The sequence below is a fragment of the Microcebus murinus genome, chromosome 7, assembly GCF_040939455.1.
Source record: "Microcebus murinus isolate Inina chromosome 7, M.murinus_Inina_mat1.0, whole genome shotgun sequence".
NCBI classification, from domain to species: Eukaryota; Metazoa; Chordata; class Mammalia; order Primates; family Cheirogaleidae; genus Microcebus; species Microcebus murinus.
Genome location: NC_134110.1, coordinates 74,625,455 through 74,697,543, shown reverse-complemented (window position 1 = coordinate 74,697,543; position 72,089 = coordinate 74,625,455). Strand labels below are relative to the sequence as shown.

The following is a 72,089-nucleotide window of genomic DNA, read 5'->3' as shown; positions in this document are numbered from 1 at the left end:
TATAAACATGTAAACATAGTATGCAAAGCTCTTTATAACCTTGACTCAACCTTCTGTGCAATTTCATCTCCAATCATTCCGCATGATATCTCATAACCCATTTACATTGAATTGCTTACTCATATTCCCCAAATATGCCATGCTCTCTTATACCTCTGTTTTGCTTGTGTTTTTCCAATTTTTAGCATATACTCTTCCCTCTTGACCCACCTCCCTAATTCATCCTTAAAGGCCTTGCTTTAATGTTTTAGTAGAGTGGATTCATGTATTACTTTAATAATTAAAAGACTAAATAAATATTCCATTTCAGAGAAAAATTTATGATCATGTTTAGATATCACCTTTCTCTTAAAGTTTCCTGATACTCTTTGCTCATTTAATAGTGTTTCCATGGTAACTGTATAGCATCTACTTTTCTCTATTATTCATATCATAATATATTTATGTGTCTGCCTCTACTCTGAGTCACTGAAGCAGACAAAGTGATCTCCCTCATTACTAAACTCAAGAACTAGACCCATAAAGAATATGCAGAAAGTACCTATGGAAGACTAAACAATATGGAACCGAAATTACATCAGTTACTCTTGGGTAACCCAGATTGAGGCACTCATTAGAGCTTTCCTCTTCCAGGAAATGAAATAGAGACAAATGCCAGAGGACCAATTTAGATTCACATGCAGTAACTGAACAGTACTCCTCCTGCTCTGAAAACTGTCATGTGCCATGCTGTCCAATACAGCATAGAAAATCACTAGACTGGCCTTGCCCAAGAAATTGTTTTCTCGGTTCCTCTAAACTTGTAACACTCAATGTGCTTTTTAAAAAGGCAAACTCTAGAGTGATTGATTAATTTCAGCTAGGCACTATGTGTACTCTTTAGGTATGTGATTCCTGTGAAAAAACAGTATAAGAACTGATGGCTTAGTTCTTTCTTAGAATAGATAAAAAAAGATGTGTACAGCACACTGTTCACTGATAATTTTTAAAAGAGTATATAATTATAAATGCAATATAAATATTAAATAAGCACTTCTCAAATATGTTGAGTCATTAATTCCTTTTCAAATTAAATTTTTTATTTCAAATTTGTTATATGGATGAATTATATAATGCTGAAGTCAGGGGTTTTAGTGTGCCTGTCACCAGAGTAGTGTACATTATACCCAAATAGGTAAGAGTTATTCCTGACCCCCCCTTCCACATTCCTCCCTTCTTAAGATCCAATGTCCTTTGCACCACTATATGACCATGTGTACCCATCATTTAGCTCTTACTTATTAGTAAGAACATGTGGTGTTCATTTTTCCATTCCTGAGATATTTCAATGAGGATAACAGCCTCCGGTTTCATCCAAGTTGCTGCAAAAGACATTATTTCATTCCTTTTCACAGCTAAGTAGTACCCCATGGTATATGTGTGTGTATGTGTTTGTGTGTGTGTGTATTTATGCATATCATATTTTCTTTATCCATCATCAATTGATGGGCACTCACGTTGACTCCATACCTTTGCTATTGAGAACTGTGTTACAATAAACATTTGAGTACAGGTGTCTTTTTGATATAGTGACTTCTTTTCCTTTGAAAATACCCAGTAGTGGGATTGATGGACTAACTGGTAGGTCTGCTTCTAATTCTTCAGAGACTCTCTATACTGTTTTCACAGAGGTTGTACTAATTTACAGTCCCACCAATAGTATATAAGCATTCCTTTTTCACCATACACATGCCAACATCTATTATTTTTTATTTTTTTAATAATGGCCAATCTTATAAGATTAAGATGGTATCTCATTATGTTTTAAATTTGCATTTCCCTGATGATTAGTGATATTGAGCATTTTTTCATGTTTTTTGGCCATTTGTCTATCTTCTTTTAAAAAAACTCTGTTCACATCTTTTACCCACTTTTTTTGTTTGTTTGTTTATTTGAGACAGAGTCTCTCTTTGTTGCCCAGGCTAGAGTGAGTGCTGTGGCATCAGCCTAGCTCACAGCAACCTCAAACTCCTGGGCTCAAGCGATCCTCCTGCCTCAGCCTCCTGAGTAGCTGGGACTACAGGCATGTGCCACCATGCCTGGCTAATATTTTTTCCTATATATATTTGTTGGGCAATTAATTTCTTTCGATTTATAGTAGAGATGGGGTCTCGTTCTTGCTCAGGCTGGTTTCGAACTCCTGACCTCGAGCAATCCGCCCACCTCGGCCTCCCAGAGTGCTAGGATTACAGGCGTGAGCCACTGCACCCAGCCTACCCACTTTTTAATGGGTCATTTATTTTTTCTTGCTGATTGGTTTGAGTTCTGTGTACATTCTGAATATTAGTCCTTTGTCAGATGGTTAGCTTGCAAATATTTTCTCCCATTATGTACATTGGCTACCTTGTTGATTATTTCCCTGACTGTGCAGAAACTTTTTAATTTAATTAATTCATTTATTTATTTTCATTTTTCCTGTATTTTCCCCTGGGATTTTAGTCATAAATTCTTTGTCTAGGCCAATGTCTAGAAGAGTTTTTCATACATTTTGTGTATAATTTTTATGGCTTCAGGTCTTACATTTAAGTCTCAAATCTATCTTGAGTTAATTTTTCTATATAACAAGAGACAGGGATTCTGTTTCATTTTTCTGCATGTGGCTATCAAATTTTCCCAACACCATTTATCAAATAGGTTGTCCTTTCTCTGGTGTACATTTTTACCTGCTTGTCAAAAATCAGTTGGCTGTAGGTATATAGTTTTATTTCTGGGGGTCTCTGTTCTGTTCCATTGATCTATATCTACATTTATACCAGTAACATGCTGTTTTGGTTACAATAGCCTAGTAGTATAATTTGAAGTCAGGTAATGTGATAACTCCAGATTTGTTCTTTTTGCTTAAGATTCCTTTGGCTTTCAGGCTTTTTTTTTATTTCATATTAAGTTTAGGATTATTGTTTCTAGATTTGCAAAACATGACATTGGTATTTTGAAAGGAATTGCATTGAATCAATAAATCACTTTGGATAGTATGGACGTTTTAACAATGTAGATTCTTCCAATCCATAAGCATGGGATGTTTTTCCATCTGTTTATGTCATCTATACTTTCTTGTGTTGGTGTATAGTTCTTCTTGAAGAGATCTTTCACCTACTTGGTTAAGTATATTTCTATTTTCTTTGGAGCTATTGTCAATGGTATTGAGTTCTTGATTTGATTCTCAGCTCAATTGACATTGGTATATAGAAATGCTGCTGATTTATACACATTTATTTTGTACCTTGAGACTTAGCTGAATTTATTTATCAATTCTGGGAGCCTTTTGGTGGAGTCTTTAGGGGTTTCTAGATATAAGAGCATATTGTCAGTGAAAAGAGATAGTTTGACCTCCTCTTCCCTGTTTGGATGTCCTTTATTTCTTTCTCTTGCCTGATTGCTTTGGCTAGGACTTCTAGTATTATGTTGAATAGATGTGGTGACAATGAGAAGACAATGTCTTGTTTCAGTTCTTAGAGGGAATCTTTCAGCTTTTCCCCATTCAGTATGATGTTGGCTGTGGGTTTGTCATATATGGCCTTTTATTATTTTTAGGTATGTTCTTTCTATGCCTAGTTTATTGAGGGTTTTTATCATGAAGTGGTGCTGGATTTTATCAAATGCTTTTTCTTCATCTACTGAGATGATCATGTGATATTTGTTTTTAGTTCTGTTTATATGGTGAATCACATTTATTGATTTACATATATTGAACCATCCTTACATCCCTGGGTGAAACACACTTGCTTATGATGAATTATCCTTTTGATGTGCTGTTGAATTCAGTTTGCTAGTATTTTGTTGAGGATTTTTATATTTATATTTATAAGGGATATTGGTCTATAGTTTTCTGTTTTTGTTGTGTCCTTTCCTAGCTTTGATATTAAGGTGATACTGGCTTCATGGAATGAAGATCCCCTCCTTCTCAATGTTACAGAACAATTTCAGTAGAAAAGTGCCTGTTCTTTGTAGGTCTTGCAGAATTTGGCTGTGAATCTGTCTGGTCTGGGCTTTTTTGTTGTTGGGATATTTTTATTACTGTTTTAATGTTGCTGCTTATTATTGGTCTGTTCAGGATTTCTACTTATTCCTGGTTCAGGCATGGGAGTTGTTATTTCCAAAAATTTATCCATTTCCTCTAGGTTTTCTAGTTTGTGTGCATACAGGTCTTTATAGTAGTCACATGTGCTATTTTGTATTTCTGTGGTATCAATTGTAATGCCTCCTTTTTCATTTCTGATTGAGCTTATTTGGGTCATTTCTCTTCTACTTCCAGTTAATCTAGCTAGTGGTGTATCAATTTTGTTTATCTTTTAAAAGAGCCAACTTTTGTTTCTTTGATCCTTTGGGGATTTTTTGTTTGGTTTTTGTTTGTTGGTTGGTTGGTTTCCATTTCATCTAGTTCTGCTCTGAGCTTTCCTGCTGCTGTCATTGGATTTGGTTTGTTCTTCTTTTTTTAGTTCCTTGAGGTGTGACATGATGTTCTTAATTTGTGAACATTCTGTCTTTTTGATGTAAGCATTTAAGTCTATGAACATCACCCTTAGCACTGTTTTTACCATATCCCATAGATTTTGGAAGCTTGTGTCCTTTTTGTTCTTCAGTTCAAAAAAATCTTTTTTCATTTAAATTTTATCATTGACCCAAGTATCATTCAGCAGCAGGTTGTTTAATTTTTATGACTTCTTGTAGATTCGAGAGTTCCTCTTGGAATTGATTTCTAGTTTTATTCCATTGTGGTTTGAGAAGATAAATGGCATGATTTTAATTTTTCTGAATTTTTTGAAACTTGTTTTGTGGCCTAAGATATGATCAATTTTAGAAGATGTCCCATGTGATGATGAGAGGAATGTATATTCTGCAGTTTTTGGATATAACATTCTGTAAAAGTCTGTTGAATCCATTTGATCTAGAGTCCCAGTACATATATATTTGAAATTGCTATATCTTCTTGCTGAATTGCTTCCTTTATTGTTATGTAATGACCATCTTTGTCCTTTTTAACCATTGTTGACTTAAAGTCTATTTTATCTGACATGAAAACAGGTACTCCTGCTTGCTTTTGGTTTCCATTTACATAAACTATTTTTTTTTATTCTTTCTCTTGAGTCAATGAGAGTCTTTGTGAGTTAGATGCCTTTCTTGAAAACAACATATACTTGGTTGTGTTTTTTCATCCAGCCAGCCATGTATATCTTTTGAGCATTAAGACCATTTATGTTCAATGTTAGTATTGATATGCGAGATATTGTTCTGTTCATCATGTTTAATGACACCTTGTTGTTCTGTTTTTCCCCTTGTGCTGCTGTTTTATAATAGCTCTGAGTATTAGTATAATACCTCATACTTTTAGGTGTTTTCACACTGGTGGGTTTTGGTGTTCTATTCCATGTACAGAACATTTTTAAGCATTTCTTTTAGGACAGGTCTAATGGTGACAAATTCCCTTAGTGTTTCCTTGTCTGGGAAAGACTTTATTTCTCTTCAATTTATGAAACTTAGTTTTGTCACATACAAAATGATTGGCTGACAGTTATTCTGTTTAAGAAATCTATAAGTGGAATTCCTATCTTTTATTGCTTATGAGGTCTCTGCTGAGATATCTGCTGTTAGTCTGATGTGTTTTCCTTTGTAAAATACCTTGTTGCTTTTGTTTCACAGTTAATAGAATTTTATTCTTCATTTTGACTTAGGCCAGATTGATGACTATGTGCCTTGGTGATGTCCTATTTGCTATGAATCTTCCAGGTGTTTGATGACTATCTTGTACCTGGATATCTAAATCTCTGGTGATACCAGGGAAGTTTTCCTCCAATACTCGCTCAAATAGGTTTTCCATGCTTTTTCTTCTTCTCCCTCAGAAATACCTATGATTCTTATATTAGTTCATTTTACATAGTCTGATATTTCTCTGATGGTTTGTTCATTCTTTATTCTTTTTTCCACATTTTTGACTAATGAGGTATATTCAAAAGCTGGGTCTTCAAGCTCTAAAATTCTTTCTTCTGCTTGGTTTAGTCTGTTTTTAAATGTTTCTGCTGTGTTTGGAAATTCCCTAAATGACTTTTTCATTCCTTTAAGTTCTATTATATCTCTTTTCCTATGTTATGTATCTCTTTAGAAAATTTTTCTTTCATGTCCTAAATTATTTTTTAGATTTCTTTGTGTTGGTTTTCAACTTTCTCATCAATCTCATTCATCTTATTTGCCATCTGTATTCAGAATTCCATATCTGATATTTTGACAATATCTTTAGGTTGGGGTTCATTGATGGAGACCTACTATGATCCTTTGGAGATGTCAAAACAGCTTGTTTTTTCATATTGCCAGAGTTCCTATACTGATTCCTTCTCATCTGAAACCTCTTCTGTGAGCTCAAGACAGATAAATTTGTGGTACACCTGTTCTCCTCTGCTGGGAACTCTCCTACTTAGTGCAAAGAAGGAGAAATCCCTGGATGATGCACTTGTGTCCTACCCCAGAGATCAATCCTAGGAGAGGGGTGAATGCATTATGAGCATTTAACACTGCTGCTCTCTTGTGCCTCCTGTTTCAACCTGTAGTTTTCACTGGCAGTCCACATGCTAAAGAGTAAGTGGTTGCCCTGCCTAGTTCTGTCAGCAGTGGTGATTGTCAGCCCACGCCAGCTTGAGAGCTGCCCCACTCAGATCTGCCAGTGATGATGTCTGCCCACATGGCTTGAGAATAGTCCCACTCATGTCCACAGCCAGCAGCAACAGCATTCACCCCACCCAGGTCCCCCAGTAGCAGCAGGAGCATGCAGCTCCTGCCCACAGGACTCATGACAGTAACAAGCCTCCCTGCTCCCTCCTGGTCCAGTAGGGATGATGGGGAGGCAGTAGCAATGGATCTGACCTCTGGGTAGAGGCAGCACTCTAGGATTTCAAAATGGCACCAGCCATAGCGCAAAGGTGTGCAAGCCAGTGGGTCCTCACTGTGCCTTCTCTCTGGGGCAATGTTGCTGCACATTTTCTAGTCAGCTCCCAGTCAGCTCCCTATGTCAGACCTGCAGCCTTCTATGGTGGAGGGTCCCTGCCACCACTTGGACTGCAATGACTATGGTATGGAGTGTGGAACCCAGAATTCTTTCCTCTGTCTCTTTTCCACATGTGTGTGCCTTCCTCGTGTACCTCGGATCCCATAGAGGGGGTAGCTGTCTTCTCTCTCCCTTGTTTCAGATGCCTCCTGTCACCTCTCTGTTGATTTCCAATGTTGTCTCTTAGACAATCAATCTGAAGGTGGATATCTACTCACCACTTTCAATCCTCTCCATGACAGCTGCATGTACCAGCTGCTTCTAGTCTACCACCTTAGCCAAATTTTTTCAAATCATTAATTCCTGAAAGAATCAGTAATATATTACAACCTATTTGAACGATAACCCAAAGAGTGCATGTGAGGGTGTGTACATGTTGAAATAATACATCTGCTTAAAACATGCAAAATAGGTCAATATCAATAAGTTAATAATCAACTGTATTTCCATGAGACCCAATTTATCTTTCTGTGGAAAAGAATCATTATTACCAGTATTCTACTTATAAAGGTGTAAAATAACTTTACATCTACAATGGATAACCTGGAAGTTATGTTAAACAATGTCCAATTTTCTATTTTCAGCCAGCTGCTTCAAGCTTCTATTCATCCAGCTTGGGCCTCACTTCCTCAGAGAAGCCTTTCTTTACCCAAAGTTGTCCTGATCTATGTTCCAGTAGCACCTTATATCTTTTCACAGAACTTTGCATACTTGAAACTGTTTAGGCCGGGCGCGGTGGCTCACGCCTGTAATCCTAGCGCTCTGGGAGGCCGAGGCAGGCGGATTGCTGAGGTCAGGAGTTCAAAACTATTTAATTTATCATTTGGAATTATTTGTTTACTTTCCAAATTCTTTTCCCAGTAAATTCCACATGGACAGGGTTATCTCGGCTTTGCTTATCAGCATAGCTACAGCACTGCACCTAGTCTCTGGTATTTGGTATATATTCAATAAATATTTATTGACAACAAAGAACACTTGGAAAATTTATAAATTTTTAATTAGTTTCTTAACAGCTAGTAATAGTTTTAAACTCACTTTCAAGTAACTAAAAATATGTTTAAATTTTTTGTTATAGAAGATTTTATGATGCATTCAAATTGTTGAATTAAATGAGATGTTCTGAATATATATGCTTGTACAGAGCCATCTAGTGCCCATTTTGTTTAGTGAAACTAAAAATGAAACGACAAAAAAAATCCCCACAACATACTCAATAGTGAGGAATGCATAATCTCCACCTGGTAGCAGCAATTTAAAGCATCAACTGGCCCCTTGAATGACTTTTTTTTTTTCATGAGCTACTTCTGCCCTTCACTATACAGACATGGAATTAGTCTAATTACTAGATTTCTGGTAACTAAAAATCTGATGAGAAATTTCTATTTAATGTTGTATATTGATCAACTGTGCTGCTACTTGCTCCCTCCTATAATCCCACTAAACTAACAGTAAAGGAATAAAATATGCATAATATATAAGGATAAAGAGAATAGGGTAGGAAACAACCGCAAGTAAGAGATGTAAGCAAATTTGAGAACTTAGAAAGAAGAATGGATGGCAGCTGGCATTGCCATTAGAGAAAGCTGAAAACTAAGGAAGACTGTAAAGGAAGCCAGTAGGAAGGTGGCTTCAAATATCTCCAAACTTGAAGGCACTAGTTCCTCTAAAGTTACAGCCCTTCTCAAGAAGCTACTGTAGGATCTATACTCGAACAGAGGATAAGCCAACAAAAAAGGAAAACATCATATTATCCAGGACACACAATAGTTACAATAGTAACATCAAAGATCACTGATCACAAATCACCACAGCAGATGTTATAATAATAATGATGAAAATATTTGAAAAACTGCAAGAATCACCAAAATGTGAAACAGACACAAAGTGAGAACATATTGTTGGAAAAATGATGCCAACAGACTTGCTCAATGCCACAAACCTTCAATTTCTAAAAAACACAATATCAGCAAAATGCAATAAAGTGAAGCGCAATAAAACAAGGTGCCTGTGGTCGGTAACATATAAAAACAATATTTATTTAACATTAACCATTGAATGGCAGCACTGTCTTTTCCTTTTTAACTTAGCTATATTTCTGGTGTTCACCAATAAACATGACTTACAAATTTTAAAACATTTTAACCATAGTACTTCTGGAAAACAGCAAAACCTGACTAAAATCATACAAAATTCATAAAAATGTTTAACCTTTAAAGCTCAAGGAGAATTTAGGGTTATCTAATTCCACATTTTACACATGAAACAAAGTGTCCAAATAAACAAGTTACTTAACCAAGATCATATCAATTAGTAACAAAACAGTCCTACATCAGAGATCATGTGTCCATTACATGTTAAATTATCTATGAAATATGTTAATTGTTAAATGAAAGCGAAACCTTTCTCACACATAATTGTTTTTTGTTTTTTATTTTTCTGAGACAGAGTCTCACTCTGTTGCCCGGGCTAGAGTGCTGTGGCATCAGCCTAGCTCACAGCAACCTCAAACTCCTGGGATCAAGTGATCCTTCTGCCCCAGCCTCCCTGGTAGCTTGGACTACAGGCATGTGCCACCATGCCCAGCTAATTTTTTCCTCTATATTTTTTAGTTGTTCAGCTAATTTCTTTCTAGTTTTAGAAGAAATGGGGTCTTCTCTTCTCTTCTCTTCTCTTGCTCAGGCTGGCCTTGAACTCCTGACCTCAAGCGATCCTCTCGCCTCGGCCTCCCAGAGTGCTAAGATTACAGGTGTGAACCACCATGCCCAGCAACATATGATTGTTAAATAACAATCTTCTATATTTCTTTTCAGATGGTTAAGTGAGGTCTTCTGAAAACCAGAAAGGAAAAAATTATCATTACTAATGACCTTTTAAAAATTATTATAATTACGAAAATGGAGAGCTCTAAGCCCCCAAAGGCAATAGGATTTTGTCCAGGAAGAAGGGCTTTTATTAGGTAATATAATAGGTGCAGGAATCTTTTTGTCTCCCAGAGAGATACTGAAATACTTCTCACTCAGTGAGAGAGTCACTCCAACTGTGAAGGCTGCATGTACAATGGCGTGTGTGCTGGCTGCTCTTCGTCATGCAGAGATGGGGACAGCTTTGCTAGAAGTCGAGCATAGTTCTTCATTGTCAATAGATCCCAAGGTTATTCATCTTCCAACCCCCTTACTATCTCGGCTGAATGAGGTGCTTGCAAAACTTTGCTGCTAGCCAAGTTTATTATTCACCCTTTCTATGCCTGGTATTGTAAAGGAGACCATCTAAGAAATTATTTCCTTTGGCAATTTTGCTGTCTTCAGGAATTTTGATTGTTTGAGGTTTGAAGACATGGCTTCACTTCATATGAAGATAATTGTCACCTACTTTTTTTCCGTAACTGGAATTGTGCGCAGATACAGAAAGAAAGGAGCAGAATTAGAAATAGTCTCGGTGATGAGCTTTCTGATTCCTCCAAGAGTGCAGAAGTCTTTAGCCAAGAATTCAGTTCATTGCATATTCATATCTGGAACTCCTGATTGATACAGCAGGAAATATACATATTAAATAAATATGTATATTATATTTATATTTATTTATATTATATTTATTTATATAAATATGTTATATTTATATTTAATAAATTTATATTATATAAATATGTTATATTTATATTTAATAAATTAATATTAAATAAATATGTATATTTATTGACTATAAATATATTAATATATTTAGAAATATATGTTTCTTTTCATCATGCTTCATTTGCTTAAATATATATATTATCTATATCTTTTAAAAAAAATTTTAATTGTACACATTATGAGATACAGAGTGATATTTTACTACATGTATACATTGTATAATGATCAAATCACAGTAGTTAGCATAGTCATCATCTCAAACATTTATCGTTTCTGTGTGTTGGGAACATTCAAAATTCTCTTTCTGCTATTTAAAATTCTGTAATTAATTATTAACTATAGTCACCTTACAGTGCTGTAAATCACTAGAATTTATTCGCCTTATCTGGCTGTAATTTTGTATCCATTTACCATTTCTCTTATCCTCCCCTGTCTCCTGCCCTTCCCAAATCTTAATAACCACAATTTTACTCTCCACTTCTATCAGCTCAGCTTTTTTAGCTCCCCCATGTGAGTGAGAACATGAGGTATTTACCTAACTGCACTTGATTTATTTCATTTAACATAATATCCTTCAGGCCCATCTATGTTTCTGTGAATGACAGAATTTTATTTCTTTATGGCGCAATATTATTTCATTGTGTATATAAGGAATCTTCAAAAAGTTTATGAAAAAAGAGTGTTATTAAAAAACCACGTATGGATTTTAAAATTTTTTCTGCACCAAAATAAACTCATACTAACTTGTTGTGACACGTCTGAACAGGATCTAGTTTGAGGGGCTGAGAAGGATAAAGTATCAGCTTGAAAAGAGCCCCTGGCCAGGTGCGGTGGCTCACGCCTATAATCCTAGCACCCTGGAAGGCAGAGTCGGGCGGATTGCTTGAGGTCAGGAGTTCAAAACCAGCCTGGGCAAGAGTGAGACCCCGTCTCTAACTATAAATAGAAAGAAATGAATTGGCCAACTAATATATATAGAAAAAATTAGCCGGGCATGGTGGCACATGCCTGTAGTCCCAGCTACTCGGGAGGCTGAGGCAGGAGGATTGCTTGAGCCCAGGAGTTTGAGGTTGCTGTGAGCTAGGCTGACGCCATGGCACTCACTCTAGCCTGGGCAACAAAGCAACACTCAGTCTCAAAAAAAAAAAAAAAGAAAGAAAGAAAGAAAGAAAGAAAGAAAAGAAAAGAGCCCCTAACAGAGCAATGTGAATTCTGCTAAAATTGAAGCAAGAACAAACATAAAATGTATATTGAAATGTGGGCGGATACGTGATGAAATTATTGATGCTATATGAAAAGTGATGGCGACAATGCCCCCAAAGAAATTAGCAATTTACAAATGGATAACTTGCTTTAAGACAGGATGAGACAATGTTGAAGATGAAGCCCACAACAGCAGACCATCCACATCAATTTGTGAGGAAAAAAATTAATCTTGTTCATGCCCTCATTGAAGAGGACCAGCAATTAACAGCACAAACAATAGCCAACACCACAGACACCTCAATTAGTTCAGCTTACACAATTCTCACGGAAAATTAAAGTTGAGCAAACTTTTCACTTGATGGGTGCCAAAACCACTGAGCGCACATCATCTGTAGACAAGAGCAGGGCTTTCAGTGGATAGTTCTAACACGTAGGATTAAGATCCTGAAGCATTTTTTTTGAAGAATTCTAACAGGGGATGAAACATGGCTTTACTAGTATGATCCTGAAGACAAAGCACGATCAAAACAATGGCTGTGAAGAGGTGGAAGTGCTCCAGTCATAGTTAAAGTGGACCAATCAAAACAAACAAACAAACAAACAGGCAACAATTAGGGGATGCTAAAGGCATTTTGCTTGTTGGCTCTCTGGAGGACCAAAGAACAATAACATCTGCTGCTTATGAGAGTGTGTTGAGAAAGTTAGCCAAAGCTTTAACAGAAAATTTCCAGGAAAGCTTCACCAGAGAGTCCTCCTCCACCACAACAATGCTTCTACTCATTACTCTCATCAAACAAGGGCAATTTTGTGAGAGTTTCTACGGGAAATCATTAGGCATCCACCTTACAGTCTTGATTTGGCTCCTTCCGACTTCTTTTTGTTTTCTAGGCTTAAAAAGTCTTTAAAGGACACCAATTATTCTTCACTTAATAATGTAAAAAAGTCTACATTGACATAGTTAAATTCCTAGGATCCTCAGTTCTTTAGGGATGGAATAAATGGCAGATATCATAGCATACAAAAGTGTCTTTAACTTGATGGAGCTTATGTTGAGAAATAAAGTTTATATTTTTTATTTTTGTCTTTTAATTTCATTTTTGCACAAATTTTTGAAATCCCCTCATATATAAAACATTTTCCTTATCCATTCATCTAGTGATAGACACATAGGTTGATTCCATACCTTGGTTATTGTGAATAATGCTGCAATGAACATTCGTGTGCAGATATCTCTTTGATATACCATTTTCATTTCATTTGGACACATACCCAGTAGTAGAATTGCTTGATCATAGAGTAGTTCTATTTTTAACTTATTGAGGGACCTCCATACTGTTTTCCATAATGGCTGTCCTAACTTATATTCCCACACACAATGTGCAAGTGTGCCCTTTTCTCCACATTCTTGCCAACACTTTATGTTTGCCTTTTTTGGCTTTTTTTTTTTTTGGCGTCAGTCTAGCTCACAGCAACCTCAAACTTCTGGGCTTAAGCAATCCTTCTGCCTCAGCCTCCTGAGTAGCTGGGACTACAGGCATGTACCCCCAAGCCCAGCTAAATTTTTTCTATATATTTTTAGTTTTTCAGCTAATTTCTTTCTATTTTTAGTAGAGATGGGGTCTCACTCTTGCTCAGGCTGGTCTTAAACTCCTGACCTCAAGCAATCTTCCCACCTCGGCTTCCCAGAGTGCTAGGATTACAGGTGTGAGCCACTACGCCAGTCCTCTTTTGCCTTTTTGATAGCAGTCATTCTAATAGGTGTGAGGTACTATTGCATTGTGATTTTGATTTGTACTTAGGTATTGGTGAGGATGATAATGTAGACAGTAAAGGGTCTATCAGACAGGTAGACCAACATAGACAGAGGCAGTGAATCATGAGCAGCGGTCTCTTCAGAAAGGCCACCAAGGAAATTGTATGTCAGAAAGTCATGGGATGTGCCCTGAGAAAGTTAGACTAAGAACAGATTATAAAGGGTAGTGTGCTTAATAACTTGGACGTTATCTTATAACCCAGGAGTTGGCAAACTAGTGTATAACGTAAGAGTGTTAAGAAAATACTAGTTTCAACATATCTGTAGCATTGGTTAGTATAACTTAAAAACATACATGGTGTATTATAATTCTCAAAATTGAACAAAATATGCATCTATTTTGTTATAATTTATATTGGATACATCTCTGTTTATTCCATAGTGCTATTTCCTGTTTTCAAAGTATCAGCCAATTTCTACTGCCATTAGTCTATGAGAATTTTAATATTGTTATCAATTTTATGTGCTATTCATATAATTAAGCAATTATCTGTATGTACTTAAAACACCTATTTATTAAAAATAAATTTGCCTTTTATTTTGCATATTTTTCTTTTTAGGCTACTTTAGCTATCTCAATATCCTTAATTTAAAAAGGCAGAAGTTAAACAAACGAATAAAAAATATTCTATTAAATATGATTTATATTTTTTAATGTAGTCAAATTTATTTATCTGTTTCTCTATGATTTCTTGTATCTATTTGACATGACAGAACCCCAGAAAAATCCTCTATATTAGACTTGGGACCCCTTGATACCACTATGTAATGATTTTCCTTCTCATAGAGAGCAGATTACATTTTATTCAGAATTTAATAAACCTCTAAGTAAATTGCTGAGTGATATTTAATATCCTGATCTAAAGTTGGGATTTAAATCTTATTTTCATATCCAAATATTTTACACTATTTGCTAAGAAGTAGGTCATGCCAATGAAAATGATCCCCATCTCTTTTGAAAATGAGATATTAATTCAAAACACTTTTCAACTACCCTCATAAATTAGAAATTTCAGGTCACATATGAAAGAAAAATGAATTAAACAGTGTTCTGAAGGAATTCATTGTTCTACCGTGGTAATCACAGACTTGAGCAACTGAAATCCTTTTTACTTACACCTTTCTATGGACAAGTATATATATTTCTAAAATATATCAATATTTCTTCTTGTCTTCACTGATTGGAGTATTAAATGAAATAGAATTCTTCCTTAATGATTCATTCTGAACATTAGTTTTCATTGCATAATTCTACTGATGTAAATGTCAAATGTAAAAGAAAGGAATAGATTGTGGGCTGATTATCAGAATTCACCTTAGAGTTGCTAGCTTTTAACACATGTTCCTTACGTAAGTTGCTTACTTGTCACAGTATCTTTCTCTGTAAGTAAAAACTGAGGGAAAAAAGAAGTTATTTGGGTGTTCTAGTCAGCTGAACTAGAGTTCAAAGTTGACTTTTCATTATTAGCTTTTAAAAACCCCTGCAAAACAGATTTTATTATATAAAATAGAATTAGATAAATCTTGCCATTGGATGTATCATCAAATCTCTTTACCAGAAATCATTAAGAAAACCCAACAATAAGAACAGTAAAGAAAGTGAACTCACAGCTACACTTCACATTCATGAAGCTACTCAGAGCTGAGCATGTGTTGTTTGAGGATCACATGAGAGAAACAATAAAAATATTAACAGGTATAAAAAGGCGTAAGGTGTGAAGCAACAGAGTGGGTCTGGAAGATGATAGTCATTTGATATGATATAAGGAGGGAGGAGGAGGCCAGTTGTAGGGAGGTGAAGAGGTAAAGTATTACTCAGGAAGGGCCAGAAGAGCCATGCCAGCCATGAACCACGCTGCACACACTTGTATACAGCAGTGAACCATAGTGTGCTGCAACCATCTGCTCTTAGTGCCTCCTCATCTCTCCTTCTCTTCCCCACCCCTCCCACATTTGTCTCAAAACTTCTTTATGTTTTCCCAAAGTCAAAGTCAGCTTTAGAGGACAAGGAGGGTGGAAGGGAGGAATCAGGTACGTGTTCCAAGTTGCCTTATCATCCTGTCCTTTTTCTCAAAGAAAGTGTAGCACAAACACATTGATCTCGGTGATTCCCCATCAGCAAGACCAGAGGGCCTGTCATACTGAAGATTTCTGGTTCTATGTTAACAATCTAATCAGGTTCTTCCAACAAACAAAAAATATATGAAGTTGGTGCAAATTTCAGGTAAAAAATGGTAAGGCTTTAGAGTAGGGCGATGACAAGTAAGACAAAGAAAGGAAACTGAAACAAGTTTAATGCATTAACTGATAGGAAAGTTGTATTTAACTCACTCTAGTTTTGACCCTGGGGCCACGTGAAGCGTATATAAAATCTTGTTGATGCTCTTATTGTTACAATTAATATTGACAATTTAGTTCTAAAAATATGGATTAAGTGATCACCAGTTAAGTGCACATATAGTAGCAACATTCATTAGGTGTCAGGCAGGTGGGAGGGGGAGGAAGGGAGGAGGGAATGGGTGCGGTGCGCACCATCTGGGGGATGGACATGCTTGAAGCTCTGACTCAGGTGGGGCAAAGGCAATATATGTAACCTAAACATTTGCACCCCTGTAATATGCTGAAATAAAAAATAATTAAAAATAAATAAATAGAAGTCAATCAATTTCGCTTTTCTATTTATGTTTGCCTTTAAATTACACTTGAAGTTTTTCTTCTATTTTCATAATAAGACACTGTGGCCCCAAGGAAAAGTTTCTGCGTTTTTTTTTGTGTGTGTGTGGCAGTCAATGTGTTACGAGAGCTAAGGCAAATTCCTACCTAGGGAGAGTAAAGACTGGAATAAAACCAGATATCTCAAAGATGAGAGTATGACTGTATTATAGAACCCTGTTGTGCTTACATATATCTTAAAACCAAATAATATTATAACTCTTGGTTCACTAGATTGACTTTTATCCAGAAAACAACTTTTTTTCAACTTTTTATCTTCTACTTTTAGTTTATTACCTAGAGGATAGTAAATACACAGAAAAACATTTGCTAAATAAGTAAACAAATCTCTGGTCTCTTATGTTTAAGCATATACACTTATAAAACATCTAGCTGAGATCAGAACTAGTCTAGTTCTTGATGCAATTTTCAAATCTGTTTCAAGTCAACTGACCTATTCGGTAATCCAACTGTTAAAGCTGCACTTTTTTTTTTTTTTTTTTTTTTTTTTTTTTTTTTTTTTTTGAGACAGAGTCTCACTTTGTTGCCCGGGCTAGAGTGAGTGCCGTGGCGTCAGCCTAGCTCACAGCAACCTCAAACTCCTGGGCTCGAGTGATCCTTCTGCCTCAGCCTCCCGGGTAGCTGGGACTACAGGCATGCGCCACCATGCCCGGCTAATTTTTTATATATATATCAGTTGGCCAATTAATTTCTTTCTATTTATAGTAGAGACGGGGTCTCGCTCAGGCTGGTTTTGAACTCCTGACCTTGAGCAATCTGCCCGCCTCGGCCTCCCAAGAGCTAGGATTACAGGCGTGAGCCACAGCGCCCGGCCAAGCTGCACTTTTAATAATATATTCTAACAAGCTAAGACAAAAATTACACCTTAAACAGACTCTGTTAACTGTAACTCTGTACAATGAATGCATAAAATGTAACAAAAACTATCACATATTAAAGATGTATACAAAACATTATTCATTAAATACTGAAAACAAAAGTAGACAGAACATAGGAGCAATAGTGGCTTGAAATTAACAAGACTGATCAAATTTTCTTCTTGACATGACTTTAGACTGTCTTGACAAGGACAACCAGGCCCCCCAAACTACACTTCTTTCATTGTCAGCTCCATCTCAGTCTCAGACCCCATCCCTCTCACCTACATTCATACGCTTGAGTACAAACATTTTCTGCCTCAACTTTCTTCTTACTGCAATGTTTGACTCGGTTCCTTAAGTTTCACCCCACCAGCAGTTTTCTGCACCCTCTTTTCTCTTTCCATACCCACCTGTCTCTGCACATAAAAGCTTTGCCTACCCACTCCTTCCCTCGCATGTTTCTTGCTTAGTCTTTGAGCCATCTCCCCATTACAACAGTCCCTTATTGCAATTACTTAATAAATTGTTCTTTACTAATGTCTAAACTTCATCTTTCTTTTTCATTGACCATATGAAATTCCATAACTAATCTAGTCTTTCACATCTTTCTTTCCCAATTTAGGGAGGTGCTGTTTAACTGAGCAAAAAACTCCACCCCTTGACAGGTGTCAATTTCCTAACAAAAGGGCGCTTGCCTGGGGATTAGTGGTCCCTGATGCCCTCTCTTGCACTGTGTGTGGCTCTATGAGTCCAGAATAGCAGTTGCTCTTGGACGAAGCAAAGATCAATCACACATCAAAGAATCAGGTTTTGCTCCTTTGCTTGTTTCTGGCTCTGTAAACCCTGGCATTTTATCCCTTTACACTCTACTAAATTCAAGTGGCCATGATCTATCCCCTGGAGAGCCTGAGTTTCCCCATTCATGAAACACAACATCATGGTACACAAACAAAATGTTTGCATGCCACACAGGAGTAAACAGATGAGATGACTCAAAGACAGAGGCAAACAACCTGGAGGCTAAAGGTCTTACAAAGAGATCAACATTTCCCCAATTCTGTATCCCATTTACAACACACACCAGGGTGGTCTGGCACAAACATCCAGAAGCTCAACCCTATGTAGTTTTGGAATGTTGAGCTCTGTTCTAGACATTTGAGTATACTAGAGAAAGTCTACCAGGGGTCCTCAAATTTTTAAACAGGGGGCCAGTGCACTGTCCCTCAGACCATTGGAGGGCCAGACTATAGTTTAAATAAAAACTATGAACAAATTCCTATGCACACTGCACATATCTTATTTTAAAGTAAAAAAACAAATGGGCAAAAACACCCACATGTGGCCCATGGGCTGTAGTTTGAGGACACCTGGTCTAGACAATCTCAATTGCCTTGACTGATCTCTCTGCAATTGAACATTTCCCAAAGATTGAAATTACCATGGAATAGGAAATTTTCCTTAAATTGTTAGTAAGCTTAACTCACTTTGAAGATATGAATCCAGTGAGGACCCTCTTACCTCTTTCCCCCAGTTTCTTCCTCAAACAAAATAATGGGAAAAAAATGAAAACAAGATATACGTCTAGTTAGAATATGATTGTGGCTCTGAGGATAAACATTCATGTATTTGAAAACAGTGACATTTGGGTCCTGAGGTTAGACAGTCGATTGATGTCTAAGCCATTGCCTACTTCCTAGTGCCATTAGATGGATTCGATGACTTAATGCATATAAAGTATTTAGTAGAGGTGTAGCCCAGAAGAATAAGAAGACTTCAATGAATTTACTTCCAGCTTCAATAGCCAATTCTCACCCTCGTTCTTAAATTTCTGTTGTCTTTGTTAACAATGACCAAACTTATGCAGACATTTGATTGTGTAACCTCTTAGAAAAATATTACTCGATCCACACCTCATACCACTGATAAAAATCAACTCACAATGGAAAACAAACTTAAACCTAAGGCATGAAACTGTAAGAATTCTAGAAGAAAATATTGGAAAAACTCTTATACACATTGGCCTAGGCAAAGAATTTATGAAGAAGATCCCAAAAGCAATCACAGCAACAACAAAAATAAATAAATGGGACCTGATCAAATTAAAAACCTTCTGCACAGCCCAGGAAACAATCATTAGAGTGAATAGACAATCTACAGAATGGGAGGAAAAATTTGCATGCTACACAACTGATAAAGGGCAGATAACTAGAATCTATAAAGAACTCAAGCAAATCAGCAAGAAAAAATCAAACAACCCCATTAAAAAGTGGGCAAAAGACATGAACAGAAGGAGATAAATTAATGGCCAACAAACATATGAAAAATGCACAACATCTCTAATCATCAAGAAATTCAAATTAAAACCACAAAGAGATATCACTTAACTCCAATGAAAATGGCTTTTATCTAAAAGTCCCGAAACAACAAACGTTGTTGTGGATGTAGAGAGATAGGAACACTCATACACTGTTGGTGGGATTGCAAACGAGTACAATTGCTATAGTAAAGAGTATGGAGATTCCTCAAAGAACTAAAACTAGAACTACCATTTGATCCGGCAATCCCACTACTGGGTATTTACCCAAAGGAAAAAAAGACATTCTATGTAAAAGACACCTGCACTCAAACGTTTACAGTAGCACAATTTGCCAATTGCAAAGATGTGGAAACAACCCAAGTGCCCATCAATATATGACTGGACTAATAAAATATGGTATATGTATACCATGGAGTACTACTTAGCCATAAAAAGAAATTGGTGAACTAATACCTCTTGTATTAACCTGGGGGGAACTTAAGACCATTCTCCTAAGTGAAGAGTCACAAGAATGGAAAAACAAACACCCCATGTACTCACCATTAAATTGGAACTAATCGATCAACATTTATGTGCACATATGGTAACAACTTTCATTGGAAATCAAGCAGGAGGAAGGGGGTAGGAGCGCATGGGTAAATTCATACATAATGGACCGATGCACGCTATCTGGGATGAGAACACTTACAACTTTGATTCAAATGGTAAAAAAGCAATTTATGTAACCAAAACATTTGTACCCCTGTATATGCTGAAATTTTTTTTAAAAAGTATATGTTAAATTATATTTGGTATAATTTTAAAATGCAGGATATAATAAGAAATATATTACAAAATATTCCACCAAAATTTAAATTTTAAGAAGTAGGTGCTCCTGAAAGAAGTTCAGTTTTGGAAAATTCATTTTTTGGAAACTACTAAACCCTCCAAATAGTATGGATAAAGTAAGACATCAACAAAAACCAAACCACAGAAACATTGTATATGAAGGTTGACATAGAGAGGTTAAGACACAGTGCGTCTGTGAGGGGGGATGGTATATATAAGTAACTAGAATTCACAAATAATGCAAATTTTTTCAAGGCCAGAGATTAAAAAGTGCTTAAAAAAAAAAACTCTAGAGTTAGCTCCCGTTTCTGTGATTTAGCAATTTGGGCTGAGTTCAGCCGAGCACTTCTTTTGGTCTCTACTGGGCTCATGAATGCAGATGTGTGTGCTTAACTGTTTGTCCCCCCAATACCCCCATTCATACGTTGGAATTCTAACCCCTAATGTGATAGTATTAGGAGATGGGACCCTTGGGAGATGATTAGGTCATGAGGGTGAAGCCTTCATGAATGTGATTTGTGCCCTTATAAGAGACCCCATAGAGCTCTCTCACCTCTTTATGTCATGTGAGAGCACAAGGAGACATCAGCAGCCTATAACCCGGAAAAGTACTCTCACCAGAACTACTACCATGCTGGCACACTGATCTCTGACTTCTAGCCTCCAGAACTATGAGAATAAATTTCTGTCGTTTATAAGCTACTCAAGCTGTGGTATTTGGTTATATAATAGTAGCCCAAATTAACTCAGGGGTCTTATTTCTGTTCCATGGAGTCTCTCATCCTCTAGCCAGCTAGCCTGGGCTTATTCCAATTTTGGCTAGGCCATCTTGGACCACAGCATGCAAGGTGTCTTGAGGGAATATCTTGAGACTAGCACACCACCACTTACAACACATCCTTACAGCCAAAAAAGTCACCAACCAGCCCAGAATCTAAGAGCCAATAAGTAGATTCCACTCCCACCTTCTGTTGGAAGGAGCTGCAAACAGTGCAAAGCATGTGGTCATAGGAAACAATAAATTGTGGCCATGAGTTTCAGAATATGGTAGGTATACCTCAATTAATGGCAGTTAAGCCTAGAAATATATTCAATGTTAGATTTGAAAGCTAGGAAACAAAATTTATAAAATCGAATAAAATAATTAGACTATGACTTTGTAGTTCATCTGAATGAACTACAAAGAAAATATACAAAGTAAAAGACTTTTAATATAAAATACCAACTATCAAATCAGATTATACTCAAAATTAATTTTAAGATTTTTTGGGCATAGTAACCTAAATTTTTCCACATTATGTATAAACAATAAGATAGGTAGCCTAATGTAGCATGGTAATGCTATGTACAAGTATTTAATAAATAATTTTTGTCTGAAAAATTTTTTAAAGGAAAAAAGTTAGGTGCTTTTTTTAAGTTCTTAATGAGGAGCCATTGAAGTTTTTAGTTCAGGATAGTGACAGGTTCAGATCTGAGATATACAGTAGTTCCCTCTTATCTGCAGTTTTGCCTTCTGCAGTTTTAGTTACCTGCAGTCAACTGTGATCCAAAAAATATTAAATAGAAAATTCCATAAATAAACAATTTATAAGTTTTAAATTGTATACAGTTCTGAGTAGACTAATGAAATCTCAAACTTCTCCACTCCTTCCAATCCTGGTTATGAATCATCCCTTTGTCCAGTGTGGCCACACAGTATATGCTACCTGCCCATTAGTTACCTAGCTTTTTAGGTTATCATCTCACATCATCACAAAAAGAAGAGGAGAGCGAGGCTCTGTCTCCAAAAATAAATAAAAGAAGAAGAAGAGGCTAAGTGCAGAAGCTTACACCTGTAACCCTAACACTTTGGGAGGCCAAGGTGGGAGGAGGTGAAGGATTGCATGAGAATCGCCTGAGGCCAGGAATTTGAGAACAGCCTGAGCAAGAGCAAGACCATTCTCTTTCAGAAATAGAAAAATCAGCTGGATGTGGTGGCCCATGCCTGTAGTTTCAGCTACTCCAGAGGTTTAGGCGGGAGAATCACTTGAACCCAGGAATTTGAGGTTGCAGTGAGCTATAATGACACCAATGCATTCTAGCCTGGGTAACAGAGAGAGCCTGTCTTTAGTCTGTCTCAAAAAAAAAAAAAAGAAGAAGAAAAAGAGTGAGTACAGTCCAAGACGGTATTTTGAGAGACACATGACATTCACATTCTTATTACAGTATATTGTTCTATTTTATTAGTTATTGTTAGTTTCTTACTGTGTCTAATTTATAAATTAAACTTTATCATAGGTATGTGTGTGAAAGAACATAGTATATATAGGGTTCAGTACTATCTGCACTTTCAAGTATCCACTGGAGGGGTCTTGGAATCCCTATAAGATAAGGGTGGACTGGTGTACCTTGTGCCTTCATTTTTTTAAAATTACCATGACTTAGGAAACAAGCTAGCCAGCAGTTCTTCGACCTTATACAAGTATTGTTTTGCCACCTGTAACACAGTTCTTTCCCCAAACTCCCCTTAATTTAGTAGGACTACTCAGTTATCAATCACTACCTTTTAGAAAATTTACCCACTACCCATATTACTCTACGGTTGGCTTAGATGTTCCTGTGCATTCGTCATGTTGCACGGCAATTCTGTCTCCTCCATTGGACTGTGAACACTTCCAGGAACAAGAATGGCTTCATCTTATCCTTCATTGCACAGGGAAAATAATGACATACTTTGAGGCATCCCTCAAATATTTAATGAATCAACAGGAAGGGCAACGGCCGGTGGGGGAACAATTTATACGTATGTAAGTCTATGTAAAGGTATGTAAAACCAAACTGCGATGAAAATCCACTAACGCCTCAACCCCAACACGCTCAGAAAGAAGCTCCGCTTTACGGCAAGCCTCAAGAGTCGTACCGCAGATGCCGCAAAAGGAGGGAGCCCTTGGTGGAGATCAGGCTTCTGGCTTTGCGGCAGCGTCTGGGCGGGAAAGTGCCCGGCTGTCGGTTGGAGACGGGATTCGAGCCCCGCGCCCCCGGCCCGCCCTTCCTCGCTCTCGGGAGGCGTGTTCCGGACTCCCGGGCCCAGCGCTGGACGCCGGTTAAGACCGCACTCCCCGTCGCTAGTGCCATGGAGGCGGCGGTGGAGGCAGAAGTTGAAAACGAGGACGGCGTCAGCAGCTGCGGAGATAAATGCTTCATGGACAAAGGCCTGCGGAGGTAAAGGGCGCTCCACAGCCTGGGGCGGCCCGCGCACCCCTAGGCCTGGGGCTGTGGGCGGCGGGCGGCCTCAGCGGAGCAGAGGCGCGAAGCTGCTTTGCCGGCCAAGACCGTGCACTCGCGCAGTCTGGCTTTCGGCCGCCCTACGCCGCCAAAACTGCCCTGCCCAAGTGCCAGGTTGATGAGCCCTGCGTCCCTTCCCGCCCTTGTCTTCTGCCTGGCATTGCCCACGGCGCCGCTTAGCACTGAAACTGCTCCGCGACCCGATTCTTCACCAGTCTCTGACCACTCTTCCTTCTGCTGGTTTTCCTGTCTTAACTGGTTATTATTCCTTGGCTTGCTCTTTCATTGTTGGTCTTCTCGTGTTCTCTGGTCTCTCCTCTGCTTCTCCTCCTACCTTGAAAAAAAAGTGGCAGCGTTAGTATCGCTGCTCCTCATTGGTTTTGCCTCAGTTCTCTTTACCCCCGTTCTGATTTCTCTTACAGAGCACTATAATACGGGAACTCATATAGTTTTTGCAAGTATTAAACCTACTATATTTAGTTCGCCGTTTTCCTGTCTCTGCAGCCCCAAACTTGCGCATGGCCTGTGAGGTTATTCCGAATTACTGATTGTTCTCTGCCTATCTTTTCTGTCTCTTTAGTGTTTACTCCTACCATTTCTCCAGTTATACTCTAAGGTTAGCCGTATTGAGCTACAAGCAGTTTCATAGTAAGCTTTTCTGTGCCTTTGCACATGCTGTTCCTTTGTCGGCTGTTCCTCCTCTATGCGAACCTGCTACTGATAATTAAGCATCTTGTTCTGAATTCTGATCTGAAATTTGCCAAATGACCCCAAGAAAATGTTTTTCAAAGGAATATTTACGTTTATGTTTAGTAATTGCTACCATTTACTGAATGCCAGCTATGTGTACATGTTGTATATATTATCACTAATCCTCACAGCAATTCTGCAAGGTAGTAGTTTTTCTCATTTTACGTATTGTGAATCTGAAACTCAGAATCTAAATAATTTGTCCGACTTTATGCAGTTGGTGATCATTAAGTTCCAATTCAAACCCATTTCTAATTTCACTGTCTTCTTTTTCTACTATCCTGCATTATCTGTACAATATTAATTTCCAGAAACAGAAATGTGTCAGAAAATAAATGGTTATCATTAAGAGCATACATTAATAGCATAAAGTCTGGCACTAAATAAAAGCTCATTAAATGACAGAAGCTAGATAATTGGGAAATGCTTCAATTGGTCACTTTAGAGGTGGCAGTTTTGAAATTTGCAAACGCTTCTATTCTGCCAGACTTAGGTTTCCTACAGCTTTCTGATAGCTTCTATAGGACCCACCACACATGCTCATGACATTGTTTCTGTTCCTGACTGTACCTCCATCCAGCACCTCTAAATCATGTTTACTCTAATTCGTGTTCCTGAAACTACTATCTTCAAGAGAGGTTTCACTTTTAGGTAGTATTAATAATTGAGGAGTGGCTGGGTGCAATGGCTCACACCTGTAATCCTAGCACTCTGGGAGGCCTAGGCGGGCAGATTGCTCGAGGTCAGGCATTCGAAACCAGCTTGAGCAAGAGCGAAACCCATCTCTACTATAAATAGAAAGAAATTAATTGGCCAACTAATACATATAGAAAAAATTAGGCAGGCATGGTAGCGCATGCCTGTAGTCCCAGCTACTTGGGAGGCTGAGGCAGCAGGATTGCTTGAGCCCAGGAGTTTGAGGTTGCTGTGAGCTAGGCCGATGCCATGGCACTCACTCTAGCCTGGGCAACAAAGTGAGACTCTGTCTCTAAAATAAAATAAAATAATTGAGGGAGTGAAGAGATGAGTTCTATTTAGAGGAGGTGCATTCCAGCTTTCAACAAGGGAAGACAGGAACTTTTTCAGTAGAAATAACAATAACTAGTGGTTTTTTGAAAATCAACTACTTTGTGGATTAAATAGCCATTGGAGACAGTGAAGAAGGTAAGGTTATAAACTCCAGTATAAGATCTGGATTTATACCTGGGCTATGTTAACATAATGACTGCAAGAACTTGGACAAATTATTTAATTTCCGTAAACTTCGGTATCCTTATGATACCTACTACCTAAGAGTTATTATAAGAATTAAATGAGATAAGGAAACTGAGGCACAGAAAGGTTAAGACATTGGCTCAAGTAACATTTCAAAAAAGTGGTAAAGTACAGATTTTAATTGGGGTATCAGGATCCCAGAGCCTTTTACAATTATTGACTGCTGTGCAATACTGCCTTCATTCTATGTTGATGATTTTAAAAATAGAAACTAGAAATGCCCACAGCCACTTCTCTCTTTTGAGTGGTTTCTTGTTGATATAAGTGGTCCAGAATACTGGTTTTTGTGGTAAGAAGCACTGTGTTGTGTGAGACATTTCAAAGTGACCACAAATAGGAAGGATTTCATTCTGGAATGAATAGAGCACATTTATTATCTATATGCCGTTTAGTTAATTTTAGTTATTTGGTCATGCTTTTAAAATCTATTTTTACTTGTTTTTTATAATATCTATTTGCTTTTGTAGCATATCAGAATTATCTTTAGATTCAACCCTTCATGCCATCAATCTTCATTGCAATAACATCTCCAAGATCGAAGCCATTGATCACATTTGGAACTTACGACACTTAGATCTGTCATCTAATCAAATAAGTCAAATTGAAGGACTAAACACACTGACAAAACTATGCACTTTAAATTTATCCTGCAATTTGATCACAAGAATAGAAGGTTTGTAAGTGATTTTCATCTAATACTTCATCTAATATTTCATCTAATTCTTCATAAGGAAGATGATTTAAGTCCATTTTTCTTCCTGAAAGAATGGAATAAATATTAGCATAAACTTTTGAAAACTGACTCTAAAACTCATTATACAAAATGTTCTTCCAGAAAAGTGTTAATTTTTTTTAAAACTAAGTATTTTTTCAAATTGTTTTCACTGTTACCAAACTAGTTTTTCTTCATGATAGGCTGAAATAATATTGTGATGCTATATCTCTCTAATTCTTTAAATCCTACAAAGGTTTTATTTTATTTTATTTTATTTTAGGACTTGAAGAACTAATTAATCTGAGTAGACTAAATTTATCTTATAACCACATAAGTGATCTTAGTGGTAAGTAGACATGCTTATGTTTTCTGTAATGCTAAAAGTTAGTCACGTGATTTAGCTTTGCATGTTGGAGATCTCTGAATAGTAATCCAGTTTCTGACTATCCAGAAAGTATGATTCAGTCATAATTTTATTTTGTTGGTACCAAAGCCACAGTTGAGTAAAAAAAAAAAGTAGCAGGGAAAACTCAGATGGGAAGGACCCAGTTTAGGGGAAAACTGTTTCAATCTTTTTTTTTTTTTTTTTTGAGACAGAGTCTCACTTTGTTGCCCAGGCTAGATTTGGTGCCGTGGCATTAGCCTAGCTCACAGCAACCTCAAACTCCTGGGCTCAAGCAATCCTTCTGGCTCAGCCTTCCAAGTAGCTGGGACTACAGGCATGTACCACCATGCCCAGCTAATTTATTTTTTATACATATATATTAGTTGGCAAATCAATTTCTTTCTATTTATGGTAGAGACGGGGTCTCGCTCTTGCTCAGGCTGGTTTCGAACTCCTGACCTTGAGCAATCCTCGGCCTCCCAGAGTGCTAGGATAACAGGCGTGAGCCACCACGTCCGGCCTTAATCTTAATCTTTAGTCAATGTACTGTGTTATAGAGTGGAGTAGTTCCAGTAGACCCTTCTACAATGGTGAAATGTTTTATATCTGTGCTGTCTGGTATGCCAGCTGATAGCTAAATGTGGCTGTTGAGCACTTGAAATATCGCTAGTGAAACTTAGGGACTAAATTTGTAATTTTATTCTCACTTTAAATATAAAAAGCCACATCTAATTAGTGGCTACCACATTGAACAGTGCAGTTATGTGGCATTCCAAAGGCTGTTGCAAATTAAAGAACAAATGAAGTTATTTTTCTTTTTGTCTTTGGTATGTCTGAAAAGATTTAAGAATTAACTATTTTTTTTTTTTTTTTTGAGACAGAGTCTCGCTTTGTTGCCCAGGCTAGAGTGAGTGCCGTGGCGTCAGCCTAGCTCACAGCAACCTCAAACTCCTGGGCTCAAGTGATCCTTCTGCCTCAGCCTCCCGGGTAGCTGGGACTACAGGCATGCGCCACCATGCCCGGCTAATTTTTATATATATATATCAGTTGGCCAATTAATTTCTTTCTATTTATAGTAGAGACGGGGTCTCGCTCTTGCTCAGGCTGGTTTTGAACTCCTGACCTTGAGCAATCCGCCCGCCTCGGCCTCCCAAGAGCTAGGATTACAGGCGTGAGCCACAGCGCCCGGCCAAGAATTAACTATTTTTTTAGTTGATTAAAGTGATACAACTGATAAATTTAACATTCATGACTATTCTTAGAATTATCTGTTCAAACTAGCAAAATTCCCTAATTATCTTCATAATCTTTATCAGTATTTGAAACCATTTATTCATTTGTTGATTTGTTTTTCTCCCCCACTAAAAAAATACTACCCTATGCAAGCTGCTTAGCATACAAAAAATAAAAAGACCCAATCTGTACCTTTGAGCTGAAGTAGCAACTATATTTTAATTATTTTAAATCTTTATTACCCCAGAGACATGAAAGTATAAGACTTGAGTTTCAACCCTAGCTCTGTCATTGCTGTGTAACGTTGAGCAAGGTATTTTACACTTTGGATGTGGTTTCCTTATCTGAAAAATGTGACTATTGGATAAGGTAGTTCATTCTTTCAACAAATATTTATTGAAGATCACTATATTACATACTGTTTTATAGTGATGAAAAAAACAATAAACGGGTAAGTCCCAGGGCTTACATTATGGTAAGGAAGAAGAACAAGTAAACAAAGTCATATCAGTGCCCCCCAAAATAAACAAAGATTTGAACAGACACCTCACAAAGAAAATATACAAATGGCAAATAAGCACAAGAAAAAAATGTTAATCATCCTTAGTGATTAAGGAAATTCAAATTAAGACCACAATGAGATACTGCTTCACACCTAGAATAGCTAAAATTTTTTAAACTGACAAAACATTGGTGAGATTGTGGAGGAACTAAAACTTATGTTGCCAGTAAAGTTCAAAATGGTACAGTTGCTGATAATGGTAAACATACACTACATATTATCACGGAATCCCATTCCTGGGTATTTACCCAGAGAAATTAAAACATATCTTCACAAAGACCTACACATGTATGTTCATGTGATTACATACTATTAATATTAATATAGCTTTTTATATGATTATGTTTATATGATTACTCATAATCTCTAAAAATTGAAATCAACCCATATTCCATCAGCTGGTAAATGGATAAACAAATTGCTATACATCCATACAATGGAATACTAATTGGAAATAAGAAGAAATGAACAATGATACATGCAACAACACAGATAAATCTAAAAAGAATTATGCTATGGGAAAGAAGCCAGACACAAAAGGCTACACTATATGATTCCAGTTATATGACATTCTGACAAAGGCGAAGTTAGAGGGGCAGAAATCAAAAAGTATTGGTTGCTAGGGGCTGGAGATGAGGAGAGAGGATTAATTACATAGGAACATAAAGGAAACTTGGGGTAATGGAAATGTTCTATATTTCAATTGTAGTGGTAGTTACAACTATATATATTTGCTAAAACACATCTAACTCTACACCTAAAAAGGATGAATTTTAGTAACTTAATATCAGGTAGTGATAAAGACTGAAGAAAATAAAAGACGCAGCCCTGTAAGTTCTGACAGATACTTCTTAAAATGATAATTTGTATATTCATAAAGACGTCAATAAATGACAGCAACTTAGATGATGAGAGCATGCAAAGACTAAGGCAGGATGAGGCTTGCCATGTAAGAAAGAATTGTTTTTAAAAGATCATTTTGGCTACTGATTTTATATGGGTGGGAGTGGAAGTCAAGCTTCAGATCAAGAAGCTATTCCAGTGGGCTGGAAGAGAGACGATGGATCCTAGACTTAGGTAGGAATAGTATAGAGGAGTAGGCCGGGCGTGGTGGCTCACGCCTGTAATCCTAGCACTCTGGGAGGCCGAGGTGGGCGGATTGCTCGAGGTTGGGAGTTCGAAACCATCCTGAGCGAGACCCCGTCTCTACTAAAAAAATAGAAAGAAATTAATTGACCAACTAAAAATATATATATACAAAAAATTAGCCGGGCGTGGTGGCGCATGCCTGTAGTCCCAGCTACTTGGGAGGCTGAGGCAGGAGGATCGCTTGAGCCCAGGAGTTTGAGGTTGCTGTGAGCTAGGCTGACGCCACGGCACTCACTCTAGCCAGGGCAACAAAAGTGAGACTCTGTCTCAAAAAAAAAAAAAAAAAAAAAAATAGTATAGAGGAGTAAATAGATATGTTTTGTAGGTGGAGTCTGTAGGACTTGCTGATGGATTGGGATAAAAATGAGGGAAAGAAGAATCACAGATAACTAATTATCAGTTTTCTCTGGTTTGACAGGTGAACAATGTTACTGTTTAGTGCCATGGGACAAATTGGAAGAGGAACAGGTTTAGAGATGAGAGGATGAGAATTAAGGATCCTGTCTTAAATTTGAGAACATTTTCCAAACTTATAAAATACCCCCAAACTTATAAAATCTGCAGTTTGGGGCTAGGGGGTCATGGTTGGAATTGTAGACTTGCATTTAAAAGCACACAATAGTATTTGTAACCATAAAATAGATTCTGGAGAGTGTGTAGTTAGAGAAGGGGACCTAGGAATGAGCACTGGGTTACTCTAAAATTTAAGTGTAAGAGGACCATAAAATTAAAACACAAGAGAAAGAATCAGTAACATGGAACAAGGACTTACGAATGTGATGGTTAATTAAGGAGAAATGTCAAGTATAATGAGGAAGACAGAACGATCAGACCTCGTAGAGAATGGTCAGAAAAGATTTGTCTGAGGATGTCACAGAAAGATGAGTGGAAGTTAGCCAAAGGGCATTGAGCAAAATACAGTCTTCCAGGCAGGTTGAAGAAATTGAAAAAAAGGTAAGTAATTTTGAGTATGGAAAGTGCTAAACTAAGCAAAATTGTAAAATATGTAGTACCCTCTGAGGAACAATGTAGAGTGCATGTCAGTATAGCCCTGCTGAAAGAAAGGAAACTGGGGCATTTGCCCATTAACAAGTCACCTTTGATGGAGGAGAGCCCCTGCAGGTGTTAACTCCCTCACCTTTCCAGGCTGTACCTTTGCTCAACAAGCTCCCTCTGTTTTATACATAGCACTTATCCACAACAGCTATAGCTGAAGTCTTAGGTGGGCCAGGCACCAATAGTATCTGCTATCAAATGCTCAGATAAGCTCACACAAGAAATATTCCTAGAGAACTAAATTAAATGAGTGCTATTTGTATTTATTCTATATTCAAACCAACAAAATTGAAGTGGAATACAGCATTTGCTTGTGCCTGCTAATCAAAGTGATATGTTGAGAGAGCCTAAAGCCATTGATTTATGCTTGTTTGCATATAAGTGCATGCATTGAACTGGGAAGGTTCTTTTGATTTGTTTTGTTTTGAAGAGAGAACCAGAGCCCAGGAACCTCTGGGCTAAGGCCTCAGAAATGCTAAACCTGTGTTTCTTCAAAACAACAATTAACTTTACTGATATCATATTGTAGCTATTCACACCAAGGTCTTATTAATGTTACTCCTTGGCCTCTTAAATTATAACTTATGTAACAGGTATTTTTAATTAGCTATCAAAAAGTCTGCTGTGTCATCTAGAGAATTTTTTTCTTATTGCAGGGTTGATCCCCCTTCATGGAATTAAGCATAAACTTAGATATCTTGACCTACATAGTAATTGTATAGATAGTATTCATCACTTACTTCAGTGTACAGTAGGATTACACTTTTTGACCAATCTTATTTTGGAGAAAGGTGGAGATGATAATCCTGTCTGTCGTCTACCAGGTATGAACAATTAATACTTTTTGTAACAGTTAATATCCAAAGCTCTTTAGTTTTCTGAAAGTGGTGTTATGATCTCCTTTTATTTTAGTCTTAAGCTTTGTAGCATTTTATTATGTATTTGGGAAAACATGATTACAAATAAACTAGTTTATTAATAGAAACTATTAAAAATTGCTTTAAAAGAGCACAGAATGAACAGATCAGTAGTTCTCCCATTTGAACAGTTTTATATTTCATAAGTGAATGCCTCAAAATTAAATTATATCATTATGATATATTCTAATACAATATATGCTGCCATAAAAAAGAATGTAAACTCTCTTTACTAATGGACATTTATCTCCAAGATATATTAAGAGAAAGAAAAGCAAATTGAAAAATATTGCATATAATAGGCTACCATTTGTGTCAAAAGAGTAACAATGTATTTGCTGAGTATGTACAGAAAACATCTAGAAGACTATACCAAAAACCAATAATATTGACTAACTCTAGGAAAAGGAACTGGGTAACTGGAGATCAGGAAATGCTGGAGAAACTTTTTACTGTGTTTCTTTTGAATTTTATGCCGTGTGAATTTATTATATTAGTAATAAATTATTTTTTTAAAAAAAGCTTAAACTTTATATAGATGCTGCTGCTGAAATGCTGTTTGATCCAATTTAGAATCATTCAGGTTAGCAAAGAAAACAGACTAGACAGCTTTTCTAGAACTCACTTATCTCATATTGCTTAAACAAGAGAAATGTGTAAAATGTGAACATACATTTTAAAGATCTGCTCGGAACACTGCAGGAAACTAAATAACCTACAGGGAGAAAAAAAATCTAGAGTACAAGTTGGCCACAGAAGCTCCATTGTGTTTTTCACACGCAACTAGAAGGCAACTTTTCACAGCATGGAAACCTGTTTTGATCATTTTACTTCACAGAAGAAAATATAATACTTGAGAATTACTTTCCTAAGATCATATAACGATGAAGTCTCCCTGCAAATCAGGACAGGTTTGAATTTTCTGGGGAAACCTTTTTCTTAGAAGAAACTTTATTCCTAAATTTTATATTTTTCTTTGCTAACCCTTGGGTTCAATTTTTTTTTTCCCTAACAAATTTGTTTTTATAACCTCTAGTTTCTACAACTTGAATCTTTATTTTTCACTTTCTTTCCTAAATTAGATATTTCTTTCAATACAGTCACCCTCCAGAATTGAGAGGAAACTTATTGCTGAAATAACTTATCTTCCCTGAAAATTTCTAATACTTATTTTCTCTTTTGGAGTTCTTACAACCACTCAATTGGTCTTTGTTAGAAATACTTAGTTTTAAAATTACATACATGCAGAATCACAGTGTTCTTTTTAGCCTAACCACCAAATTATTGTTAATTTGTCAGATTTCTCATATTTAATTACCCTTGGGGAAAATAAACACGTTATTCCTTTTTTTTTTGTAATATCCAAACACCAACTCAAACAAGAGAAACATATTATTGTTTAATACTTGATAGATTGCCTGTCTTAGTATTAGTTATGTGTAATTTAAAGACAATGCTTTACTAATTCTTGAAACCTCACTAGGGAAATTCTGGCACTTTGATCATTATTCATATCATCGTGCTTCATGTTTGTATATATTATTTATGTTTATACTAATCATATTAAAAATAAAAGATGTTTAGCTTCCTTCCCAGACTACAATTATTACTGGTTTCATGCATTTATAACTCTAAATTTTTAGAGATGGAGATTTTAACTTTTTAACCTTCAGCAGGGATCAAAAAGGGGTGGAGAGAGTATTTTGTTTCGTTTATGTTTAATGATTACATACTTGAGGAATTGAATAAGTAGCATTTATTACAAGTTTATTAGTTGATTTCTTGAACTAATTTTAGCATTCAGGTAATATATCTGGTATCTGATAAATTTAGTTTATTCTAGAAATAATCGCCTTTTTCTTTAATGTTTAAGTTTTCATTTTGAATGATTTGTTTCCAAGGGTACAGAGGAGTTATTCTCCAGACTTTGCCACAGCTTAGAATCCTAGATTGTAAGAACATATTTGGTGAAATGGTAAATACAACAGAAATAAATTCATCATGCCTGCAGAGCTTAGAAGGTCTTTTGGATAATTTAGTCTGTTCTGATTCTCCCCTCAATATAAGTGAAGATGAGGTACAGTATTGATTTTTTCCTAATGTAAAAGATACCTTCAAGTTGTAATTAATAAGTGAATGGAAATTAAAAAGATTTTCATTTGTTTCTATGTCATAGGTCATTGATAGTATGCCGGTGGTAACAGCACCCATCGATGAGTTGGCTCCCTTGGAGCAGTTTGCAAGTACACCAACAGACACTGTTTTGCCATCTTTTATATCTGAATGTCCATCTTTAGAGCCAGAGAAAATTAATCATGAAAGCGATTTTCAGAATGAGATGAAACTTCAGAAATTAGATAATCAAATTTTACAGCTTCTCAATGAAGTAACTATTTTTCCTACTTTTCTAAAGCAATATATGTTTTTTGAAGAAAAATATTTAAAAACGTAAAATAAAAATTATGTACAAGTTAACTAAAACAATCTATATTGAATGCATCCATTTATGTATTTTTGTTTTTCGTTTACAGAAATAGGATTCTATTATAGTAGTAGTGGTAGAAAAAGGTAACATACACTTTTCACTCATTTTCCTTGTCTTTCTTTACATCTTTATTGTCTAATCTCTTTGTCTTGTTCTGCAGTAATTCACATTACTTCCACTCCACCCACCTTTTATTTCAACCTTATGCAAGCTGAGAACTCTTTGTTTATTAGCACAATAGATACTTGAGTTTACTTTTGGCCTCTACTGTCTCTTCAATTGTTCAATAGTTAACACCACTTCTCGAACTTTTAGCTGAATGGCAAGTTAATTTACGTAGTTTCTGCTTCAATTTGGTTTCCAGTAGACCACCACCTAACTAATCTCTCCTTTCCTGAGCTGTTAATCCTTTTTTTACCCCTACTATTGATTATCTGGTTTTTAGAATCTGTGAACTGAGTGAATGAACGTTTCCTAGAATTTACTGCTGTTCAAGTCTAACCCTCGCTCCAGCATTCTTGCTTTGATCCACGGTGATGGTTGTTTTCCTAGGCAACACACCTGCCTGACTGCAGTGGATTATTACTCTGTTTGCCTTCTACCTGGGTTTAGGATAGAAAGATAGTGGTATAGGTCAGAGAGGCTATTAGTCAAATGTTAGTTTGACCTAGTAATTTGTGAGTAAATTTTAATACTCAAAGTTATTTTCTCAAAATAAGGAGGAGGAAAGTGGAAAATGCTTATGGAATGTCTATGGTTCATGGGGTTTTTAATCTTGAACTATTTCCTTATATATAATATTTATCAGCAATGCTGCATAAACAAGGAGTCTGCCTTAGATGAGTGAGTGAATAAGGATATGAGGAGTCTCTGTGTCAGAAATCCCTAGAGGTTTCAATTTGAGCTATATAAGTTGTTGGTAATAGAACTGAGACAAGAATCCTGGAGAATATATTCTTTGACCTCATTGATACCATATGGCTGAACTTTTGGATGACTTCATTTCCTTGGGCTTTATTTTCTATCTTCTAATGACTGACTCTTCTACCAATGTCAGAACTTAGACTTAGGCTTAGTAATTTAAGTTTGAAGTCAACTTTTCAGTTTTTCTTAGGCTATTCTCATTTCATTCTCATGACAGTCAAGTAGATAAAGGTTAATATGTTATTGTCCTTGTTATGGAAAAGAAACCTGGGAGTTTAAATGACATTTGTAAGAATACTTTATTAGGACCCAGAGTTGAGCTTCAAACTTAAATCTTATGATATCCAATCATACTCTTTTCACTATGGCATGCTGCTTATTCAGTTATGGTGACAATTCTTCCTACTTTGTTAGCCAAGAATAGGAGTCTAGCTGTCTGGCAGGAAAGGTGATTCACTGCTTGTAAAAATGTTTAAGAAAAGACTTCTTATTTGCTTCCTTACTTGGTATAAAAACTAAACATGCAATTTGAATTTTATTTGAGCTATGTATACACTCAAATGATTTTATTTCAAAAGTATGAATTTATAAGTAAAGTCATTATAAGATGCAAAATATGCTGTACTATAATAAGGAAATTTTATTTTCCTTAATCATGGGACTTAAAAATCATAATTATCCCACTATCTGGGAAATTCTCTGTAAAAAGCTGTTTTGCCTCTAATTTTATTTCTTTCCCAACATTTCATTATGAACATTTTCATTCTTCAGTAAATTTGAGAGTTTCTTAGTGGCTACCAATATATACCCAACAATTAACTAGAATCTACCATTAACATTTTATACTTATTTCGTATACCTATTTATTTGCCCATCAAACTATATTATGACACATTTCAAAGTAAATTGTACACATCAGAACATTTTTCCCTAAATACTTAAGCTTGGATATCATTAACTAGAGTTCAGTGTTTTTTAACAGTGTTTTCTTTTGATGTAAAATACATATGTGTGTATTTCCTGAATTGATAATACATATACCTGTTACCCAAACTTCTATGAAGGTAAATATTACCATCATCCCAGAATGTTCCAACGTGTCCCCTCCCACAAGCAGTCCTCCTCAAGCCCTCCAGAGGCTATTACTTTTCTGACTTTTTCTACCATAGATTATTTTAATATACATGGAATCTATGTAGAAAGTGTTCTTTTGTGTAAGGCTTCTTTCACTCAGTATAATCATTTTAAAATTAATATTATTTATCAATTGTTTTTTATTTTTGTGTAAAATATTCCATAGTATTATATGGATATACCATAATTTCTTTATTATCCTATTAATGTATCACTAGGTTATTCTAGGTTTATGAATAGAGCTGCTGTGAATATTACTGTACAGTCTTTGTGAACATGTATCTTTATTTCTCTTCAGTAAATAGCTAAAAGTACAATTTCAGGGTTATAGGGTAGATGTATGTTTAGTATTATAAGAAATTGACAGAACTTTTTTCAAACTATTCTGTTTTACTCCCACTGACAATGAATGAATGATTGTTGCAGTTTTTCTACAACCTCATCAATGTTATTTTTTTTACCCATTCTAGTGGTTATGTACTGGTGTTTGTTCTGATTTTAGTTTGCATTTCATTGATGATTAATGATGAACAGTTTTTCATGTTGTTATTGAAGATCCATGTATCTTCTGTGAAGTGTCCAGAATTTTTGCCCATATTTTTATTGGATTGTTTATCCATTATCAAGCTGTAGGAATTTGTCATATATCCCGGATACCAGTTTCATCAAATATATCTTTTGTGTTTATTTTCTCCCAATTTATGGGTCATATATTCATATTCTTAATAGTCTCTTGATAAGCAATAGTTTCTAATTTTGATGGAGTCCAATTTACCTATTTTTTATGGTTATTATTTTCTGTGACTTTAAAAACCTTTGTGTATCCCCAGATAACATTCTCTTGTGTTATTCTCTAAAAGTTTTATGGTTTTACCTGTTGCATTTAGATCTGTGTACATATAATTTAGAAGTTATCCCAGTACCATTTGTTAAAAGACTTTTCGCTGGATTAGTTAATGTCTTTGTTGAAAAAAAAAATCAAATGACCTTACAAATTGTAGAATCTAGCTCTGAACTCTTTTCTTTCAGTTTCGGTAAGTTGTGTTTCTCAATTTGTCCATGTCACCTAATTGTCAACATTAAAAAATTGTTAATATTCCCTTACTGTCCTTTTAATTTCTGTAGGATCAGTAATGAAAATCACTTCCAATACTGATACTGGCAATCTATGTCTTTCTCATCTTTTTTTTTCCTTTTAATTTTTGCCTTGATCGGTTTAGCTAGAGGTTTTGTTGATCTTTTCAGAGAACTGACATTTGGCTTTGTTACTTTTATCTATATGTTTCTGTATTGATTTCTGCTTTTTATTATTTTTCCCTCTACTTACTTTGAATTTACTTTGTTTTTCATTTTCTAGCCTCTTGATATAAGCACTTGTCACTGACTTTAGACCTATCTTCTGATATAATCATTTAAAGCAGTAAATATTCCTTTAAGCACTGCTTTAGCTGCATTCTACAGGTTTTGATATGTTTTGCTTTCATTATTATTTAGTTACAAATATTTTCTTATTTCCTTTGTAATTCCTTAATCCAAAGAATAATTTAAAATGTCTTTTATTAATTTTCAGATATTTGTGTTTCTATAGATATGTTATTAGTATTTGATTTTTTATTTACTTCCATTTTGTTTAGAGAATATATTCTGAATAATTTCAGTCTTTTTAAATTTATTGAGATTTATTTTATAACCCAGCATGTGGTCTTTCTAGGTGGATGTTCAAGAGTGTTTATTAAGTGAGGACAGTTGACAGTATTTTCAGGTGATCAGTGTCTTTACTGATTTTTTTTGTCTGATTCTATTGGTTGCTGACAAGGTGTTATTTTGTTTGACAGTGGGGAGGATTGATCTAGTTCTCTCAATTGCGTGAGAGGCATTAAAATCTCTGTGATCATGGATTTGTCTGTTTCTTCCTTTAATTTTTCAACATTTGCAGCTTATATTTTGAAGCTCTGTTATTAAGCACATACACATTTGACTGTTTGGTCTTTCTGGTGAACTGACCCTTTTATTATTATGAAATGTTTCTCTTTATCTCTGGGAATCTTAAAGTCCATTTTATCTGATGTATTTTATCAACTCTAGTCTTATTATGCTTAAATTTGCATAATAAATATTTTTCCATCCATTTACTTTTTTTAGTAACAGCTTTATTGAGATATATCATTCACTTACCATTCAATTCCTACATTTGAAGTGTACACAGTTCAATGATTTATACCCATTAGCAGTCACTACCCATTCCCTTCCACCTCTACCTTTAACCCTATGCAACCACAAATTTGTTTTCTTCCTGTATGGATTTGCCCACTCTGAACATTTTATATAAATGAAATTATTTAATATGTGGCTTCTCTGACTGGCTTCTTTTACTTAGCATAATATTTTCAAGGTCCATCCATGTCGCAGTATATATCAATACTTCATTCTTTTTATTGCCAAATAATATTTCATTGTATGGCTATACATTTTGTTTATCCTTTCATCAATTGGTAGACATTTGAGTAACCTCCACTTTTTGGTTATTATGATGGATAATATTGCTATGAATATTTATGTATAAGTTTTTGTATGAACATTTGTTTTCATTTCTCTTGTCTATATACCTAGAAGCAGATTTACTGAGTCAAATGTTTAAAGGAACTCCAGATTTTCCAAAGGCATTATACCATTTTACGTCCCCACCAGCAGATTATGAGGTTCTAGTTTCTCCACATTCATTATATGTTGTTTTGATTATAGCCATCCTCATGGGTGTAAAATGGTATTTCATTGGGGCATAAATGTGCTTTGAACCTGTTTGTGTCTCTAAAGTGGGTCTTGTTTTTAAATCTCATCTGGCCATCACTCCTTTTGAAGAATCCATTAAAATTTACTAAAATCATTAATGAAGTTGGATTGGGGTCTACCATTTTATTGTTTTATGTTTGTCTCTGTTTTATATTCATTTTTCTTCCTTTCCTACCCTCTGTTGAATTTTTTTTAGAATTAAATGCTAATTTATATATTGGATTTTTAGTCATATTTCTCTAAGTTTTGTTTTGGTTACTCTAAAAAAAGATGCTTCACATTCTACTTAGAGTTAATACTATATCACTTAATGTAAAATGAGGAAATTTTTCATCTCTTTTACTTTGTTAGTTGTATATTGCATTTTGATGTATTATAAACCCCACAAAACAATGTTTTAATTTTTCCTTTAAAGAAATTAAGAGGAAAAATATCTAAACATCATTTGTATTTACCCTGATATAAATCATATGCCATGCTCTTTATTTCTTCCTGAGAATTCAAGTTTCCATCTGGTGTTATTTTCCTTCAGCCAGGACTCCAGCCTGAACTTCCTTTAGCAAATCTTACAGTGTACATTGTAGGCAGTAAAGTCTCTATTTTACCTTTATTATTGGATGACATTTTTGCTGGATATGGAATTCTAGATTGACAGTTTTTTCTTTCAGTGCCATCTCCTGGCCTCCACAGTTTTGAGTGCAAAATCAGCATTAATTCAAATCCTTGATTTTTTGTATGTAGTGTGCCATTCTTCTTTGGCTGCTTTCAAGACTTTGTCTTTGCTGATGAACACTATGGTGCTCAAATGGTGGTGGTGTTCACCAGGGATTGGGGCGGGGGTAGACCTAGATCTGAGGAATGCAGTGAGCATTATGGAGGGGAAGGGCATACCTCTAACCCTTGCTAGGAAGAGGCAAAGATACTAAATGCAACCAAAATGTTTGTACTCTCATATTTTCTTGAAATACAAAAAAAGAAAGAAAAAGAAAATCACCCCCCAAAATTCAAGAAAATAAATTACTGGTTTAAAAAAAAAAAAAGAATTTGTCTTGGTTTTTACTATTTTCGCTGCATTGTACCTAAGGATGGTTTTTTTTCATGTTTATCCTGCTTGGGGTTTCTCTGAGCTTCTTGAATCTATAAATTTATGTCGTTACGTAACTTGGAAATTTTTGGCCATAATTTCTTCAAATATTTTTTTTTGCCTCATTCTCTTCTCTCTTTCAGATTCAACTTAGACTTTTTGATGTTATCCCCAGGGCTTTGTACATTTTATCAACTTTTATTTCTCTGTATTTTTCATGTTGAATAATTTCCCCATATTGAAGTTCACTTCTTATTCTACTGTTAATCCTTATTCTACTGTTACTCCTCATTCTATTGTTAATCCCTGTTAATTTTTACTTTGAACATTGTATTTTTCATTTGTGTATAGGTTCTATTTCTGAGCTGAGTTTCTTTATCTTTTCATTTATGACAGGCATATTTTCTTATTATCTCATTGAGCATAGTTATGATCACTGTTTTAAAGTTCTTGCTTGCGTATTCAAACATTTGGTCATCTCAGGTTTGATCTTCATTGATCACCTTTTCTCTTGAGAATAGGTCATTTTTTTCTTGGTTCTTCCTATAGTAAGTAATTTTGGAATGCATCCTGAACATTGCCAGTGTTGCATTGGGGAGACTCTAGATTCTGTCATAGTTTCTCAAGGGTTAACATTTTTGTTTTAGCAAACATTTAACTTGGTTTGACTCAAACTACAAATTTGTCTTAAGCAGCAAATCAAATTTCTTTTTATTTCTTTTCTTTTACTGGGCTTCTTACAGTCTGATTCTACCCCATATTGCTGTCTGGTTCTTCAGATCCAAAAGTCTGGTTTTTCCTACCTGAGATTTAGACTCCCTGCATGGTGCTGATTGTGATACATTCTCAGGCTAAAAACAGAAACACCCCCTTCTGGTTCATTTTTCCAAGTGTCAGCTCCCCTATAGAATGATCTTACTTGTCTTCACTTCCAGGGCCTTCAGGTAGTTTTTGCTTGATTTGGTTTAGTTTGGTTTGTATTTTTCCCAGAATTTATAATCATTATCTGCAGGAAAATAAACCTGGCAGAAGCTTGCTTTGTCATACCAGAAGCTAAATTCTCTGTTTTTAATTTCAAACATTTCTAGTTTATAAACCCTTAATCTTATAAAAAGTCATGATATTTAGGAAATTTCCACTTTTAATCTTTTTATACTGAATTGAACTTTTAACAAACTTTGTTGGTTTTTTTATTCTAGACTTGTAATTCAATAGATAATGTTCCCGAGAAAGACCTCAGACCAAAAAGAGACACAGATATAACTTCTGACAGTGACTCTGGAAACAGAAAAGAATGCAATAGAAAAGTTCCTCGGAGATCGAAAATCCCATATTATAACAAAACTATTCAAACTATTAAGCATCACAGTAAAAACTACAACTCTTTTGTAAGGTACTTATTTTAGTTATAGAAATTAAAATAAGGCACGGAAGTTAATATGGCTTGGCATATTCCTTAAAGTTATCTCATGATATTTATTTACTAAAGTCAAAGATTTGACTTTTTAGCTTTGTTGGCTGAGATTTGGTCAGTATATTCATACAAATTTATATAAACGATCTCTTTCTCTATTACCTAAACTGTGAATATATAAAACTAAAATTTCACTGCATTCATTTACAGTGGGAATAAAATGAATACACTTGAGTCTACATGACTAGCTTTTTCTCTCTCTGTAGGCATATCTCAGTGGGAACCCAAGACCTAGTCAGATGGTATTTACTGAGCTTAGGATAAAACATGAATAAGAGGCCGGGCGCTGTGGCTCACGCCTGTAATCCTAGCTCTTGGGAGGCCGAGGCGGGCGGATTGCTCAAGGTCAGGAGTTCAAAACCAGCCTGAGCAAGAGCGAGACCCCGTCTCTACTATAAATAGAAAGAAATTAATTGGCCAACTGATATATATATAAAAAATTAGCCGGGCATGGTGGTGCATGCCTGTAGTCCCAGCTACTCGGGAGGCTGAGGCAGAAGGATCGCTCGAGCCCAGGAGTTTGAGGTTGCTGTGAGCTAGGCTGACGCCACGGCACTCACTCTAGCCTGGACAACAAAGCGAGACTCTGTCTCAAAACAAAAAAAAACATGAATAAGATGGTTGTGTTTAATGCCATCAGTATAAAAAACTCTGATGTTATCTGTATTTTCACAATTAAGATCACCAGTGACTACTCTGGGATAGGTATCGTCAGCTTTTGCCTCTGTAATTCTCCTTTCCTTTTTAAAATTTATTCTTTTGTTAATTGTTTTAATTCTTCCATGACTACCCAATTATGCTTATATATATATATATATATATATATATATATATATATATATATATATATATATATATACACTCTCAGTCATTCATTTCACTTATGGGCAGCAAATAGCCTGGAATCTCTTTGGTCTTTGCCTATTTATATAATCTATACAATTTATTTACTTTGATTTTAAAAGTTTAAAATGTGTTGATTTAAAATTTTTAATTCACAAAGGGTAATTATATTTACTATTTTTCTGAGTTCTTGGGTGTCATATCACCATAGTCCTGAATACTTAGAATACTTTTTAAATTATTCTGATTTATCTAAGAATCTACCCTACCTGAATATGTTGAATGCTGAATATTGATTATCTTTTTTAAAATCTTGAGGAACTCGTTAATCAACAAAGCACAACCATTATAAAATTTATAAAATAGTTTGTCTAAGCTTCTATTGTTTTATTTAATAAATATCCTTTTTTTAAAAGCTGTTTACATATATGACTATAAATGTTAGATAAAAGCAGTATAAACACTGTACTTTCAGATGTATGCACCTTTCTGGCTTCTGGTTTACCATATTTCATATGTTTTATTCTTTGCAGTTGTAATCGTAGAATGAAACAACCTTACTTTAAAGATTTATATGTAAGATCATCTTTAGCAAACTGTCATACATTACAAGAATTAGAAGAGCCAAAGACTGAAATGATTAAAGTAGACAGAAGTGGCTCAGAAGACAATACTTACCGGGTATGATTTATAAGATGAAGAAAAAAAAATCAATGTGAATAATCCTAGTTTTAAACACAAAGTCCCAGAAAAATCATTCATGTTCTTATGAGGAAAATTATTGTTTGTAATGTTACTGGAGTGATGAGAATCCCTTCCTTGTGTCCAGATTTTGTGTAATACTATTGTTTTTGTAATTTTTAAAGAAATAGAAATTGCACATTTATTTAAGATCAGTTTTAAGTGAAGTCATTCATTGCATGCTTGTGGAGGGAGAAACAGTTCTAAATTTCTAAATTTTTACTTCTTAAAGTGGTGGTTACTACCTTTTTTGGATGTTAGACCCTTGTAATTATCTAAGGAAATCCACAGGTCTCCTCCTCAAAGAAATATATTTTTGCATACACTCAAAAAATGTTATATGTAATTTCAAGGTATTCATGGACTCTCCTGAAACTGAATTTTAGACCTGTGGATCCCAGATTAAGAAGTGTTCGAGAATGTAATAATTCCTCAGGCTGGGCACAATGGCTCATGCCTGTCATCCCAGCACTTTGGGAGGTGGAGGTGAGAGGCTCGCTAGAGGCCAGCCTGTTCAAGGCGACCAGCCTGGGCAACATAATGAGACCCTGTCTCTAAAAAAAAAATAATAATAAAATAAAAATTCTTCAATATTTGCTTTAACAATTCTTATGTTGAGAAACCTTAGTACATGTTGATTCATTATTTTATATTTCTCATTAACTTGCCCTCATTTGTTGAAATAATAGTTATTCTTTTGATTGTACTGTGTACTATTCTTTCGGTAATAGAATTATCTTTCAAAATATTTCACACCTGTCAGGCTACTGGTTTCCTCCCCTTATTCTCAATTATGGAGGCTTTAATATTGAGAAAAATAATAATTATCATTATGACAATAATAGCTAACATTTACTGAGTGGTTATTATGTTCCAAGCATTATTCTGCACGATTCTATATGCTTTACTTCCATTAATTTTCTTACTCCTCACCACAGATCTTTAAAGAGGTACTATTATGAATAGTACTATATTATGAATGAGAATATTGAGGCAGTGAGAAGTTAGGTAAGTCTTCCAAGTTCATATAACTGTGTTGTTTTTCTTCAGTCTCTTGTTGAACAGCTAGACCAAGAGAGAGAAAAGAGATGGAAAGCTGAGCAAACTGAAAGGAAACTTATGGATTATATTGATGAACTGCATAAACATGCAAATGAAAAACAGAATGTTCATAGCCTGGCTCTACTTACCACAGATAGGTAAGGGGAAAGCATATAAACTGGAAGATGTCTTACAGCATAAAGAATACTGAACTTGGAACTGGAATACCTTAGTTTAAACTGGCTGTAATTCAATCAAAAACAGTATATAAGGTTTTAGTTTGATTTGAACTAATTTTATTAGAAGATGAAGTGTTTTTATTAGCTTGTCATATCAACAAGGAATTTAGAGTACATTTATTTGAGCCTTTAAGCTGGGAGATGTCAGTTAATAAATACTATAAGTAAAGGAAAAGCAAGAGACTTGAGCAAGAGTTGGCAAACTTTTCCTGTAAAGAACAGGGATTGGCAAGCTTTTTCTTTAAATTTTGTGGGTCGTATTCAATATCTTATCACATATTCATTTTCTGCAATGGGCTTTGGTACTAGATAGCCCAGGTTTCTTAATTCTAATGTTTTTATTTTTCCATCATCCCATTCTTTCTCCCATTTTATCTTTTTTCTTTTTCTATATTGAATTCTTTAATTCAGGTCCGTCTTGTTTCATTCTGTGAGATACCAAATAGTTTTCTAAATAACAATGTTTTTCTTCTGTTTCCTATAACCAATTATTTCTAAAGTTCACGCTTTTCCTCAAATCGTTATAGATTTTTTTTCCACAGAGTTTCTTATGGTTTTTTCCTACTCTCATCCTAGAATGAGTACTAGGTTTGTAGACTTGGTATTTGCCAACAAATAGAGTTTAGGAAGTTGCTCCTGCTTTTATTTCCTGTCTGATTGTACAGTAGATAATTCTTCTAAGATCTCATTTGAATAGTAAGATGATGTACGTAGTTTCCAACCCAATTCCCAGTTTGTTTTAAGCATTTAACTGGTAAAGTTTTGTGATACTGTTGTATTTTCTACCCCACTACCTGCGTCTCCCACATGTTGTACCTGTGGGGTATAAGGAAAAGTACAATGCCTAACCTATGTTATGAGAACTTCTAATTATGCAAGCCATGATGCATGATGCTATCACTAGTCCTTCCACCACCACCCAACAACTTCCTGCCTTATTTATGTTTTGAGAATTGCTGTCTCTGAATTGATACAAGAAGATATTGGGGGAGGGAGAGGGAACAGGATGGATAAATTAACAGTGTTGTGACTATCTCAGAAAAACAGTACTCTTGCATAGGTAACAACATTATATAATGACAGATCGATAGAGACCCTGTCATGGACAGGCAATAGAAAAGAGGGATATGTCTTCCTTTTTCAGAATGAAGCAGTTTCATGAAGCAGAGCCTAAGTGTTCTAGGAGTTTTTATTTGCATTGCATTTATTGCATTTATTTGTATTAATGCAGTATAGTTGCATTTGGCTTATAATTGAAATGAAATTCCTCCCAGATTTTGGCAATATGTTATCTTTTGTTTTTAGTAGTGTGTGTATGAATTTTTGCTTCATCCTATATTGTAGGTATTATTTTGGTGAGATATTAGAGGAAGCTGCCTGGGACTGTCTAAATATCCAGATTGTATTTAAATTGGAAAGCTGTAGGCACACTTCATCTTTGTGTTTACTTAACCTGTACATTGTTGTGCCCATGTTTCCCAAGTTACATATTCATTGTTATCTTGAAAAATCAGCTTCAGTCTTTTCTGATTCTTCTTTTATCTCTACCCCAAATGTTTGTTTCAGATTAGATCTTCACCAATCTTGATATTTCCTTATGTGCCTTGGTAGGAACTCTGTATACCTGGCACCTAATACAGGATCTGTCATCTAGGTGCTATGCTATGCGTATTTGTTATTTCAAAAATTGAATCTTACCTACTATGGTGTCTTTATTGTCCAGACCTCCTTGATTGTCCAGACTTCCTGATTTATTCATCTAATTATGTACTAAAAATGCCTTGCCTTTATTTCTCAGAATTATCTTAAGATCAGCATGCCCTTAGATGGACTCATCCTGCTTCCCTTTTCTATATTCCTTGCCCTAGTAAATGGTGTCCTATCCTGCATCTAGTCAGCCATCAAAGCTAAAAAACTAGGAATCTTTTTTTTTTTTTTGCTCCCTTTCTCTTTCTCATATCCCACAGCCAGTTGGTATTGATCTCTTCTTTTTTCTACTTCTTAAAGGATGTGGAACTATCTCCTCAATATCCCAAAACTGTTTTCTTAGTTTCTTAGGCTCTTATGTCTTATATCTTAGGCTCTTATACCTTAGGCTCTTATATCTTGCTTAAATGATCACTCCAGTTCTGTTTGTCTGTAGCTTCTCTGCCCTCATCCAATGTATAGTCTAACTCTCTTTCATATAACATACCAAACAGGAGTTGAGAGAGTGAACAAAGGAAAACCATTTTGGAGACTGTTCTCATTAAAGGCAAGAAGGGAGATGGTAAGGACAAGAATTGGAGAAATGACTGTAGCATAGAAGTTGATGAATATGTTTTTTTGAATGTGGCTTGGAAACGACAATAGATATACATTGAGGTGGCTGCCTAGCTCAGTAATTAATTCATGAGGCTGTCTTCGTCACTGCTCGTTTTTTGAGACAGTCTTTGTCATCCCGGGTAGAGTGCAGTGGCATCATTATAGCTCACTGCAACCTCACACTCCTGAGCTCAAGCAGTTCTCCTACCTGAGCCTCCCGAGTAGCTAGGACTGCAGGCACAAACCACATGCCCAGCTAATTTTTCTTTTTCTTGTTTTTTTATCCCACAATCTGGGGGTACAAATGTTTTGCTTAAATGGATTGCTTTTGTACTGCGGAGACAAAGTTATAAGTGTGCCCATCATCCAAATAGTGTACATTGTACCTGTTGGGTATAATTTCATCCATCCCCTTCCTCCTCCCTCCCATCTACTTGATTTCCATTGAGTTTTACTTCCATCTGTACACAAGTGCTGTTCGGTTAGTTCCAGTTTAATAGTCAGTACATGTGGTGTTTGTTTTTCCATTCTTACATTCACTTAAGAGAATGGTCTCCAGTTCCATCCAAATTGTTGCAAACGGCATTAATTCATCCTTTTTATGGCTGAGTAGTATTTCATGGTATACATAGACCATATTTTATTAATCTGCTTATGAATCGATGGGCACTTGGGTTGATTCTACATCTTTGCAATTGTGAATTGTGCTGTGATAAACATTCAAGTACAAGTGTCTTTTTGATAAAATGACTTTTTTTCCTTTGGGAAAAAACCCAGCTGTGGGATTCCTGGACCAAATGATAGGTCTACTTTTAGTTCTTTGAGGAATCTCCATACTATTTTCTATTTTTTAGTATATATGGGTTCTCACTCTTGCTCAAGCTGGTCTCAAATTCCCAAGCTCAAGCAGTCCTCCTGCCTTAGCCTCCCAGAATGTTAGAATTACAGGAGTGAGCCACTGTGCCTGACCCTTCACTCTCCCTTTTCTAAACACTAGACTTATACTCTGTATCAACCACCTGCCTCCCTGCCTATAGTATTGATTAGTGGGTGAGCACCTGACCCAAGCTGGGTAAACATGCCTTATCCTATGGCTACAGTGATTGGTTCATGGAGTAGACATATGAATCCAACTGGACTAATGAGAATCTTTCCTAGAATTCTTCTAAGTTGAGTTAGAGAAAGGACATCTTTCCTGTTTGGTTCTCAAGAGTTGTTAGAATATGATCCCAAAGATATCTGTGGCCTCCCCTCCATCCCTCATACATAAAGAGGCCTGAAGAAGGAAAAACTAACACCAGGCTCTAGGGAATCAGCTATACAGAGTCCTAATGGTGTGCATGTTCTAGGTTCTAGGTTCAGTAGTCCCTCAGAATATTGCCACCCTATCCTCTGTTTGCTTATGTGGGTCAGTAAATTCTCTCTTTTTATTTAATCCAGCTAAGAGTTTTTGGTTGTAATCAAAGGAGTCTAACTAATACAAAGCTGGCATCAATACTTGGTGTCTGGGTTAGATATAGAGAAGTCAAAGTTGACTTACAGGTACCTTGTTTCCCCGAAAATAAGACCTACCCATAAAATAAGCCCTGACAGGATTTCTATGTATTTGAGCAATATAAGCCCTACCGGGAAAATAAAACCTAGTGATGGGCGTGGGTACGCAGCATATCTGCATTTTGTTGCGGAGCAGTAAAGAAGATGAGCAGCCCTTTTCATCTGCCCCATCATGACAGCTACTATCCCAGAGGTGACCAGAAAGGTGTGGGCAGCCCCACCAACAAGGTTGGCTCCCCGTCAGGTCCCGGCCATCCTGTGCGTGCTGCAAGCTGAGACTTTGAGGAGAAAATAACACATCCCCTGAAAATAATCCCTCAGTGTCTTCTTGAGGAAAAATAAATATAAGACCCTGTATTATTTTTGGGGAAACACGGTAGCTGTTCATCTGGCACTTCTGTCATATGGCTTTATAAATGTGTCCATGTCTGTTCTCACTGCTAGATACCGAGTTCCTAAAAGGCAGAGACCACATCTTACTCATCTTGCTTGCTTTAAGTTCATATCTACCACAATGCTTGAAACAAGTTAGGTGTTTAGTAAAGTTCTGCTATTGAATTGTAAAGTTCACATAAGATAAAGTTTTGTTAATTTATGTAGAACATTTCCCCTTTGAGCACAATGTTAGGTTCAGGGATGGAGGAAAGGCATATTGTTTTTCAGCCAGTTTTTACTATAATTAGAGTTTGAAACATACTTCAAATCTTCCTCTCTGCTGTAAGTTTTAACACTAACTACAGTTTTTATCATTTTTTATATGTGTAATATACTTAACACCACATATAATTTCTGCTTTAGGCTAAAAGAAATTATTTTTAGAGAGAGAAATTCCAAATCACAACTCGAAATTATGGTTCACAAACTTCAAAATGAAATTAAAAAACTAAGTATTGAACTAATTAAAGCAAGAGATCAACAACAGGATCATCTTAAACATTTAAGAACCCTGGAAAAAGCATTAGAAAAAATGGAGAGACAAAAAGGGCAGCAGCAGGCTGCACAGGTATTTCTCTATTTTAATGTATCAGTGATAAGGATTAACACAAATTTATAGCTTATGTCTTGAAACAAATTGTACCATTTAGTAAACCTAAAAGATGTTAGGCTATATGCAAAAATGAAATTATAACAATCATGTAGCCTGTTGAATTGTGTTTAAATTAAGGCTGCTAGCACTTACATAAAGCAATTAAAAGAAGAGTTGGTGGAAGTATTGCAGGTAGTTAGGCTTGTATTCTGAGAGACATAGCTTTTTTTTTTTTTTTTTTTTTGAGACATAGCTTTTAAAAGTCTTTGAGGTGCTTGAAGAAGTTTCATTTTCATGCTTTCTTTATTATTAAAATTTGTGATACATGTAACCAATAGTTAATGCTAGTCTATTGCTTCCTCAGCTGTACTTTGTGTGACCATAATATTGTTAATTTAATAAATTTTTAAAATCAAGTTAGTCACTAGGTCCTGTCATTTAGAAGCGCTTTTCTTATGGGAACTGCCATTAAAATAGCAGGGGAGATTATTAACTTAAATACTATAATTGTGTGTATTTTACTCAGATCAGACTTATTCAAGAGGTAGAGCTCAAAGCTTCAGCTGCTGATAGAGAAATAAACTTACTTAGAACTTCCCTTCATCAAGAAAAGGAACAAGTACAACAGCTTCATGAACTTCTTGCATTGAAAGAACGGGAACACAGGTAAATGAAAAATATATCAGGAAATTATTAACATTTAAAAATAGATAAAGAAAGCTTCTGGATTTTCCCCCCAACATTTGAAGACAATCATTGAGCATTGGTGAAGTCTTAGAGAATTAGCTCATGGAAAATACCATGTTGAGGTATGCATTAGAATTAGTCTTATAACAAGAACCTAAAAAACAAATAGGTGACTTTGTTGTCTGTGTTTGAGATATGGACTTATAACAATAAAGCTTACTTTGCATTTCTCCAAACCCAACCAAAAGTTGGTCATTATATATAGATAAAACTTATAATTAACCTCCAAGTAACTACTTGTTAAATTAATATTCTGTATTCCTCTGAAACAGGGGTCAGTGAACTTTTTCTGTAAAGAATTACATAGAAAATATTTCAGGCTTTGCAGGCTATAATTAACTACCTTTGTAGCACAAAAGTAGCCATAGATGATACACAAATAAATGGGCATGGGTGTGTTCCAGTAAAAGTTTATTTACAAAGAAAAAGGCAACAGTTCAGATTTGGCCCACAGGCTGTAGTTGGTCAACTCTTGCTCTATACAGTCCACAGTAATTTGAATATTTTTAGCTAGTTATTTATTTACTATCCTACCAATTGAATTGTGTGATTGCTGTGGGTTAATTGCATTTATTTTCAAACCTGTTTTATTTTTGCACTTACACAAATTTTTAATGCATAAAGTTAATTTTGGTTCTCTGGGGAAAATTGTCATTGTGTGTGGAAAAGATAACTATAAAAGATTGGGGGAAATCACAAAAATCTAGAATTTTGCACTTAGTTTCCTTTACAAATGTCTTTTAAGTTCTTATTCCAGTTTTAAAAACTAAAACTGGAAATAATGGATTTTATTACATTAGAGGTTTTAATTATGTAAGAAAAATAGTAGAAAACTCTAAAGAATGAATTCACATTTAAATAGAAAACTGGCCCTATAACAAAAAATTATTAGTAATTTTATACTTTAACTGACTTTCTCTATTAACCAACCACCAGTGCCAATCAGATTGTATTGTAAGTCAGAGATTCAGCCATAGTAGTAGCTACAGTGAAGCAGAACTTAGATTATGCAAAGGCACCTAAAGAATTTCAGAAGCCATAGGAATGATTCTGAACTATCTCAACGAAGTTAAGATTTAACATACTCCTCTTATCCCCAGCACCATTAAATACACATCAAATAAAACTCACATTCTTTCCATACCTACCTATGCCTGATTTCTTTGTTTGAAAGTGAGGGGCTGATCTTAAATTAACATAGGGAATATAGAATATTAAATAGGAAGTATTTAAAGACCTTTAAAATTTTGCTTTTTAGGTAAACATCGTCCTTTGACTTTTATTTGATTTTTATTCCAGGACAGCACTTGAAACAAGAGAATATTTTAGTGATGCAGAGTTCCAGGATGCCTTAGCTAAAGAAATAGCCAAAGAAGAGCAAAAGCATGAGCAAGTTACAAAAGAATATCAAGAAAAAATTGATGTATTAAACCAGCAGTATATGGATTTGGAAAATGAATTTCGTATTGCTTTAACTATTGAAGCCAGAAGATTTAAAGACGTAAGAATTGGCATCTAGCTCTTTATTGAAAACAGAATCAGCAAGATATGGTTTGATGAGAGGACTTTGTTTTAGTATCCTAGCTTTATTTACATGTTGGCTATATGATCTTAAGCAAATTACATAAATTCTTAGAACATTAGTTTCCTCAAATAAATAATAGCTATTTTTTTATTGCTGTTGCAAAAACTTAAGATTATAAATAGTAAGTTAAAGAGAGTACTGGAATAGAAATTGAGAAACCTGAATTTCCTCCTATTACTATACAGCAGGAATTGGCAAAATGAAAGCCCCCAGGCCAGCTATGGGCCACTGCTTGTTTTTTAAGTAAAATTTTATTGGAACAGAGCCATGTTCATTTATTTGCATATTATCTATGGCTGCTTTTTGGTACAAAGCAGAGCTGAATACTTGCAACAGAGACCATATGGCCTGGCCTGTAAAGCCTAATGGTTTACTGTTTGGCTCTTTACAGAAAAAGCTTGGTAACCCCTACACTAGAGGAACAGTCTTGCCCCTAAGGTTAATCCCACCAGATAAACGCTATATCCCATTTCCTCTTGCCTACTGAAGAATGTGGCTTCAGTGGATCTTCTCTCACCCTCTTACATTAGCTGTTTTTCCCTGTGTATTGGGTCATTTCCTTCAGCATATAAACATGCTGTGATTTCTTTCATCTCTCTTAATCCCATTTCCACCTTTGGCTACTACTTTATTTCTCTGCTTTCTTTTATAATGGGACTTCTCAAAAATGTGTATTTACTCTTTCTGATTTCTCTACTTCTTTTCCCTGCTCTACTAGCATTGCTTTAGTCAATGCCACCAGCAACATCCATACTATAAAAGTCATCAGTCAATTTAGTTCTCATCTGGTTTGATTTAGGAGTAGCATTTGAAAGGGTTGATCTCTTTGTCCTTCTCCAGACTCTTTCTTTACATGGTTTCCAGCACACCACATTTCTTGGTTTTCTTTATTTTCTGTTATTTCACTTTTTTTCAGTCTCCTTTGTAGGTTTCTCTTATTTTCTCCAAAAGTTCATTATTGGAGTGCCCAAGTTTTAGTCCTTAAACTTCTTTTCTATACACACTCATTCTCTTGGTAAATTCCTCCAGCATCATTTATTATATCTTCAGTCTGGATCTTTTGTCTGAATTCCAAACTTATATGTCTAACCACCTGTTTAACACTTGACTTAACTACTGATTTTCCCCCCAAACTTTTTGCCTCTACAGTCTTCCTATCTCAGTTAATGACAATTCCATCCTTCTAGGTGCTTAGCCGAAGACCTCCATTGTCCCTCCATTTTTTTTTTTTTTTTTTTTTGAGACAGAGTCTCGCTTTGTTGCCCAGGCTAGAGTGAGTGCCGTGGCGTCAGCCTAGCTCACAGCAACCTCAAACTCCTGGGCTCGAGTGATCCTTCTGCCTCAGCCTCCCGGGTAGCTGGGACTACAGGCATGCGCCACCATGCCCGGCTAATTTTTTTATATATGTATCAGTTGGCCAATTAATTTCTTTCTATTTATAGTAGAGACAGGGTCTCGCTCTTGCTCAGGCTGGTTTTGAACTCCTGACCTTGAGCAATCCGCCCGCCTCGGCCTCCCAAGATGTCCCTCCATTTTATTCAGAGTAATATTCAACACCCTTCGCAGTCTAGCCCTCCCCTACTTACCCTCCTGTTCATTTATGCCACTCCAGTGACACAAGCCTTCTTCCTATTCCTTCAGTATGCCAGGCGTATTCCTGCCTAGAATACTTATTTCCCCCATATTTGTATAGCCCCTATTGAAGTCATTGCTCCAGTGTTATCTTCTCAATAATTATACCTCAAAATTAAACCTGCATTTTCCACATCTCACATCCCGCTGACCTTTTTTTTATCCAAACATTTAATATCATCTAGCATAATGTATAGTTTATTATGCTTGTTGTTTTATTGTCATTCCCTACCCACTAGAATGTAAGCTTTACAAAGACAGAGATTTTAGTCTGTGTTTTCCTTTGATGCAGTCCAGCACCTAGAACAATGTCTGACATACAACAGGCCCTCAGTAAGTATTTGTTAAATGAATGTGTTCTGGTTTTAGATCTGACACTAATTCGCTAGGTGACTTTGGACAAATACATAACCTCCTTGGGTCTCTGTTTCATCATCTGGAAATTAACAGATTAAAACAAATTATCTCTGAATTTTATACATTTGCTAAAACTCTAGGATTCCACAAATGAAAGATATAAACTGTTTCCAGAAGCAAATATTTTCTAATTAATTTGGAGAACTGCTATTTATAATGCGATTTTCAAATATAGGTTAAAGATGGTTTTGAAAATGTTGCAACTGAGTTAGCAAAAAGCAAACATGCTCTTGTTTGGGCTCAACGAAAAGAAAATGAGTCTTCCTCTTTAATTAAAGATCTGACCTGTATGTTGAAGGAACAAAAAGCAAAACTCGCAGAAGTTTCTAAATTGAAACAGGAAACAGCAGCAAATTTACAGGTAAGACTTTGTAACATACTTCCTTTTTAATTTTTTATGTCATTTTCTCAAATGTGTTGTGATGATTTTAGGAAGTACACAAGAGGAACTTTTAAATGGTACTAATTATGTATTGTGATTGCGTGAGAAAAGTAGTACAACTAAGGCGATTACAGTCATCATTTTGCAGATTGTATTGTTTACAGTAAGATAGTATTTAAGTAAAATAAGTGAATTAATTTCAAGAAACTTGTTAATTAAGTAGGTGCTAGTTGTATAGTGATGAAACAAATATTGTGAAGGTGATACAATTTTTTGAGAAGTACCAGTTGAAGCGCTGATATTTTGTGGTGATGGTACTAGTGGATATACTTAGATATACTTAGCTATAATAATTTTTAAATTCATGTCTTTATTGCTGTTACCTCAATTATAAAAATTAGTGTTATTTTACCCAAGATTATTTTTTAAAAGTGTCGTTTAGACCATGGATACAAATGTTCGGTGAGAAATTTTGAGTATTAAAAGCATAGTTGCTCTTTTACAATTTTAGACTAAAATTTAGAATGTTTAAAGGAGTGGCCTCTTAAAATTTGACTTTATTTCATTACCTACATTTAAGTTTAGTTTATAAAATTAAAACTTCTGATGTAAAATTTGGCAGCATTTACTTTGTATTTGCTTAAATAACATTTTTTCTCATAAAATGAAAAAATAGAAAATAAAGAAGTGATTAAGTACTTTCCTTTTTCTTTCAATTTTTTGATATACAGAATCAAATCAACACCATTGAAATTTTAATTGAAGATGACAAGCAGAAGAGTATTCAAATAGAACTTCTCAAGCATGAAAAAATGCAGCTTATTTCCGACCTAGCAGCCAAGGAATCACTAATTTTTGGTTTAAGGACTGAAAGAAAAGTATGGGGACATGACCTGGCACAACAGGGTAAAATTCTCAGGTTTTCAAGGGAAAATAGCTTATTCTTAAAAACCAACAAATCTGAGTATTGGAGAAAACCAAACAGGAAAAAATTAACTATACCTAAAGATGGCAATAAAAACAGTGACACTGTATCTGGAAGCATAAGTAGGCATTTTCCAACCAAACAGAAATGAAGTCATCTTAGGAAATGGGAAATAATTTATTACACCATTTAACAAGTTACAGTTCTGATTTTTTGTTGTTGTTGTTTTCTTCCCATGATAATTTGGTTACCTTTCTGAACTATTGCTACTGCTAAGTAAATTGTTAAAAATAATTTTTTCTTATACACTGATTTTAAGTTATTTATATACTATGCAACATTCAGTTTTTTCTCACATATTTGTAACATTGTGCATGCAGAAATGTACAATAGTGTATGGATGAAAAACATTTCAGGTTTAGGTAAACCCTCAGTCTCATTTCCTTTCTAATCATTGTAGAGTAAGAGATATATCACTGTTTTATGGCATTCATTAAAAATTATGAATAGCTAGATATTGGTCTTAATGGAGTATTGCTCATTCCTTGTAGGAATTTTTAATATGATTTTGTTTGTTTGAATGCCGTAACATGAATTGAGTATTACATATCCAAGTTATTTGTTCTTGACTTTATTAGTGGTTTTAGGTCTTTAAATTGCCACAAGTGTTTAGAAGGCCTTTTTGTTCACTAGGTCTTTCCTCTTCATATTGTAGCATTATATGTTTGGTTTCTTTATTCAGTTCTTTTTATTTACTATATTATATATTGTTAAATTAGATTTTCATAAAATATAAGACCCCCAAGGTATATTAAAGTTTGTAACTGATGATATTTGTTTCTTAGGGTCTTGTCTAGCCCCAAATCATGGAAAATTGGAGGCCCAAGGTGAAAGTGTATGTAAAGAGAACGAATCTCTGCGAAAGGAAAATGAAAGTAATTGTGATGCATTAAGAATAAAGTGCAAAATCATAGAAGACCAAACTCACACCATTAAAAAATTAAAAGATGTAAGTTTTGACATTTTATTTTGGTTAAAGAACAAATGGCAGGTTTGAAAATCTGATTGGTTTCAATGTTCTCCAACTGTTACAGAATTTAGGATAGGCTATCAATGTACTTCCCTTTATAGTATTTGCCCCTTTGCTCTTAAAAGTTCTACATGGTATTTATTAATATTAACTTGAAACAAATTTTACTTCACAGTTTTATGGAGAATTTTATTGTTGCCTTTGGAATAACAAGAAATACTCAATGTCAGTAAAAGATTAGGGGTCACAGGAAAATTAGCATTTTATGTATTTAAAACATCCTTTTAAAGGATAATGTAAATCATATCTAATTAAGCAGAATATGAGATATTTAAGATTAATAGAAATAAAGTGCTGATTTTTTTTTCTTGAAGTGTTTACAAGAAAAAGATGAACACATCAAGAGATTACAATTAAAGATCACTGAAGTAGAAAAATGTACTCAAGAACAACTTGATGAAAAATGTACACAGCTAGATAATGTACTTGAGAAATTGGAAAAGCACAATGAAAGGAAAGACAAGCTAAAGCAACAGTTGAAAGTAAAGGAATTAGAACTTGAAGAAATTAGAAAAGCTTACAGGTATTATACAGTATTTCCCACTGTGAAATAAAATGTTATTTAATAATTTCATATACCCAATTTACTTTTAAAATTATTTCTTCTCATATTAGTACACTTAATCAGAAGTGGCACGATAAAGGAGAACTTCTGTGTCACCTTGAAACACAAGTAAAAGAAGCGAAAGAAAAATTTGAAAACAAGGAAAAGAAACTTAAAGCAGAAAGAGACAAAAGTATTGAACTACAAAAGTAAGCATTAAGTCCTAAAGGATGTGGGATCTTTTTAATCATAAACACTGTGTGTGGGATGGGTGGCATATGTATAAAGAAAGAGGAGCTAACAGACATAGAGGACATAGCTATTTGCCAAGAAGTTTATTTCCATTCCATCTATAAAATGAAGCTAGTAATAGTTCCTACCTTAAATGTAGATGCAAGATTGAAACTTTATGTGTATTTATGAATATATATGTGTATTTATGAATATATATGGCTTATATGAATTATATAGTTCTTAGAATAGTGCCTGACATAATAATTGCTATATGAACATTTTGTTTTTATTGCTATGGTATTGTTTTAAAATTGAATGCAGCTAATGATATTTTAGTTGTGGTGAGTGAGATTTAGTGGAGAAAGTCAGGGCTACCAGGGTCATTGAGCTCCCAAAGAGGCTGGAACAGATTTAGATAGCAGTCACCAGCACAAGCTGAGGATGAGAGCTAATTTTAAAGAAAGGAAAGAAAATGTGTACCTGGCTGCCTTTGTTGTATGGATTCCATGAAATACTCAAGAGGAAATAATTTTTTACCTTGTAAACTATATAACTAGACTTGTAAAAAGAATTTGTAAAATTGAAGTACCTTGAAAAATAGACAGCATAGTTTAAGATCAGTTCTCATGTCCAAGTAAAGAGTGATATACATAGCATGTGACTAACCCAGAAACCTCATGTAGCAGTAGGTTTTTATTATATCCAACCTAAAAGGACCTGAGATTTGATTTCCTATGTTCTAACTCAGTGTAATAGAAAAATGTTGTTATACTCTACATGGTTTTGATTGATAGTACGGTTGATTGTTAACAGACCCTGTTCCACTTTGCTTTCAACCAAGCACTTATAACCAGAACCTTTGCTTGGTACCTGTTACAGTTTTCTATCCTGCCAGTAACAACTTTACAATTAGGAGTCTTTCAGATACTAAAAGAAACAGTCATTTTTATAATTAGCAAAAACCTATTAAAAATTATAAAGCCTAACAATTTTAGAATCTTTTATATTGCATTGTTCATGTCATTAATAACAAAATGATGCAGACCTGATTTTTTACATTAATGTCTTCATGACTAAGATGGGTATATATAATTTTTAATGGAATTGTAATAAACTAAAATAAGCAAATTATTGTTAATAACAAGTAAGAGTACTTGTTAGAGAAACAGTACTCTAACTTTCAAAGCATAAAAGTGTTAACAACTTTCAGCAATGTTACCCTAGCCCAGGCGTCCTCAAACTACAGCCGGCGGGCTACATGCCGCCCTCCTAGGGCATTTATCCGGCCGCTGAGTGTTTTTGCCACCGCTGCCTGTGCTGCTTAGCAGCGGACTCATCCTGGGCCCACAGTGCGCACTCTCCAACGGTCTGAGGAACAGTGAACTGGCCCCCTGTTTAAAAAGTTTGAGGACCCCTGCTCTAGCCTAATCTGGTACCCTTATAGATTCTGCGGGATGGTGAGCTACTTATATCTTTAGTTACCCTATAATAGCCTTTTGATATTTTCATAATACTGAGTTATGTTTCCATTAAAGTATGAATGTAAGAGCTACCATCTAAGAAGTAACATCTTAAATAATACACACACACCACGTATACACATTTATTTGTGGGTGTTTTTTATTTTTTTAAGGGATGCAGTAGAAAAGCTTCAGAGTATGGATGACGCCTTTAAAAAACAAGTTGATGAAATTATTGAAACTCATCGGACTGAAATTAAACAACTGGCATGTGAAAAGCAACAATGTATAGATTCTGCAAATTTAAAGGTACTAGAAAGAAAATCTACTTTGATGATCAGTTTTAAATGGTTATAGCTAAATAAATTAGATCTTTTGAGACTTATAAAGAAAAAAGGTAGCATGATTTCATGACCAAATAGATATGAAGGATGTTGCCAAAACTATCATGAAACCAGGCTAACATGTTGGTAATACTTAGATTAATTGTAGAACATAATTCTAATGAAACCAAAACCGTAAGTTTGAGTCTGGTGTTCACCTACTCCATGATCATTAGATAAAAATTTGCATATCTAACCAATCTCAGAAGTCTGTTTGGTTGCACATAGGCAGCATGAGAATGTGACTGTATTAAAGATAATCCATTGCTACCTTGGAAAAAGTTGTCAAAGAGTTCTTTTTTTTCCCTCCCAGACTCAATCCTCCTGCCTCAGGCCCCTGAGTAGCTGAGGACTACAGGTGTGCACCACCAAACCCAGCTAATTTTTCTATTTTTTTGTAGAGACAGGGTCTCACTATGTTCCTGAGGCTGGTCTCAAACTCCTGACCTCAAGCAGTCCTCCCACCGTGGCCTCCCAAAGTTCAAGGATTATAGGCATGAGCCACCTTGCCCAGCCTACTTTATTATTAATTAAGTTTCAAGACTATCAGCTTTACTGTCTTGATATTATTGACAAAGTAATGAGTGTAGAGTGATGCTAAATTAGGGGCAAACATCAGAATCACCTGTGAAGCTTTTTAATAATACACATTCATGAGCTTCCCCTTAGAGACTTTTATTCACTAAGTCTGAGGTCAGACCCAGGTATTTTTAAAATTCCACATGTGATTCTAATGTGATCCCTCTGGTGAGATCCACTACATTAGGGAATAATTATAAATTTCCATTTTTTCCTGATTTTGAAGTAGTAATAAGAAACTAAGGTATCCGTAAGATAAGAGATCCAGAAATCAACAACTGGAAAAGAGTCCAACAACAGAAAGGCAAAATAATGTTCCGTATAGAAATTATAATCAAGGTATGTGTTTAAATGACATTATCCTCCAGATTCTATGCAGAGAAAGAGGGAATAAGGTCTTTGGAAATAATCACAATGAATTAGGAAGTATAACTTGTCCAAAATTTAGTTATTTCATTTAAAGTCAACAGATACTTCATATGTTTTATTTAAAATCTACCAAATATTTAACAAGGGTATATCAGATAATACTAAATAGAGTTTAAGATTAGGCCATTTCCTGAAAGAAAAATACTGAGTTGAGTGTTGGACCTCCTGCCAATATGAAGTAATAGCAAATGGAAGTGTTTGTTAAAGAGTTAAAGAAATAGCACCAGAGCTTAAATATGACAATCAGGTATGAGTGCAGGGGAGGATTCTGAGGTATCACTTAGAGGTGATTATTTAAATTAGGAGAAATATTCATTTTCTTACAAAATGAGATTAGGATATCTATATTAGGGATTAGGAAGAGTGAAATAAACAGAAAAAGGTGGTCATATTGGTAGCAGTATCCAGAGTGTTGTGATATAGTAGGAAAAAGGATTTTAGGCAGAAGTTAATGTAAAAACAGAGAATCCTAGGAGAATGGAGGTTAGAAATAAATGATAAAAATGATCTCTCAAAAAGATGGTAATATATAACCCCCAAACAGCACTTTTAGAAATGAAGTAGGCACTACATTAAAGAGAGCATTTGAGGAGGGAGGTTATTATTTGAATTTTGAATATCTGTAAGGAACTGGTATTTAAACTGAACTTGTGACTCAGCATTCATAAGCAGCATGGGACAGTAGAATTAAGCCAGAAGATTGAGTTTTTTGTTCTAGCTGTGATTATGTAGAAACTGCACAGCCATAAACAAATTTTCTAAGCTCTAAAATAGAGTTAAAATATATTGCTATGTCTTTTTCACAAGAACCGTATTAGAACTAAGTAGATAATATACCTGAAAGTACTTTGTATATTATGTACACATTGTATTTTTCCTATTAGCATTTGAACAGGTTACATTTTATTAACTCATTTTTTAAATGAATCACAAATTTCAAAATGCATAAGAATAAATGCTTGACTTTTTTCTTTCAGAATGTATTTTTAAAATACATTTTCTTTAAGAAACTAAAAGGTAAAATTTACATGTTGATTTAGGTTTACCAAATTGAAGAAGAAATGCGTGGACTTCTGGAGGAAACATGCAAGAATAAAAAAACAATGGAAGCAAAAATTAAGCAACTTGCTTGTGCTCTAAGTGAAATTCAGCAAGATATGTGATGGTTCTGAGAATGAATTTAATTGAAATGGACCGGCAGACCTATTGTAAAAATGATTAAATATTGTAATAAGTAGTAACTGCTATGACTTTGAAATGTCTCTTTCTACACATTTTATTATGAATATATTTTAAAAGACTTTTGATCAAATCAAGTATTTATTGTATACGTAGGTTCTTATAATAAATTGTTGATAATTATCTGTACTAGAAAAACCTATCATTATAACTAGACTTACAACACTTTTTTTTGTTTCTGTGCTATACATTGTTTGATGATTACACATTTGCCTACAGATTTGTAAGTGAAAAGATTAGTATTTTGACTATATGAGGGAAAATATTTTAATCATTATCTTACTGTGTTGATGAAGAACTAATTATATTTAATGGTTGTCATTTAGTTGATGTAGTTCCATTTTTTTAAAGTGCTTATAAGTATAGCCAAAAAGCATTTGAAATCTGTATGATAAAAGATGTGGCATTCTTAAGATAGCATGTATAGCCATCTTTACATCACTCATAATGACCCCTTTTTTATAATGCATATGACTTTTTATTAAAAATTACATTTAAGGTTTTATAAATATTGTCTGTTCCTAAAGAGGAACACTACTGTTCCACCCTTTTTCTCCCTTTTAATCACTGTATAGGAAGATAATTCTGATACTGCAGCTGGAGAAACAGTTATTCATTTCATTTCATAACCAGGTCATTTATTACTATTTTACTTTATTATAATACCATTTCACGTATCTTACACTGTATATGCAAAACAAAAATCTAAGTACTGTGCCCCCCTACTATTTCTGAGAGGAAAAGAAAATACCACATTTTTTAACTAAAGGAAATGGAAGTAGGAAAAATTTAATGCTTCATAAGAAGTAGGCACCATTTCATTATAGGTAATTGTCATACTGAAATTTATGAGACAATATCAAACATGCCAACACATGTAATGGGAGTCTCAGGGTGCTAAAAAATATTTGGAAAAATAATAGCCCTAAATTTCCTAAATTTAATTAACCTACAAATACAAGTTTTCAATAAAACCTGGTATAAACACAAAGAGAACCACATCTAGACATGTTATAGTCAGACTGTTAGGGAAAATCTTAAAGGAGCAAGAAAATATGATTCATCTCATACAGAGAAACAATAACATAACAGCTGACTTCTCATCAGAAACAATGGAAGCCAGAAGGCACTGATGGTAGATTTGAGGTGATGGAAAAAAGGGAACTGTCAACCTAGAATTGTCTTCAAAATAAAGACATTCGCAAATTAAAGAAAACAAGGAAAACTTACTGATAGACAACCTGCGTTAAGAGAAACACTAAAGAAAATCCTAAAGGTTTAAAGGAAATGATTCCAGACACTAACTCAAATGCACTGAAGGAAATGAAGAGTAAAATTAGTGGGTAAATTTTGATATAAAAGACTAAATATATTTATCATAATGAGAAGACATATAAAGCAATAATTATAACAAATAGTTATAGAAAGAACAAATAGTTATAAAAGAAATAGAGCTATATTATAGTAAAGTTTACATGTTTTACCAGATTAGTATTAATCTAAAGATGACTGTTAAACTGAAATGCATATTGTAATCACTATGACATTATCACTAGAAGTTACTTTCCACTAAGAACATAATTCAAAAAATACAGTTTGAAAGACAAAAGTGAAGATTCCAATTCTAGAATGGCAATATAAGGATTTCTGCAGACCTGTTTCCCACCAAAACAACCATAACTGGTGAAAATTAATTACTTTAAAACCATTTAAAATCACTGGAACTTTTCCTTAGGGCAAAAAGCAAATGAAGAAACATTTATTCAAGAAAAACTGAAATCTCTCGACAGCAAAAGCCTGTGGCAATGAGCCAAGACTCTCTGGAGTCACCCTCAGCTCAACCTAATGGAAGCTCCACACCAAATGGTTGTGGCCCAGAAGATAAGATGTCCTTTCCTACTCCACTCCCAATCAAAGGATGTGATATCTCACCAGATGGGCAGGCTGCCAGCATTCTTCATCCCTTTTGAAAGATTTACAGAAGCTAAATTCCTGGTGAGCACAGCTTTAGTGCTCTTTTTGCCCCCCCACGCTTCCATGCATAGAACAGAAACTCTACCCTAGGTAGGGCAGGCCAAGCCTACTGTGAGCCCAATTACCCTTGCCCCAGCTCACTCATTAAGATTCCCCAGTAGGAGAGGCAGGCTAGAAGACCAGAGGCTACCTACTCCCCTGCCTAGCACCCAGAGCAGTGGCTCAGAGATTGTGACCAGGAGGAAACAGCCCCAAAGCTCTCCAAAGGAATTGGGTTTCTTTGAAACAAAATGTGGGGAAGTTCAAGCTAAGGGCATCCTAAAAATGAGATTTTTTGAGTGGAAAGCAGTTAAGGGGGTTGGTAACTCCATGAGAGTAACAAATTAAACTGTAAGCTAGTTTGCCAGACAAAACCAGTAAGAGACGGCTAAGAAGAGCACTCACTGCACTGGAAAAAAACACAAGAATGACCAAGTATAATTACTGCCCGAATGTAGTTGAATCAGGTTGGAGCAATTGATGCCCCAGTGTTTTTTCAAAAACAACAGAGCAGCCAGCAATGAACGGAGCTGGGTGTGATGCCAAACAAAGCAGAGACCTTAACGAGATCAGGGAGAGAGAGCGCTATACAAAAACTGTCCCAAGGGTAACTGTGTGCTTTCTTAAGTCTGCACCAATTGAGGACAAACACCAAAGGGATAATACTGCAGAGGAATAGACTTTGCTAAGCAAATAGACAAACAAACAAAAACAAGCCTCACAGAAGTGGGGAATCAATATTTAGAATTGCTGCAATGCTTCCTTCAGTGTCTTAAGTTTCAAAAGAAAAATATAAGATTTGCAAAAAAATGGGAAAGTGTGACGCATACAAGGGAAGGGTTGGGAGGGAAGGTGAGGGAAAGGTAGGGCTGGAGGATGAAGGCAACAAAAGCTACCTGTAGGGGACCCAAAAATTAAACTAAGACCTCAAAGCAGCTATTATAAATATATTCAAAGAGCTAAAGGAAACCATGCTTTAAAAGTAAAAGACACTATGATGACAATGCTCATCAAATAGCGAGTATCAATAATGAGATAATTGTTTTCAAAAATGGGAACTCTGGAGCTGAAAAGTATAATGGCAATTTAAAACTTATTTAAGAGGGCTACAGTATCTTTGAACTGGCAAAAGAATCAGTGAACTTGAAAATAGCTTGATAGAGAGATTATTCTATCTGAAGAAGGGAAGGATTGAAGAAAAATGAACAGAACCTTAGAGAAATGTGGCTCATGAACATACATAGTACCAAAAAGGAAAGACAAGAGAGAAGAAAAACATATAAAATCATGGCTCTAAACTTTCCAAATGTGATGAAAAACATTAATTTACACATTCAAGAACCTCAATTACAAGTAGGAAAAATGCAAGGAGAGCCACACCCAGACATAACAGTAAAAATACTGGAAAACAAAGAAAATTTGGAAAGCAGCAAAATGACTCATAGCCAAGGAAACCTACTAAAAACAATGTCTTACTTTGAGAAATGAGAAGAAACATTTCTATATCTCATTTAAATTTAGTATAAATATGTTATATATGTTAATAAGATGTATATGGTAAGCCCTTGAGCAACCACTAAGAAAATAACTACATAGAGACAAAAAGTAGAATAGTGGTTGTGAGGCAAATAGGAGAGGGATAATGGGGAATTGTTATTTAATGATACAGAATTTCAGTTTTGAAAGATGAAAAGATTTCTGGAGGTGGATGGTAATGATGGTTGCACAACAAAATGAATGTACTTAACACCGAACTGTACACTTAAAAATTAAGATGATAAATTTTATGCAGTATGTGTATTACCACAATAAAAATGATAATTTTTTAAAAGCATTAAAGCTACAACAACAAAAAACAGGAAAAAGGACCTGAACATCCAAATAAAATATACAAATGGCCAATAAACACTTGACAACAAGCTTAATGTCATTAATGATTAGAGAAATGCAAATCAAAACCACAATAAAATAACCCCTTACACACTAGGATACCTATAATTTAAAAAACAGACAATAATAAGTGTTGATAAAGATGTGGAGCAAATGGAACCCTCATGCATAGCTGGTGGGAATAAAAAATGATGCACCCACTTTGGAAAATATTCTGGCACTTCCCTCAAAAGGTTTAACATAGAATTATATGATCCAGTAATTCCATTCCTAAGTATATACCCAGGAGAAATGAACATTTTGTCCACACAAAAACTTGTCTGCAAATGTTAGTAACAGCATTATTCAAAATAGCCAAAAAGTGGGAACAATTCAAATATCCATCAACTAATGAATGGATAAACAAAATGTGGTATATCCACACAATGGCATATTATTTGGCAATAAAAATAAAGTACTGAGATATGCTGCAATATAAAAATGTCCAGAATAGGCAAAATCATAGACACAGAAAGTATATTGAAGTATATTGCTTAGTAATTGCCAGTGGCTGGGATTTTGAGGGGAAATGGACATTGGGTTTCTTCTGGGGGCAATGACTATATTAAAAACCAATGAACTATACACTTTGGGTGGATTATGTCGTATTTAAAAAAATAAAAAATATTGTAAATAATCAACAGAAGAATATTATAGTACACAAAACTATTTATTTCAGATCAAAGAAGGAAGTAAAGTAGAAACAGATGAATAAAACCACCTGAAACATACAGAAAACAAATTGCAAAATGTCGGATGTACATCCAATACCAATATTTACATGTGAATGGTCTAAACAAGGAGTTGGCAGATGCAGCCCACCAGCCCAATTCTGTCTGCTGCTTGTTTTAATAAAGGTTTTTGGAACACATTCATGCTCATCTATTTACATACTATCTGTTGCTGTTTTTGTACTTACAACAGCAAAGTTAAATGATCACAAAAGAGACTCCCCTACAAAGCCTAAAATATGTACTATCTGGCCCCTTATGGAAAAAGTTTGCTGACCCCTGGTCTAAATATGCCAGTCAATGGGCAGAAATTGTCAGACTAGATAAAAAAGCAAGATCCAATGTTATCTTATCTGTAAGAGACACACTTTAGATTCAAAGACACAAATTGGTTGACAGTAAAAACATGGAAAAAGATCATACATTCAGTCATTATAATAATTTTAAATGAGTCAATTTAAGAGCCAAGACTTCATAAAACTTTTAGAAGAGTACATGGCCCACTTCTTGGTATATATCCAAAGGAAGTGAAATCAGTATCTCAAAGAGATATCTGCATCCCCATGTTCATTGCGGCATTATCCACAATAGCCAAAAAATACAGGAATAACTTAAGTGCCCATCAATGGACAAATGGATAAAGAAAATGCGATATATTTATTTATAGAACAAAAAATTATCCATCCAAAAGAAACAAGGAAATCTGTCATTTGTGACAATATGGATGAATCTGGAAGGTACTATGCTGAATAAAATAAGGCCAGACACAGAAAGACAAATACTGTATGATCTCACTTATATGTGGAATGTAAAAAAGTTGAACTCATATCATGGTGACTGTTGGGAGCTGGAGGGTGAGGGAGCTGGTTAGGGAGCTGATGAGCGAGCTGGTCAAAGGGTGTAAACTTCCAGTTATAAGATGAATAAGTTCCAGGGATCTAACATATAGTATGGTGACTTTAGTTACTAATACTGTATCATTTACTTGAAATTTGATAAGTCACTAGATTTTAAGTGTCCTCACTACACACACACACACACACACACACACACACACTTTCTTCTACTTCAAATTATCCTTGTTCACTGGTGACAGAATCTTATATCCAGAAAACACTGAAGACTCCACTAAAAAAAAAAATCTTAGATATGATAAATGAATTCAGTAAAGTTTCAGGATATAAAATCAACATACAAAAAATAGTATCATTTCTATACACAACTAACAATCTAGCTGAGAACCCAATCAAGAATTTCCATTTACAAATCCCATTTATAATAGCTTTTCAAAAAAAGCTATATTCATACCTAAGGTATATTCATACCTAAGAATATATTTAACCAAGGAAGTGAAAGATTTCTACAAGGAAAACTACAAAACACTGATGAAAAAAATTGTAGAAAGAAAGGTATAAAATATCTTAAATTGAATCAGTATGAAAAATAGAACATGGCAACATTTATGGGATACAGCAAAGCAATGTTTAGAGGGAAATTTCTAGCTTTAAATGCCCATATTAGAAATAAGAAGGGTTTCAAATCAATAATTTAAGTTTCCCTCTTAAAAAAAAAAAAAAAAAAAAAAAACAGAAAAATAACAGTCACTTAAACCCAAAGATAGAAATAATAAAGAACAGAGCCATAATTCATGAAATAGAAAACAAAAAAGCAGTAAACAATGAGATCAAAAGTTGGTTCTTTGAAAATATAAACAAAATTGATGCACTTTTAGCAACCCCAGGCATAAAAATGAGAGAATAAAACTACCAAAATCAGAAATAAGAGAGGAACAGCATTACTAATTCTAGATTCTATAGAAGCTAAAGGAATTATGAGAAGAAGCTAAAGGAATTATGAGATATGATTAACAACTTTATGTCAACAAATTAAATGGTTTAGTTGAAATGAACAAATTCCTAAAAAGATACCAGTTACCAAAACTGACTCAAGAAAGAAGATCAGATCTAAAAAAACCTATAACAAGTAAAGAAATTGAAATCCCACAAAGAAATGCTCAGGTCCAGGTGGCTTCACTGGTGAATTCTGTGAACTATTTAAAGATAAAAATAAAGCCAATCCTAGCTAAACTCTTTAAAAATAGAGGAGGAGGGAACACCTCCCAACTCATTCTATGTGGCTAATAGTAATGCTAATAGTTTCTGGAGGCCATAAATTAAAAATAACACCTCCCAATAAGTATCTACCTAATCTGTACTACCTGAGACACCTATGTCAATGGGAAGGGATAACTTGGATGGCCAAATCAGCCTGGATTTCCTTTTGTGTGTGTGTGTGTGTGACTAGGTATCTCTCTGTTGCCTGGGCTAGAGTGTAGGGCTAGAATGCAGTGGCATCATCATAGCTTGCAGCAACCTCAAACTTCTGGGCTGAAGCAATCCTCCTGCTTCAGCCTCCCAAGTAGTTGGGACTACAGGCACATGTCACCATGCCAGGCTAATTTTTCTTTTCTTTCTTTCGTTTTGTTTTTGTTTTTAAGAGATGGGATCTCACTATTCTACTCAAGCTGGTTTCTAACCCCCAGCTTCAGGGGATCCACCCACCTCAGCCTCCCAAAGAGCTGGGATTATAGGTGTGGGCCACTGCATCTGGCCTTGGTTCCTCTTTGAACCACTAAAATACTTGGGATTTCACCTCTGACCTTACTGTGGGTGGTATATGGCCATGGTGCATTTTTTCTCCTTAATAGTTTCCTGTGCACAATAGGCACTGTCAAGCTAACTATCAATGAGAACTTGTATCTATTATGTGCCTCCCTGGACTAAATGTGCTGTCATTGTTATCTTCTAGCCCTTTATCCTTTGGTGGTCAACTGTATTTGGTCAAGTCATGTGAATTTTTCATCAATCTGTAGATGGTCATCTGGTATTCCAAGGCAATTCACCCATTCTTTGTCCACTTTGACTGCCAACAATCCACAAAGTGATGACCTAAAGAAAATATGAACTTAATATCTGTATTTCTATAGATTTTACAAATAACATTTCTGCTTTACCTAAGCCACCATTGCAGAATTTATGGACAAGTCACTATACTTCACCTGGAATCTGTTTCAAAGTTATTATGATTTACACCCAGCTACATTTGAATCATTGAAATGTTTGTTGGCTATTAACAAGTACACTACTCAACAATGAACCTTTGGGGTGAAAGTGGGAAGCACTTCCATGTTAGAAGACCACTACTTTGGCCCTCCAAGACGATGGAAACACTCAAATTTGTGATTGTGTTACTTCAATTGCAATCCCATATGCTCTTCCACCCTATATTTCACTCCTTGTTCCATCTGAAGGTTTGAAACCCTCCTTGTTTTCTTAGTGTGAATGGTACTGTTTTCTCATATTGTATGCTCACCCCCAGCTCCCAAGAATATCACTTAGCAAATATTTTAGAGTTTTATGAATATTTTCTTGGAAAGGTTATTCTCTTTCTATAACAACCACCCTGACACATGCTTTCTGATACTGCAGCGAGCAGTAGACATATTGCTTGCTTACAAATTTCTCCTGCATTCCACTTTAAAATCTTATTTGTAGTTTTAGACGATTCCACCCTGTCCTCTCTGGGCTCCCACAACATTTATTACATTGTTAGCTTTTGAGTCCTATTTTGATATACTGTTAACATTTCAATATGTTCAGGTACCCAGTAAATCCCCAAGGGAGACTAAAAACAGTGCTATCCAGACAGATTTTTACCCTTTGTGGGAAGGACAGTACTATCCCAGTTAGAAGAAATCAAGATCTGTAAGTGTCTTTGATTTAATTCATGTACTATTTCTTATAATATGGATCATAACCTTTCTAGTGTTAATTTTTTACTCATTTGCTATATGTGTCTTTAGTATACCATCCCATGATCCCACTGGCAGTAAGTACATATATAATACTGCAATGTGATTTTCCATTGATAGGCCTGCTCCTCCTACATTGCTCTTGAAATACAGTTTGTGCAGAGACCAGAAGCAGTATTCTGGAAAAACAATATAATGGTGGGCTCTTATAGCCTAGAGTTTGGCTACTCAAAAGAGTGATCAGAGAACCAGGAGCATCTACATGACTTGGGAGCTTCTTAGTTATGCAGGTTCTCAGGCCCCACTTCAGACTTGTTGAGTAAGAATCTACATTTTTAACAAGTACACTAGGTGTACTTTAATGGATTTACATTAAAGTTTGAGAAAGCTGGTCTAGAGCTCTCTGAAATTTACTTCAGCTATGGCCCTTACCATTGTATATGAAAATTAACGTTCTAGTAGGTATCTACCCTAAATAGTACCTCTAGGCCTCTCCACTGGCAAGCACCTATTTATTTTTCTTATGAAATTCTGCCTGTTTTCATCTCAGATACATTCCTTGTTTTGACTTCCTTTGCTGGCATCGAAGTGATTTGCCATACCATGCCTATGCTGCCTCAGATCACAAACATGCCATCTGTGGTGCTATTTGCAAATATTTGAGTTCTATCCCATTTGGGATAGAATGGGATAGACCTATTTTATGGCACCATTGTGGTCGGATGGGGCCGTGTAACTAGTTCTAGTCAATACGTTTCTGCGTGAAAATTACGGTATTTTAAACTTCTGAGATCAGGGGTTTTGTTACTGTGACATAATGCAGACCATCCCATTTACTTACCATCCTTGGTACTATTTCAAATCTCAAGTAGTTAAAAGAGTGCCATAACTTCTGCTTTGAGGTAAGATGTGCTCACCACCTGTATTTGGCCGTGCAAAATTGGCAGCATTATTTTATATGCCTCCTATCCTTTATTTCTCTGGTATCTGTCTATGGATTTAAATGAAAGCTAACAATGAGTCCAATTTTTTCCTAAACCAATGCCCGACACTCATAATTTTTCAGTCCTGACCATTTAGCCATAAAATTAGCCTTATCCCATAAATATATAATTATCTGAGATTCTTTGCGACCAATGTCAATGGCATTCTCTATTGCTGTTTAATTTATGTCCTATGTCCACTTTGGCCTACTAGAGGGAATGAGTAATTTTCCAATATTGCATGCATATGTATAAATGATGGTACCTGTGGAATCCTCAGTGTGCACTATATAGCAAATGCTCTATAAAGTGTACTTAATTACCATTTACCTAATCTTGAATATACCATTTCTACTAGCTGACAGAATATTAGGCTCCCCTACCTGTGAGAAGGAAGTGCTGACAGCCCTTGGTTTGTAAGAAGCAGTTTAGGTCCCTGTGACACAGAGAAATGGGCAGTATATTGGCCCATGCTGTGTGTGTGTGTGCATGCGTGTTCATGCGTGTATGGGTGGTTTGCCTAGAGGTGATTCCAAAGATGGCAGAGGTTTTACAAATCATTTGGCTTTCTGTATCATGGAGTCCAAGAAGGAGGCTGCTTACATTGCATCCTATACTTGGATCCAACATCTTGACTTAAAAGTACCTCAACTCAAACTCACTAGTCTTCCAGTTTATGTACTATCTTATGCACTTATGTATTCGTGTTCCAGCTTGTGTACTAGTGTGTATACAAGTCACCAAATTCCCAAAGCCAAGATATACTGTCTCCAAGACCGCTGACCTCCCTCAAGGTTGGGATGTTAGGTATAGAGATTCCAGTTTAATATTCTGGAAAATAATTAGAAAAGCTAATCTACCTGCTCTTATCCAATAGAATCCCCGTATGTTCACTTACACACCCAGCCTCTGAGGTTTTTTCGGGGAACAGTTTATCGCCTTTCCTTTTTGTTGAGGTATTAGAGAATAAAGAGAATATTAGAGAATAAACAGTTACTACCTTTATTAAACTCTTTAACACTTAAACAGCATCAGTGCAGTGGATAAAAGCAAATGTTCTAGGTCAGGCAAGGTGGCTCACGCCTGTAATCCTAGCACTCTGGGAGGGAAAGGGGGTGGATCACTCAAGGTCAGGAGTTAGAAACCAGCCTGAGCAAGAGCAAGACCCCGTCTCTACTAAAAATAGAAAGAAATTAATTGGCCAACTAAAAAAAATATTTAGAAATATTAGCCGGGCATGGTGGCGCATGCTTGTAGTCCCAGCTAGTCGGGAGGCTGAGGCAGGAGGATTGCTTGAGCCCAGGAGTTTGAGGTTGCTGTGAGCTAGGCTGACGCCACGGCACTCACTCTAGCCTGGGCAACAAAGTGAGACTCTGTCTCATAAATTGATATCATTATTGCAAGTCCCAGTAAATATTAATAAATCTGTGACAAATAATATATGTAGGTGTAGGATAATAAAGTTGTCAAAGCTGTGACTACTTAATTTAACTGGTAGACTGTCATCAAGAGGTCCTTATATCCCTTCTAATTTATGAGATATGGGCTGATCATACTGGAGGTATTAAA

General features: G+C 35.4%; 1 protein-coding gene across 3 annotated transcripts; it reads left to right on the top strand.

Moving 5' to 3' along the window:
• The first annotated feature begins 23,398 nt into the window (after positions 1-23,398).
• LRRCC1 (leucine rich repeat and coiled-coil centrosomal protein 1) lies at positions 23,399-62,809 on the top strand. Of its 3 annotated transcripts, XM_012774233.2 has the most exons (19): positions 23,401-23,662; positions 26,218-26,423; positions 26,746-26,811; positions 31,507-31,674; positions 33,669-33,844; positions 33,944-34,153; positions 41,384-41,577; positions 43,035-43,182; positions 44,293-44,441; positions 49,179-49,383; positions 49,934-50,073; positions 51,454-51,655; positions 53,964-54,149; positions 54,902-55,076; positions 55,941-56,104; positions 56,500-56,708; positions 56,801-56,938; positions 58,597-58,732; positions 60,855-62,809. In XM_012774233.2, exons 1-19 carry the CDS (start codon positions 23,574-23,576, stop codon positions 60,975-60,977), a joined length of 3,084 nt encoding a protein of 1,027 aa, XP_012629687.1. In that variant the 5' UTR covers positions 23,401-23,573; the 3' UTR covers positions 60,978-62,809. The 3 variants fall into 3 exon arrangements, with proteins under 3 accessions (XP_075861303.1, XP_075861302.1, XP_012629687.1); XM_076005187.1 differs by lacking the exon at positions 31,507-31,674 and having other exon boundaries at positions 23,400-23,662; XM_076005188.1 differs by lacking the exons at positions 26,218-26,423; positions 26,746-26,811; positions 31,507-31,674; positions 33,669-33,844; positions 33,944-34,153 and having other exon boundaries at positions 23,399-23,662.
• Positions 62,810-72,089: the final 9,280 nt, after the last annotated feature.

What these genes read in the sequence shown, in the direction of transcription:
- LRRCC1 (XM_012774233.2), top strand. Translation starts at nt 23,574, where the DNA reads ATGGAGGCGGCGGTGGAGGCAGAAGTTGAAAACGAGGACGGCGTCAGC. An exon ending in TCCTGTCTGTCGTCTACCAG is followed by an intron (nt 31,675 to 33,668) that starts GTATGAACAATT and finishes TTTGTTTCCAAG; the next exon opens with GGTACAGAGGAGTTATTCTC. An exon ending in ACATGACCTGGCACAACAGG is followed by an intron (nt 55,077 to 55,940) that starts GTAAAATTCTCA and finishes TTTGTTTCTTAG; the next exon opens with GGTCTTGTCTAGCCCCAAAT.